The sequence below is a fragment of the Monodon monoceros genome, unplaced genomic scaffold (assembly GCF_005190385.1).
Source record: "Monodon monoceros isolate NGI ecotype Baffin Bay Population unplaced genomic scaffold, NGI_Narwhal_1 Super_Scaffold_7, whole genome shotgun sequence".
NCBI classification, from domain to species: Eukaryota; Metazoa; Chordata; class Mammalia; order Artiodactyla; family Monodontidae; genus Monodon; species Monodon monoceros.
In genome coordinates, this window is record NW_021703784.1 from 100,482,736 (window position 1) to 100,550,871 (window position 68,136).

Below are 68,136 nucleotides of genomic sequence, written 5' to 3' on the forward strand. Positions count from 1 at the left end.
GTTTGGAGTCTCTGCTACCTTTCCTCTTTCCTGCCATATTGCAAGACTATAGAAATTTCCTCTCCCTCCTGACCTGGAGCTCCCCAGACTATTCCCAGGGCAGGCGGTGATGGGGCAAGGGCTCAGCCTCCCAGACAGCCTACGTGGAGGAGTAGAGGTGGCCATGGGCTGGAGTTTAGTAGGGAGAAGAGCCATGGAAGCTGGAGAGCCCCAGGCCTAATGTTCTTGGCCACGGGAAGGCGGCTGTCACTAAAGGCCTGTCCCTGAGCAGAGCTGATGGGGGTGATTACCTCTGCCTCAGGTGGAGCCCACAGCTTAGAGGGGCAGGGATGTGGCACTCTGGGATCCTGACGCCTTTCTCTGCAATCTTCTCCGCGCTTAGTTTGTGGAAAACGTTACAAGAACCGACCAGGCCTCAGTTACCACTATGCCCACTCCCACTTGGCTGAGGAGGAGGGCGAGGACAAAGAAGACTCGCAGCCACCCACCCCGGTTTCCCAGAGGTCCGAGGAGCAGAAATGTAAGCTGCTGTCAGAGGCGGGGCAAACAGGCGTTGGCCTGGGTATGAAAAGCCCTCCCTGCAGGGTTGTTGAGAGACCCAGAGGCCCACATGGGTATCATGAAAGTTCTTCCCTTTCTCCCTGTAGCCAAGAAGGGTCCCGATGGATTGGCCCTGCCCAACAACTACTGTGACTTCTGCCTGGGGGACTCCAAGATCAACAAGAAGACAGGACAGCCCGAGGAGCTGGTGTCCTGTTCTGACTGTGGCCGCTCAGGTACCTCCAACCCAGGGCCAGGGCAGCCCTAGCCGGCACCCAGTCCCCGAGGGGCTCGTGGCTTGCCAGCATCCAGCGGCTGTCACAGTCACCCAGGTCACCTCGCTTCTCCCCGACCTCCGGCTGCCTGTTTCACTCGCTCCCCCCACAGGGCATCCGTCCTGCCTCCAGTTCACCCCCGTGATGATGGCAGCCGTGAAGACCTACCGCTGGCAGTGCATCGAGTGCAAGTGCTGCAACATCTGTGGCACCTCCGAGAACGATGTGCGTGTGTCGTCCCGTCCCGTCCCGCCCCCGCCCCCAGCGCACTTCTGCTCAGCTCTCACTGTACTTTCCACCCGTGGGAACTTTGATTTGTTGGGCAGGTGTTCACTGCATACCGACTTGGTGTCAGACACTGTTTTAGGCAATAAGCACGCTAAAGACAAACAGGGTCCCTGCTTTCATGGGGTTTACGTTCTTGCGGGAACAAGTAATAAGCAAGGAAGTGGGTGACGTTTTTATGCTATTCCATGAAGAAAGTGAAAGCAGTAATGTGATAGAGAGCAACTGGATAACTGATTCAGATAGAGAGGCCTTTTCTGAGGAGGTGGTGTCGGTGTTGAGGTTTGGATGATACAAAGGAAACAGTTCAAGAAGATTTGGAGAGAGAGAGAGTATTCCCAGGAAAGAGTAGCCAGCAAAAAGGCCTAAAGGTGGACGCACTGGGTGGATTGAGGCCCCTGTGGCCGGCTGGAGCCCTCCTGCAATGGGAGAGCAAGTAAAAGATGAGGCTGGAAGGCAGGTGCCATCAGCTTTGAGAGTTTAATCAGGAGTGATGTGGTTTGTCTTATATCTTAAAAAGGTAACTTTGGCTGCTCTGTGGAGAACAGATTGGGAGGGAACAACGTGGAGGCCATGAGATCCGTTAGGCGGCTGGTGGCGTCCAGGTGGGATGACAGTAGTGACTCTGTCTGGGTGGAAGTGGACAGCAGCGATTTTCTGTCTAGAGGGTCCCATGTCTGTTCTCACTGCCATCTATCCTGCCCCTCCTGGAATTAGCAGCCGTTGTCTGCAGGAGCCCTCCTTCCTACCTGTCCTCAGCAGCCCAACTGAGGCCCATTAGTCATTCACCTCCCCCCTTCCTCTTCCATCTTGCCTCCTCTAGGACCAGCTGCTCTTCTGTGATGACTGCGATCGTGGCTACCACATGTATTGTCTCACCCCATCTATGTCTGAGCCTCCTGAAGGTAGGTTTCCCTGATCTCTTACTCAGAACAAGTATTTTATTAGTAACTTGGAAAATCGCCTGTACGGTTAAGTGAGTTCTCGTATCAGTGATACATTCTTTCAGATTAGGGAGTAGGCACATTGCCTTCACTCAGTTCAGAGTGCTTTCCTAGCATTGCAACTTTGAGGCTTTAATGTTTGTACATTATCACCAGGTAACATTTACAAACACAGAAAATCGACAGCCTGAGAGAAAACAGATGCTGAGCAGAGAATAATTACCAGAAGGAGAGATTTGTTTTCCTCCAACAAGTCTAAGAAACTCAGTTCGTAGTTTGTCTGACGCGAGACTAGTTTTAGCACTCCATTCTCGACAGATGTGAGCGTTTGTTTCTGCCAGTGTGGGGGAGGGAGTTGAACCTGGAGCCTGAGTGGGTCACTCTGGCCCTCCAGCAGTGCTTAACGATGCTTCAGGTTTATGGAAGGTCTTCGACAAAATCAGTGGTGACACCAAAAAGTGGCTGCCTCGCCGCAAGTCCTCTTCCAGCCAGGTGTCTGTGCCGAAGCCGCTCCTTTATGGAAATTCAGAAGCTTACTCAGGAGGACACAAATGCCTAGTAGCTGTTACTGTGACAAAGGATGTGGGCCAGCATTACAGGCAAGAGAAGGTAGCTCACTGTGATGTGGGCTGACTTGTAGTGTAGGTCAGACTGCTGTCACCCCCTAGAGAAGGAGGCCACTAACAAAGTCTGAGGGTCCTGCCGCAGCTGCAGGGGAGCACTCAGCTTTTTCATCTGTCATCCCGCGTTTGTAAGTTTCTTCTGTCATGCCATGTTTGAGGAGAAGTAGTGTGCTTTTGGGTTTTTAACCATTAAATACCAGTTCACAGGCGCAATTCTACATTAACTGTAGAAAGGCTTTCCTAATGACGTGCTGTCAGACACTGAGGTAGTGGAGGGTTGCGGGCAGCTCACGTGGGGGTGCCCCGTAGAACCATCAGATGGTCTAGGCTCTAGGTCAGGGGTTTGCAAGCTATGACCCTCTGGCCAAACCTAGCTGCAGCTAGTATATATAGCTCACAAGCTAAAAATGACTTTTACATTTTTAAAGAGAGTTTTTTTTTTTAAAAAAGATATGGCTGAGACTGTATGTGGTTCACAAAGCCTCAAGTAGTTAACGCTCTCCGGCTACTTACAGAAAAGCTTATCAACTGCTGCGTATTTACCTTTGGGTCAGGAAGGATCTTACCTTTTTGAGAGTCACATATTTCTGAAGAGCTGATAAAAGCTGTGGATTCTTTCCCCCAGGATAATGTTCAAATACACATATGTACAATTATGCTTATAACTTCAAGGCATAAAGGGCTAATTTTCTTTCTCAAAAAAAAAAAGCATAGAAGAATCCAGCCATAGCAAGTATTAATAAACAAGGTATGAGCTAGTTATATTTCTCATAAGGGACATTATTTCCTGTTTTTCTATGAAACCAGACTTGGGTCACAACAAGCTGGGTCATCACAGTTGGCCCCCTTTCCTCTGATTGGGTCCTCAGCCCCTCTCAGGCACCTAGTGACGGTGGGGAGCCCTTCTCATCTTTCCGTGGTCTTCACAGAAAGCTGTCTTATGTGGAATCAATATTGGTTTCTCTAGAGCCTCTATTCATGATCTTGATTCTAACCTTTGGGGCCATGAGAATGAAGTCTGGTTCTTCTGTAATCACAAGTTTAAAGCCTTTTAAAGCTTTAAAAAAGTTATATCTACCCAGGTCCTCTTTAGTGATTCTGATTTAATAGGCCAAGAGGGCCTGGGCATCTATATTCTGAAATAGGCCTCTAGGCGATTATTTCTTACGTCTCCATTGAGAATTATTTTTCATGATATTTGAAGACCTAGAGTTCCTCCCTGCTCAGGATAACTGTGAAACTTTGCTACTGCAGAACATCTCCCATCCTGCCCGTAGCCAATCCTGCTACTGGAGGTGAGGTATGGGGAGTAGAAGAACAGCAGGTGAGGATTGTGCGGGGCCCCTCCTAACCCCTTATGCTTCTCTGCAGGAAGTTGGAGCTGCCACTTGTGTCTGGACCTGCTGAAGGAGAAAGCTTCCATCTACCAGAATCAGAACTCCTCTTGATGTGGCCACCCCCGATCCCCCATACATCTAGGGCTGTTTCTCTCCTGTGTTTCATACCCACCTTCCCTTCCTAATCTCTTTCACAAGTCCAGAGAACCTCGGGGAGGTCGTGCCAACCTGCCTTTGGCAGCAGCAAGCTGAGGTGGCAGCTCTGACCGCCTCTGGCCCCAGGCCCTCAGGGAGAACGGAGCATCACACTGCCCCAAGGCATACCTGTGGGCCCAGCTTCTCACTGTTCTCCATGAAGTGCATTCACTCTGTCTGCCTTGGGCCCCGGCCCTGGTATTCACAGGGTTCAAACCGTGTCCTCCGAGAAAGAGTGGGAGAGCAGCTCACTTCTCTCAGCTCTGCCTCCACTCTGGTCCCCAGGGTTTTCCCTTCCCCTGGAGGTGAGCCAGGCTGGGGCCTCTGCCAGAGCAGCTGGGAGTGAGAACTGAGCAAGCTTGCAAGAAGCTTCCGGTGCCCTCTGTGCTGCTTAGCCTCACAGCCTCCTTCCCCCAGAGTGGCTCTCTGCGGCTCTCTGTTCCTGCTACCCAGGATCCTTTGCCTGAGCCAGGATGCTCTTGGTCACCCTCCTGGCTCTGTCCCATTCCCACCACTGCACCACAGGGGGAGGAGCAGCTTCACCTGATTGTTCCTTGTGCTTGCCTGGCTCACTGTCACAGGCCCTGGTCTCTAGTGACTGAAGCATTCCCCACCCTTGTTATTTCCTGTCTTCTGCCTCCCCTCCTTATTCCCTTTGGTTTTGTGGGAAGAGGGGAAGCATTAGGGGGCCAGGCCAGCAGCTTGGGGGCCACAGGGAGATATTGGACAATGTGCCTGTTTTTTAACTCGATGAAAAAGCCTACCTCCGAAATCCCCTTTTAGTTCTTCCTGGACCTGGGCATTCAGCTCCTGCCCTTAACTGAATTGGGAGCCTCTGCCTCCTGCTCTGTGTATCCTGGCTCCTGGGTGGTGGGGAAGCCACATAGACATCCCTTTCTTCCCTGGCACACTCGCTAGCAGCTGGTAAGGTCTTCGCACCCTGATTCTTCAGTTTTCTGCCTGGTGACACATTAAGTAGTGGGGCGGGGACAGTCCATGCCAGGACACCCTGGAGTGTCCTTCCCCTTGGCTGTGGGAAGGCCCTAATTCACTGTCACTTTGGAGTTGAGGTGTCTTTTTTTTTTTTTTTTCTTTCTTTCTTTAGTTCCTGTATACTAAGCATTAGTACAAATAAACATTTTTACACAGAGCCCTCTGCTGGATTGTTTATCTCCAAAGTCCCTTTCCTGGTTAAGGCCACTTCATCCTAAATCTTTCTTCCTTAGGGCAGTGTTTTGCGGTACGCGGGCCTCACTGTGGTGGTGGTGACTCTCAACCACTGTGCCCCCAGGGAAGCCCAGGACAGTGGCTTTTAAATGTTTTGAAGCATAGCTTTTACACCAAATTAAAATTTTTGCTTAAGCTCAATAGATTAAGTTGATATAAAATTGGGTATTTAATTTCTTATGTAAATTAGATTGTAACAAATTTTTTATAAAGAACAATGAAGTTTTGATTAATACAAAATTTGGGTTAAAAAATAACTTTAAAATCCTGTTTATTTCTGTATTTTTGTTGGTTTGGAGGAAATTCTGCTGGATTTGTATATGCAAGTGGTGACAGGTTTGTAACAGCTGACCTGGCGATTTCAGATACTTAAAAATAGGTCCAGAAGCTTGATTATAATGACAGGAAAATTAATGACATCACAGTGAAACACATGAAACCTTTTTGCACGAGTAATGAACATGAGCAGAGAGATACCTCAGCCTTGCTTGCCTGACGTACTTTCATTGTATGCAGTGTGCATGAACTCAGCCCATAGCGCAGCGCTGCAGCCTTCCTCCAGGCATATATACGTGCACAAAAATGAGTTTCCTTTTCCTGCAGCCGTTTTAAAGATTTGAATCAGTTATGAACCCCCTGAAGTATCTTTAAGGTTTTCTGGGACAGTCTGAAAGCCACTGTTTCCTACTGAAAGGTGTGGCCTGGGCCCTTGTGTTCAGTTAAGTAAGCAGGGCGCTCTAGTTTGGGAACTGTGTTAGGGACAGCACAGCCCCCATCCTCATACCTTTACATGGAAGTAGGCCTGGAGCAGAGGGAGGAAAGCAAGGAAATGATCCTTGGTGGTTCAGTGGTCTAAGGTGAGAACAGATAAAAGAAAAATTTAAGAAATGAGGATGCTGGTGGCAACACTAACAGGCATAAGTGAGGAAATTTGGGAAGTTTGCAGGCGGTGGACTTAGGATGGCATACAGAAGGATGGAAGAGGGGTCAGGGTTGGGATGGGAAGGGAAGCCTGTGAGAAAGCAGACTCATCTGTGGCCCCAGCCTTCCAATCAGAGCTGTAAAGGGAGAGGAAAGGAGGCCAGATCTGAATGGGGAGCACTAGACCCCAGGTTAGAAAGTCTATATTTGATTGCAAAGAACTGAAGGCTACCAAGGAAGGGAATAATATTAAATCTTGGGGCTTCCCTGGTGGCGCAGTGGTTGAGAGTACGCCTGCCGATGCAGGGGACACGGGTTCGTGCCCCGGTCCGGGAAGATCCCACATGCCGCGGAGCGGCTGGGCCCGTGAGCCATGGCCGCTGAGCCTGCGCGTCCGGAGCCTGTGCTCCGCAACGGGAGGAAAAAAGAAAAGAAAAAAAAAAACTAAAATTAGTCTTTGGGACTTCCCTAGCAGTCCAGTGGTTAGGACTCCACGCTTCCAATGCCGGGGCACGGGTTCAATCCTTGGTTGGGGAACTAAGATCCCGCATGCTGCGTGGCATGGCCAAAAAAGAAAATTAGCCTTTTCTCACCCTAAACCAGAACTGGCCCCAAGCAACTAGTTTATTGTAGCTGGGCTGATAGACGTGAGGCCCATGCTGTCCATGGTAACATGTTTTGCGTAGCTTAAAACCTTCCATTTTTTAAAAAAACACTCAATGAGAGGTATTAGACCTGTTTGGCAGGTGAGGAAGCTGCCTAGGGTCACGGCTAGGAAGACCTCCGGCGTTCACGCAGCCCAGAGTCTCGTCAGGCCCCGAGGGCCGGGGCGCCTGAGGCTGACGGCGTCTCCAGGACTCCCGCCGCGTCCGGGATCCGCCTCGCCGTCCCTTAGCACTGGAAGCTCCGTCCCCCGGGGGACCCGGCGACCCGCCACTTTCGCGATGCCCAATGAGACTTAGCCAGGGGCGGGACGGACGCCACCGAAGGCCAATCTAACTGGGCCGGGGCGGGGCTGAGGCGGCGGGAGCTGAACTGCGGACCGCGGTCTTCCCTGTCGGGAGAGGGCCCGGCGCGGGCGGCGCGCTCGGGGCCCTGCTGTGCGCGCGCCCGCCACCCGCGCAGCCCCTCTGTCCGCTCCGCGCGTCCCTCCCCTGCTCTCCCGTAACCGCCGGGATAGGGGCTCGGGAGCCGGGCCGGGGCCGGGGCGGGAGCCGCGGGACGAGCGCCTGAGGTGGGTGCGGAGCGGGAGGCGGGGAGGCGGGGAGGCCTGGAGGCCCGGCGGGCGGATAACTGGGTCCGCCCTGCCGACGGACCCCGGGTCACCGTGGGGAGAGGCCGGCCGGGTTGCGGAGCCCGACTCCCGGCCTGCCTGGGTCCCGGACGCTCGTCTCCGCGCCGTGGTACCCCTCCCAGGCCACGACCCTCCCGGCTGAGGACACCCCGCCCCTCTCGCTGCCCGCGGCCTCCTAACCCCTCTGGCCCTTCGTCGCCTGTGCACCTGCCCTTTCGGCCTTGTGCTCCTACTCCCCCTCCAGGCAGGACCCTGGCCCAGCCTTACCTGCTCAGGACCCAGCACCAAATTAGACTTGCTCCTTCAGCCCCCAATCCGTCCCTCTTTGTCGTCTGTACACCTGTCACCTCAATTCTGTTCATTCACTCCACCACCCTGCCCCGAACATCTTCATCTACATCCAGCCTAGGCCATCATCCCCCCTCCCCCTCCCCCTCTCGGGGATTCCTCCCGCCAGCTCTGATTATCCCTACACCTGCCCCACTCAGCCCCAGGCCCCCTGTCCTCGCCCGTCCACTCTCCTTTGTTGCCTCTGCAGCTGTCCCCTCGGCTCTATTCATCCTTCTCCCCCAAACCCCAGCCCAGACTCCCTTCTCCCTCTGACCAGGGGACCAGTTCCTCTGGGCTCTGTTCTGTCATTTCTCCCCATCAGTGCCCGGCCCACTGCTCACTCAGCCTGGCCATTTCCCTTCCTTTCAGCCCAGCCCTCTCACCTCCTGCTCAGGGTACCCTCACCCTCTTCCAGCTGGTCCAGTCTTCCCTGGCCTCTCCCCCACACCAGCCTATCTCCCAGCCTCATATATCTCTTTTCTTACTGACCTCCTCTCCCAACACGAGTGGCCTCCACTTTTGCCCCCGCTCGCCGTTTCCTCCCAACACAGGTGCTGTGGAGACACCATGGAGCTGTGCAGCAAGAAGAAGCTTCACGCCCTGTCCCTGGCCGAGAAGATCCAGGTGCTGGAACTCCTGGATGAGTCCAAGATGTCCCAGTCGGAGGTGGCCCGGCGCTTCCAGGTCTCCCAGCCCCAGATCTCCCGCATCTGCAAGAATAAGGAGAAGCTGCTGGCGGACTGGTGCAGTGGCACGGCCAACCGGGAGCGCAAGCGCAAGCGGGAGTCCAAGTACAGCGGGATCGATGAGGCTCTGCTCTGCTGGTACCACATTGCCCAGGCCAAGGCCTGGGAGGTGACGGGGCCCATGCTGCTCCACAAAGCCAAGGAGCTGGCCGACATCATGGGCCAGGACTTTGTGCCCAGCATTGGCTGGCTGGTCCGCTGGAAACGCCGAAACAACGTGGGCTTCGGGGCCCGCCACGTAGTGGTGTCCCCGTTCACCCCTGAGCTGCCTCCCTCAGCTCCCACGCCCCAGGCCCAGCTGCCTCTTTCTCTTAAAGATTTCTCCCCAGAGGACATTTTTGGGTGTGCTGAAGTGCCCTTGCTATATCGGGCAGTGCCCGGCAGAGTGGGTGTGTGTGATCGGGTACAGGTGCTGCTGTGTGCCAACAGCAGGGGCACAGAGAAACGGCGGGTGTTGGTCAGTGGGCTCCAGGCTGCCCCAAGATGCTTCTTTGGGGTCAGCAGTGAGGCCCTGCCCGCCTCCTACCACCCTGACCTGGCCATCCCCTGGTCAGAATGGTTGGCACAATTTGATCGGGACATGGGGCGGCAGGGCCGACAGGTAGCCTTGCTGCTGGCTGCCCGAGTGGTGGAGGAGTTGGCAGGCCTGCCCGGGCTCGGCCACGTGAAGCTCTTGCCTCTGTCCGCTGCTAGCACCACGCCTTCCCTGCCCAGCTCCGTGGTCCAGGCCTTTAAGGCCCATTACCGGCGCCGTCTGTTGGGCAAGCTGGCTGCCGTCCAGAGCGAGAGGGCTGGCACATCGCTAGCTGAGGCCGGGGCAGGCATCACAGTGCTGGATGCTCTACACATGGCAGCGGCGGCCTGGGCCAAGGTGCCTCTCCAGCTCATCGTGAGCAGCTTTGTTCAGGAAGGGCTGGCTCCAGGCAAAACGGCCCTGGCCCCGCACAAAGCCTCGGAGATGCCACCCGTCCCCGGTGGGCTGAGCCTCGAGGAGTTTTCCCGCTTTGTGGACCTGGAGGGTGAGGAGCCTGTGTCTGGAGTGTGCAAAGAGGAGGTGGGCACCGAAGACCAGGGTGGGGGCAGAGAGGACGTCTTGGAGCCCCTGCCCACCAAAGCCGATGCCCTCCGGGCTCTGGGCACGTTGAGGAGGTGGATTGAGTGCAAGGGCACCGGCCCTGAGCTCTTTGCAAATTTCTACGCCTGTGAGGAGGAGGTGGAGCGACTCTGCTGCCTGTGAAGGGCCCTTCCAGCCGGAGCCCCTCCTCTCCTGTTTCCCATGGAAACGCCCTCGCTCAGAAGGCAGATTGGGGGCTGGTCTCTTTCCCGTGGAAATGGAGCTTTTGTGAAAAGCGTTGAAGGGAGACAAGTTGGGAGACTAAGTCTAAGCTCTGAGCGAAAGTTCTCCAAGCCCTGAGAAGAGGGTCTAATGATGGGGTGTCAGGGAGTGAAGCTAGGCTGCATGGTTTCTGAACCGCTGTGGAGTCAGGGACTTGGGAAGGTGGAATTCGGGCTTTACAGACAGGCCGATCCCTTGAATTCTGTGTTAAAAACAGTTCTGCTTCTGGAAATAAAGTTTTTAATCAGAAAAGAGGCCAGGGTGTTATTTTCACGGGAGAAGGGTGAAAACGTTCACCTCAGATTTTTAAATTGATTGCTGAGGGTCGCTGCCACGCGCCTATCGAGCTGTGTGCGGATGACCAGTAGTGAGCCTCTCCTGGCAGGAGGGACTCCCAGGACGTGAGGACTCCTCATGGGCAAACAGGCAGATCCCAAGTATTGCCCAGGACATTCTGCTGCTCTGATTTCTCTCTCAGATTGCCATGGTAGGGGTGGTGTCTGAGAAAGAAGGGGACAAGCTAGGGACATTCTAGGGGAACAGAAAGGAGCCAGAGGAATTCCTTGGTGGTCCAGTGGTTAGGACTCTGCACTCTCACTGCTGAGAGGGCGAGGGTTGGGTTTGCTCCCTGGTCACGGAACTAAGATCCTGCAAGCCGAGTGGCCAAAAAAAAGGAGGCAGGATTTGGAATAGCCATTCATTTTTTCTTTTCATTCATGTGATCATTTCACGACATCTCTTCACCAAGGCCTCCTGCGTGACAAGGTTGCGAAGATGGTGTCCCCGCCAGGCAAGACCTTGCAGACAGTGACAGTGGAGTGTGATTAAGGGTCGTCATAAAGGCGTGTGCACAGTGCTGTGGCCCTGGGGAGCCTCGGGAGGAGGTGAGCTTTGAGCTACAGCAGAAGGACAGACAGACAGAGGAGTGGGAAGGATAGTCCTGGCAAAAGGGCGGCAGGCGAGGAGGCAGCCGTCCCGAGAGAGCACGGGGAGGCCCAGAGAGCTGGAGGCACCTGTAGCCCCCCACGCCTGGTGGTGGGGCGCCCCCAAAGGGTTTCATTCATGGTGGGGACAGGTCATTTGTGAGGTTCTAGAACACTGAGATGTGGAGGGTGGGTCAAAGACGTGAGACCTAGAGGCAGAGAAACTCCCACTGGTCCCAGTGACAGATGGGGAGGCCTGGGCCAGATCCCGCACGGGAGCAGGATGGAAGAGGACGGCTCACCTGGAAAGGACCAGGACTTTGGACGCAGACGGACCCTGGCTGCTGAGAAGTGCAGCTCCAGGCCGAAATCCTACATGAGGCCTTTCACGCCGGCCGACCGCAGGAATCACAAGACAGGGCGGTGTGGTTTTCTGGGGAGCATCACAGTCAAGGACTCAGACCAGCCCAGGGACCTCCTTGTGTGGCCTCAGCTCAGGCGCTCTCTAGGGGCTTCGCCAACACCTCCTTACTGGGGGCGTGGGCTGAGACCCTTCCTCCTCTTTGATGTAGTACCTTTCACTCCCAGCGCTTCTCTCCCTGCCTTCCCCCACTCCCCACCCCACTCCCACTGTCCATAAAGAGGCAGGAGACCGTGTCATCTGACCCTCCCCAGTGCTGTTGCATTGGGGAAAATGGACCCCTGGGGAGCTGGCGCCTCTTTCTGCCTCTCAGACAGTAGCACTCAGTGAATAAAGACCAACTGTTCTTTCAGGTTGGCTCATCGTCCTCACTGACCACCTCAACACCTGGCAGCCCGACAGTGAGACAAAGGTGTGTCATTGCCCACTCACTTTTAAACAGTTCTGAAGCTGCCTGCTGGCTTTCCATTTCTGCCTAAGGTCCCAAATCATTCAGCCTTTCCCCACAGATTCTGCTCTCCTACCTGTATTCTTTTTCTTCCTTTCTTTTTTTTTTTCTTTTTTTTTTTGGCTGTGCTGAGTCTTCGTTGCGGGCTTCTTTAGTTGTGGCACACGGGCTGCAGAGCTCGCAAGCTCAGTAGTTGCAGTGTGTGGGCTTAGTTGCCCCGAGGGCTGTGGGATCTTAGTTCCCCGACCAGGGCTCAAACCTGCATCCCCTGCATTGGAAGGCAGATTCTTAACCACTGGACCACCAGGGAAGTCCCACCTGTATTCATTCAAATTGTCCTTTTTCTGAAGTCATTCCATTTCTGACATATCTCTTTTTAAATGTTGAAACCAAAAGTTACATGATCTCTAAAGGCCTGACCAAAGCAACCAAGGGGCAGATAAGCAATCTGTTCTCAGGTGTGTCGTATTCCTGTTGGAGGAGCAGGATAGAGCACAGGGTTTTCTTGCTGACTTCTTTCCAGATCTTGTTTTTGGTTTTGCTTTTTTTTTTTGCAGTACGCGGGCCTCTCACTGCTGTGGCCTCTCCCGTCGCAGAGCACAGGCTCCGGACGCGCAGGCTCAGCGGCCATGGCTCACGGGCCCAGCCACTCCGCGGCACGTGGGACCCTCCCGGACCAGGGCATGAACCCGCGCCCCCTGCATCGGCAGGCGGACTCCCAACCACTGCGCTACCAGGGAAGCCCTAGAGCTTGTTTTCTAAAGCCACCAGTCCCCCAAAAAGAGGGAATTCCCTGGCAGTCCAATGGTTAGGACTCGGCGCTCTCACAGCCTGGGTCCCAGGTTCGATCACTGATCAGGGAACTAAGATCCCGCAAGCCATGCAGCGCAGCCATAAAGAAAAAGCCACCAGTCATCTCTTCTTTTCTTGCATTGATATCGTGTATCGTACTTAACTTTTGGTGGGTGGCTCCATGGGCTCATTCAAGCCGTATTTACTGAACGCTCTGCTTGTGGAGCAGGTCCTGTTCTGGGACCTGAAGCTAGTGCTGAACAAGACAGAGAGGATCCTCCTCGCTAAACCCTTCCTTTCTGGTAGAGGGGATAAAGAAAAGACAAGTAAAGAAATAAACACGGTGATTTTGGACAGCAATGAGTGCCAAGATGAAAATAAAACAACCATGTCCTAGAGAGTGACTGGGAGAGGGGAGTCAGGGAAATGTTGGGGGGGAGTAGTGACTGACAAGAAGGGAACACCCGCTCCTCCAAAGGAAGAGTGTTCTCTGCAAAGGGAACAGCAGGTGCGAATATCTAAGGTTAGAAACCGCTTGACAGGTTTAAGAGACAGAAAATGAGAGAAGGCCAAGCAGAGGAGGAGGCAGGGAAGTGGGCAGGGGCCTCTGAGATGGTAGCACTTACATTTCATTGGAAGCGAGACAGGAAGATTCTTTTTTTGCGGGGGGGGCGGGGAGAGTGGGGAGATTTAGACAAAGGAGGAACATGATATGTTTTATGTTTGAAAAAAACTAATTCCAGTTGCTGCGTGAAGAATACATGGCAAGGTAGGGAGCAAAAGTAGAAACCGGAAAACCAAGTAAGTTAGGAAGCTACTGTGGTTGGTGGGACTTCCTCACGCACTGGGCATAAGGTGTGAGGAGCCAGAGATGGCGAAGAGGACTTCGGCTACTCCCAACAGACCTAATTTTTTTTTATCAGGGTCAGGCAGTCCTATCCAATGTTGCAGGTTTTGCCACATGCAAAATGGGGGACAAAGAAATTATGTGCATTATTTCAGTTGATTTAAATTTTCTATGTTCAGAAGGCATTCAAGGCTCCAGGGCAGCAAAGATGCATAAGACACAGTCCCTGTTCCTAAGAGGCAGAAATAATATGGGTCAGTCATGAGAAATAAACAAATCAATATTTATAAAATGTTTACTACTTGCCAGGTGCTATTTTAAGCACTATATATAGGTTAGATATTATTGTTATTATATTCAGCAGCAGCTTCAGTCTTGAGAAGATGAGGAACGGGATCCAGAGAGCCCCAAGGCAGAAAGATTGGCTCCCCGTCTTTTTTTATCTCTGCATTGCACTCTAATTTCTCTCAACCTACCTCCCAATTCTCTTCAGCTGTGACAGTTCTTTTTCTTTTTTCTTCTTTTAAATATACATAATCAGGGAATTCCCTGGTGGTCCAGTGGTTAGGACTTGGCGCTTTCACTGCTGTGGCTCGGGTTTAATCCCTGGTTAGGGAACTAAGATCCCGCAAGCTGTGCAGCACAGCCAAAAAAAAAAAAAAATATATATATATATATATATATATAGTCATTTTTATGCTGTCTTGTTTCTTCTCTTTTAATTCTTTTATATATTTAGATCTTTTGTGCATGGTTATTTTACATTCTGTATCTGATAAATCTAACATCTGAAATCTTTAGAGGGATAAATCTGTTGCTTTTGTTTCTCCTGAATCCATGGTGGCTCTTTTTTCATTGTGGGTCTGGTCGCTTTTTTTGTCGTGGGGATTTTTTTATTGGTTGCATTTAATCCCTGGAAAACCTGAAGATCCTGATTTGGGGGCGCTCCTTTAGAAAATCCTGTGGTTACTCCTTCCAGACACAAGGTGGCGCTACCATCATGATAAATTAGTTTCTGGCGGGGGAAGGTGTCCCAGAGCTGAAGGACAGTGTGGTAGCAGGTGCCGTGGTTCACAGGACCCCATCTTATTCTTAATTTTTTCCCACCACAAGGAGAGACAGTTTTCTTTGTAGGTTCCCTTTACTGGTGGGTGGAGGTTTTCTGGTCTAGTCTTTCACTAAAGGTATAGCCCCTTCCAGGATCTTGACTTAATTTATCAATCTTGGGTTCAGCTACCTTAATGTCTGGGCCAAAGTCTAGTCTTTTGTGTGTTTCTTTAATCTTCAAGGTTGCAGTGTTAGCATTTGCCCCAAGGGCTGCACAGTTCCAACACGCTGTTTACGCTCACTTCCTTGTTTCGAAGGGGTCTTTGGGAAGTTCCCTTACTTCTTGCAAAGTTAGCAATGGTTTTAAAATTATGTTTTAATGGTTTGGAACCTAGTTGCTTTAGACACATGTAGCCCTCGTGTCACTATACATTTAAATTAGGTCTCCTGCAATTTCTCCTACTGTGATCGGTGCTGTAAAAATAAGTATAACATTTGACGACACGAATCCAATGAGACGCTATTTAACATGTTTGCCCAAGTTATAAACCCTTTATGTGGGACTTCCCTGGTGGCTCAGTGGTTAAGAATCCGCCTGCCAACGCAGGGGACACTGGGTCGAGCCCTGGTCCGGGAAGATCCCACATGCTGCGGAGCAACTAAGACCATGTGCCACAACTACTGAGCCCGCGTGCCCCAACTACTGAAGCCTGCGTGCCTAGAGCCTGTGCTCCGCAACAAAGAGAAGCCACCACAATGAGAAGCCCACACACCGCAACAAAGAGTAACCCCCGCTCACTGCAACTAGAGAAAGTCCATGCACGGCAACAAAGACCCAACGCAGCCAATAAATAAATAAATGTATTTAAAAAAAAAAAAAAAAACCTTTACGTGTGACCCTCAGACACCACCCCCATTTTCAACCTCAGAGCAGGTTCATTTACTATTTCCTAGCTCTCAGGGACTCCTCTCTGAGTCTCAAATAATGATGACCTCTAATAACATCTGTTAATTCCTTAAGGAGTTTAACAGGCGTATTCTGAGCCCCTGCTGATGTACAAACATCTGGCTTTTTAAAATATCTTCGGCCATTTCCTGCCTGATCTTTGTTTGTCTTTCCATCCTCCTTTCCAAGAGGAGTGAGTTGTTTTCTCACTAATCATGCCACGCTTAACTCTCACCTCACTGCAGCACTGTTCTCCGGGCCCTACTAGCAGCCCCTGCCATAGGCCAGTGGAAGCAACTCAGGCCTGGGACTGCATGGCTCGAGGGGTGCCGGCCATTCTCTCTGGTTCTAATGAGGTGCATAAAGAAAAGGAGCTCCAGCCCCTGCACAGATGTCTCTGGACAGAACCAGAGAGAGGAGACAGAAACCCATGCCCAGCAGTGCAAAGGCAAGCTTACAGGCATCATTTCTGCCCCCAAAAGGATTTAATTAAAACAAAATCAAAAAAGGATTTTAAAATGTTATTCTCTTGCTAACTGGTAATGTGGTGAGAAATGACAAACTACAGAGGACCACTCTGACCTACTGATCCCTCCTTGCCCCGTTTCTAAGAGCCACCTTCTGTTTCACATGCATACTGCTTGCTCCCTTTGAACCAGCCACCAACTCCCCTGAGATGTTCCAGTGACTGCTCTCCAGCACTTCTGTGTCCGGCCTAAAATCTCTGGCACCATGGTGGTCCTGGACTGGCCACTGGGGCCCAAAATGGACCAGTTGGAAGGGATCTCAGAGGAAAATGGGGCACAGAAAGGGCAGTGACTGTCTCAGACAGACCCTGTTCTTTCACACCAGGAACGTAGGCTTCCTGGATCTGTGCAGGAGTTGAGGCCACCAGAACTGGAGTCTGAGTCACTTCCATCAGAATCATAACTTCCTCAGCTAGAATGGGCAGTGTATTTCTTCTACTAGAAGCATCCAAGGACTTCCCTGGTGGTCCAGCGGGTAAGACTCCATGCTCCCAATGCAGCGGGCCCGTGTTTGATCCCTGGTGGGAGAACTAGACCCTGCATGCCACAACTAAGAGTCCGCATACCGCAACTAAGAAGTTCGCCATGTCTCGGGGCTTCCCTGGTGGCGCAGTGGTTGGGAGTCCGCCTGCCGATGCAGGGGACACGGGTTCGTGCCCCGGTCCGGGAGGATCCCACATGCCGCGGAGCGGCTGGCCCGTGAGCCATGGCCGCTGAGCCTGCGCGTCTGGGGCCTATGCTCCGCAACGGGAGAGGCCACAGCAGTGAGAGGCTCGCGTACCGCAAAAAAAAAAAAAAGTTCGCATGTCTCAATGAAGCTCCCGTGTGCTGCAACTAAGACCCAGCGCAGCCAAAATAAATAAATAAAATAAATAATAAATGTTTTTTTAAAAGAAGCATCCATAACACCATTCCTTTTTTTTTCTTTAACATCTTTATTGAAGTATAATTGTGTTACAATGTTGTGTTAGTTTCTGCTGTATAACAAAGTGAATCAGCTATACGTATACATATATCCCCATATCCCCTCCCTCTTGCGTCTTCCTCCTACCCTCCCATCCCACCCCTCTAGGTGGTCACAAAGCACCGAGCTGATCTCCCTGTGCTATGCGGCTGCTTCCCACTAGGTCTCTCTTTTTTTTCTTTTCCGTTACGCGGGCCTCTCGCTGCTGTGGCCTCTCCCATTGCAGAGCACAGGCTCCGGACGCGCAGGCTCAGCGGCCATGGCTCACGGGCCCAGCCACTCCATGGCATGTGGGATCTTCCCAGACCGGGGCACGAGCCCGCGTCCCCTGCATCGGCAGGCGGACTCTCAACCACTGCGCCACCAGGGAAGCCCACTAGCTATCTATTTTACATTTGGTAGTGTATATAAGTCCATGCCACTCTCACTTCACCCCAGCTTACCCTTCCCCCTCCCCATGTCCTCAAGTCCATTCTCTACATTTTTATTCTCTGAATCTTTATTCCTGTCCTGCCCCTAGGTTCTTCATAACCAATTTTTTTTTTTTTTTTAGATTCCATATATATGTGTTAGCATACAGTAATTGTTTTTCTCTTTCTGACTTACTTCACTCTGTATGACAGACTCTAGGTCCATCCACCTCACTATAAATAACTCAATTTCGTTTCTTTTTATGGCTGGGTAATATTCCATTGTATATATGTGCCACATCTTCTTTATCCATTCATCTGTTGATGGACACTTAGGTTGCTTCCATGTCCTGGCTATTGTAAACAGAGCTGCAATGAACATTGTGCTACATGACTCTTTTTGAATTATGGTTTTCTCAGGGTATATGCCCAGTAGTGGGATTGCTGGGTCAGATGGTAGTTCTATTTTTAGTTTTTTAAGGAACCTCCATACTGTTCTCCACAGTGGCTGTATCAATCTACATTCCCACCAACAGTGCAAGAGGGTTCCCTTTTCTCCACACCCTCTCCAGCATCTATTGTTTGTAGATTTTTTTCTTTTTTCTTTTTTTTTTTTTTTGGCTATGTTGGGTCTTTTTTGTTGCTGCGCGTAGGCTTTCTCTAGTTGCAGTGAGCAGGGGCCACTCTTTGTTGCGGTGCCTGAGCTTCTCATTGCGGTGGCTTCTCTTGTTGCGGAGTGTGGGCTCTAGGCGTGTGGGCTTCAGTAGTTGTGGCACACGGGCTCAGTAGTTGTGGCTCGCGGGCTCTAGAGTGCAGGCTCAGTAGTTGTGGCACACGGGCTTAGTTGCTCCGCAGCATGTGGGATCTTCCCAGACCAGGGCCCGAACCCGTGTCCCCTGCATTGGCAGGCGGATTCTTAACCACTGCGCCACCAGGGGAGTCCTGTTTGTAGATTTTTTGATGATGGCCATTCTGAGTGGTGTGAGGTGATACCTCAGTGTAGTTTTAATTTTCATCTCTCTAATGATTAGTGATGTTGAGCATTCTTTCATGTGTTTTTTGGCAAACTGCATATCTTCTTTGGAGAAATGTCTATTTAGGTCTTCTGCCCATTTTTGGATTGGGTTGTTTGGGTTTTTTTGATATCGAGCTACATGAGCTACTTGTAAATTTTGGAGATTAATCCTTTGTCGGTTGCTTCATTTGCAAATATTTTCTCCCATTCTGAGGGCTGTGTTTTCGTCTTGTTTATGGTTTCCTTTGCTGTGCAAAAGCTTTTAAGTTTCATTAGGTCCCATTTGTTTATTTTTGTTTTTATTTCAATTTCTCTAGGAGGTGGGTCAAAAAGGATCTTGCTGTGATTTATGTCATAGAGTGCAGAACACCATTTCTTAAACTTTAAAGTGTGTAAAAGTTACAGGGAGAGCTTTGTACAATGCAGATCCCCAGGCCCCAACCTCAGAGATTCTGATTCTGTCAATCCAGGGTGGGGCCTGGGATTCTGCATTACTAACCCCCTCTAGGAAGTCCTCATGCTACTGCTCCATGGACCACTCTGGGATCACCCCTGACCTCAAAATGGGCAGACCCTTACCTACCGTGTTAGTTCGGGTGAAGGCTACAGAGACGTCAGAAGGCAACAGCCCAGGGTGGACAGTCAGCTGTGCTCCCAGAGTCCCTGGGTTCCAGGTACCTCCTGTATCCTCAGCAGTGGCCCCCGGGGGTCACCATTTCCAGCCAACAGTCAGGAGTCTCCTTTTAAGCAAGCAATGGGCAATTTGCAAGCGTCACTTTTGCTCACATTTCTCTAGCAAGAACCCAAGCACAAGTTCCCACTGAGGGGAACGTAGCCTCGCTCTGCAGCCACATGCCCTGCGGCCACGCTGTGACGATGGAAGCAGGGAAGAATGCCACCGTCTGTGACACACGATCCAGTAAACAAGAGCTCCGAGGGGTACGTGGGGGGCTGATGCTGTATGTCGAGCCCGCGTGAAATTGAACTTAGGTGACTCGTGGGGGACTGTCACAAGCCCCAGGTAGAGCAGGGTAGCAGAGCAACGAGGCTCTGGAGGTGGAGGCTCAGATGCATCCAAGTGAGCTGTGTGACATACCAGCCGTGCGACCTGGGGTGGGTTACATACTGTCCCTGAGCCAAGGCTGCCTCCTGTGTAAACTGTGATGATAACACCGTGATGCTTGGAGTCCCAGTAAATGGCAGGAATTCCAGGCGTTCATGTCACCATGAGGGGGGCCGAGTTTGATCTCAGACCACATCAGGACATGAGTGAGTACAAACTCTGCTCACTTTATTGCCAATTAAGTGAACAATTTCAGCCAGTTTTTAATTCCCATTTAGCAGTTAAGACGGGTAAAGAAAACAAGTGCCATTGATTGGCAAGGCAGACACTACTGCACTGGAGACCCCGAGAGGGGCCTGGACAGGCAATGGAGACAGGGGTGTGGTGATTGGATTCGGGGCCAGAGGTCGGGAGTGCACTTCATTTAACAAGCACTTACTGGGCTGCTTCGAGCATTGGGCTCCGTGCCGGGAAATGGATCAGAAGTATGACCCCTGACCTCAGAGAGCACCCAGTCTAATTGGGAAGCTGAGAAGTAAACCCACAACCATAATAAAGCACAACCATAATAAAGCATAATAAAGCACAGGCGAGGGCTATGATCAAGGCATGGGGGCGAGCAGAGAGGTCTGCAGACCTCAGTTCCGGGCAGGAGGGGGTGAGCAGAGGAAGGGCTCCAGGAGACAGTGCTCAGCCTGGGTTGGAGCCGCTCAGCCCCAGGGATGCGGGAGTCACCCTGCAGGCACTGCCCACTGCTGGCCCAGAGGGAACGGACCTTCTAGGTGGGAGGCGAGGGCACAGCTTGTTCAGGGACCTCAAGCAGGACTGGGCTGCCTGAGAACAGAGGGAGAAGCAAGCTGGGGGGAAGGGGAGGCCAGGAGGAGGGGGAGTTTGGGCTTTTCCCTGAGGGTGACGGAGCCGCTGAAGGATTCTGGACCAGAGGAGACCGGGCTACCCTCAAGTCATGCGGGGAGAGGTTTGAAAGGAAGTGAAAGGGGAGGCAGGTGAGAATGTGTCACCGGAATCCAGGGAGCTAGGCGGTCAGCACCAGGCTGACCGCAAGCAGAAGCTCTGCGAGTGTGCGGACTGGAATGTCACCAGCGCCACTGGCTGTGAGTTTACTTCACAGACTCAGGAAGCAAAGGAATCAAGGCACTTGCTAGGAGGCCTACGCCAGCCTTGGAATCTGGGTGGAGTCCAGGTCCCCAGGCCTCCAGCTCCCCGAGGCGTCTCCCCAGCCCCCTCTGCGTGCTGGAGGTGCCTTGATAAAGAGGGGCTCAGCCTTTCGCATCAGAATCACAAGCTGGTGCTTTCAACTTGGCCTCCAATCTGGGCAGGTGGGCGGTGGTCTCACTGGGGAGCTCATCACCCAGCCAGGCTCATCCCCGGGAGTGGAGGAGGTACTCGTAGCTGAGGAAGGTGACGGCGTTGACGGGAAAGGCACGGGCACTGTTGATGCTGAGCCCCTGGAAGAAGACCCCCAGCCCTTCCCGCCGGGCGCTGCTCACCATTTAGTCCAGCAGCCCCTGGTTCACCCTCTGCCTCAGCCCCGCCATCTGCATCCGGGACTTGATCACGTCTAATGGGGTGGCTGTGGGTCAGGAGGTGACGCCGGCAAAGCCCCCTGCCACCAGCACTGTGCCCGAGCCTGGGGTAGAGGAACTGGGGGTGAGAGGGGTCAGACTGAGGAACGAAGCATCCTCCCGCATCCGCAGGCTCCCTCCCCATCCTCCAGGGCTCAGTCCAGCTCCCCTTCCCCACTCCTCTCTGTCCTCCACCCTCTCATACCACTTTGCTTACTGGGGTTCTGGCCATCCGGTGTGAATTGGCGACACAGCCATTCGTAGGTGATGAAATAGATTCCCAGGGTGGGGTTGTCCCGCAGCGTCAGGGCCCAGGCTCCCCGGATCAGCCCCCGGGGCCCCTTGGCCTGGAAGATGGAGGCCGCGCAGTGCACGGGCCCCTGGTACTGGGGTGGGGGGCTCCCTGACTTCCCCTTGGGCTCTGTCTGGTTTTGTAGCCAGACTTTGATGAGGTCAAAAGGGGCCAAGCAGTAGGCCTGTAGGGAAAGAAGCATGAAGGGCCTGGGTGGAGCTTTGGACGGGAACAGTCCCTCCCTCTGATCTTAACGGGGGGGACTGGGGGGGGGGGGGGGGGGGCGGGGGCTGGGGCGGGGAGGCAGTGGGCAGACAGGGCAGCATCTTCCTTCAGAATCTCGCCCGCTCTAAGCCTCTCCCACGCATAGTGGGGGATGGGCCAGAGCCCCCTCCCTTAGCATCAGGCCCCTGACAGCAAGGGACACTGCCCCTCCCCTCGGCCGAACTTGCTGGCATGCACGCGATGCTTAAGAAAGGGAGTTCCCTGGCAGTCCAGTGGTAGGACTCGGCGCTTTCATTGCAGTGGCTCAGGTTCAAAAAAAAAAGAAAAAGATTCAGTCTTTCAGTCTGTGCCCAAGAAACAGCAGGGGACTGACCCCTCCCCAGGGGTAAGGAGGGCACCTCAACTTCATAGATTCCCCCCTCCCCACCTCCTGCAGGACACCTCTCAGAGGTCCCTGGGTGGAGAAGCACCTCTCGCAAACCCCCAAGCACTAGTGTCCCAGCAGAAGGTGGGTGACAGGGTGGGATCTGTGGGTCCTTGAAATTTATCACCTGGCTGGGGCAGACAGGACACAGATTCGGGGTAATGTTGGTACTGGGGACGTGGAGGGAGGTTGTGGGGAGGGGCCGAGGTGTGGGTCAGGGACGCAACTAGGTCAAGGTCAGCTGTGAAAGTTCAGGTGAGAATTGAGGTCCAAGCTGAGGTTAGCATATCATTTATGGACTTATGTGGTTTTTGTTTTTTTCCTTCCGTGGAAGGTACACAAGCTCAGTTCCTCAGCCCTGGAGATGGCTGACAGCGGTGGAGGCTGGCGGTTGGCTCCGGTGGTCTTCAGAGGGTGACAGTTTGCTTATTTCCTCCCCTGCAGGAAGGGCAGTAGGCTGGGGTCCCCCCCGTGAGATGGCTTCCTGATGGCACCCTCCCAGCAGAGCCTGCGGGCAGTGCTGAGCTGAGGGCTGCTCCAGAGCGGTGAGCTCCTGGGGGTGAGAAAATGGCTGGGCGGGCTACGGCCCCTCCCCTTCCCATCCTGTGCCCACAGGGGCAGTGGGGACATCAGACATTGCTGCTCTGTACAATGATGTCAGCCTTAGCTGAGTCAGAAGCAACTTTTGTACACAAAAGAGGTTGTCATTCCCTGCCCTGTGCTACAGAGTCTTCCTCGTCATCTCCATGTGAAAATACATTTTCCGTTCCAAGACCCTGTTAACCAGAGCCGTGCGCTTGGTGGCAAATGGGGCTCCAGCTGGTCCCTGGACCCCATCCCCATCAGTGACCCGACAAGCCCCAGTTCTGCCATCTGTTCTGCTTTCGAGGAGCCAGAGGGGAGGAGGACGGAGGAGCTGGGCCCGGCTGAGCCTGACTCAGGCCACTGAGCCTGGGGGCTCCTTCTTGTCGTTGTTTTTGTGGGGTGCAGGTCTCAGGGCTTGGGAAATATTCAGGCATGAGCCCCACACAAGGGGCAAAAGCAAAGCCAGGGCCTTTTGGGTCTCATGAATGATTAATCCATTTAGTGAGTCCTAACTCTGTCCTTGCTCTCTGCCTTGGGATGTGTACGGGAGCATCAGGGCAGGTGTCGAGCAGAGGGTGACCTAGGGCACTGGCTGGATTGTGGGATGGAGCCAGGCACATGCCCTCTGCCTCTGAGCTCAGGCCCTCACTTAGCTGGGGATCCCCCTGGTGCCTGGAGGCCCCTCTTCCCTCCACCCCAACCCTCGAAAGCCCAGTCCTTAAGCACTGAGAACAAAGACCAGAACCAAATGATTAGTCACTTAATGATTATAACACCCCGAGCCTCTCCCAGTGAGATTTGTGGACAGACCCCGGGTGAGGCTCACAGATGGAAGCAGACCCCTCCAGAGGTGGGCAAGCCCTGCCAGCCTCAGAGGGTGACATCAACTGCTTCTCCATCATGTCCTCTTGGCACTGTCTCCCCCCCACCCCAGCTCTCTCTACCTTTTTTGCCCCCTCTGTTCTCCATGACCCTCCCCTCTAGACCTGCAGCCTGGAAGGCCACAGCTCAGCCATCAGGGTCACAGGGAGCAGCCAGGAGCAAGCCATTCTCCCACAGCAACTCGTGTTCCCCTCGAGAAGGCCTGGGGTCTGCAGCCGTGGGTGGCCAGAGGGGGCTGGGAGGGAAAGGAGTGAACTGGCCATCACTGTGCCTGTGCCTGTGTATGTGACCACGAGCGCGTGTGCTTGCCCCAGTGTGTGCACGTGCCCCCATGCTGCCCCCTCACCTGCAGGAACCCCCCTCTGCAGCTGCCTATGAAGACGTGCGTATAGCTGGGCGGCTGGGCCCGCCGCTCCTGGTGGGAGGTGGCTGTCAGTACCAGCAGGGCGCTGCTGTAGACCCCGAACAGGACAGAGTTGACCACAGCTATGCTGGCGATGGGGAAGCTCATTCCCTTGACGAAGCCCAGGGGCTGCAGAGAGACACCGGATGCTAGCTGGGCGGGTGCTGTGCGAGCCTCACCCTTGCCCTTTCTGGGCCTGGCAGGGCCTCCTCTGGCTGGAAACTGCTCCTGGGCCTGGCCACAGGGAGGAGGAAGCAGCCTAAGGCTGGGGGTGGCCTCAGCTCCACTTTGGGGGCATTTAGCTACTGCTCAGCCCCCCAGTGGCCCCAGATTTGGGTCTTCTTTCTCTCTTCCATGGGCAGAGCTCTGTGGGCGGGGAGGGGAGAAGGAAGCTGGCACAGACTGCCCAAGGTCTCCCGCCCCAAAGCCCCCCAAAAAGCCAGCCACCCACCGACTCGTGGCGGTAAGTCTTGACCATACAATCAATGATGCCCCGATATGTGGTCTGGGTCTGCAGCCGCACCTGGACAGGGAGGACAGAGCAGGTGGACAGGCTGGGCATCCTGCCCAGCTCATCCCTCGGCCCCTCTGAGTGGGCTGCCCGCAGGGCAGGAGAAGCGGGAGAGAGCCTCCGTCAGCCAGGCCCTGCTCTCTCCCTGATGTCTGATTCAGGCGACGTCTCTCATTCCTCGGGTGCCTCCCCTAGACCCACCTTTACAGTGTCAAAGGGGTGTCCCAGGACCAAGCCCAGAGCTCCTGTGGTGACAAGAAGGTGCTATGAGTGAGGACCCTCGGGCCAGGCCGAGGAAGCAAGTTTGTGTCCAGAGGGGAGCGGGATTCAGGCAGGAGAAAGCGGGGCAGGGCTTGCCTGCCAGAGTCCAGAGAAACGCCAGCTGCCCCTTGCACCCTCCTCCACTCCAGGCACCGGGCTGGGAAGGTGTGGGGACAGGGGACAGCGGAGACAACCCTGGCCCTGCCTGGAGGGCACACAGGCAGAGGGGAGGAGCCAACCCCAGACGCCCAGTGTCCTCACCCAGACCTGACACCCGAGCATCTTGCTGACTTATCTAACTGGGGGGCTCCGGGGCTCCTGCCTCGCTGCCAGCTCTGTTCCCTCCTTCTGCTGTCCAGGGCAGGGCCTTGATGCAGGACCGGCCCTACCAGCGCTCTGCCCTGTAGCCGGCAGTGCAGAGCTGGGGGCCCTTAGAGGAGTCTTTTTTTTTTTTTTTAATTAATTAATTTTTTTTTTGGCTGTGTTGGGTCTTTGTTGCTGTGCGCGGGCTTTTCCAGTTGCGGCGAGCGGGGACTACTCTTCCTTGCGGTGCTCAGGCTTCTCACTGTGGTGGCTTCTCTGGTTGCAGAGCACGGGCTCTACGCGTGCGGGCCTCAGTAGTTGTGGTGCACAGGCTCAGTAGTTGTGGCTTGCGGGCTCTAGAGCTCAGTCTCAGTAGTTGTGGCACACGGGCTTAGTTGCTCCGCGGCATGTGGGATATTCCCAGACCAGGGCTCGAACCTGTGTCCCCTGCATTGACAGGCGGATTCTCAACCACTGAGCCACCAGGGAGGCCCCCTTAGAGGAGTCTTACTGGCACCAGGGGAGGAGGGCCCAGCCCCCAGTGTCTCCCCACCTCCTGGTCCTGCCCTACATAGCGGATGCTGGTCCCCGACCTTTCAGTGAGGTCACAGCCCCGGGAGGCAAGTTCGGATGTCTCTTTCTCCAGAGAGAAATGTCACCTGGACGCTGGACTGGGTCCACAGCACAGCTGGCCTCAGGGCACGTTGCCAGGTAGGGCAGAGGCCCAAAGGGGAATGCAGGACAGCAGGTGAGGTCAAAGGTGAACTTCCTTTCTGAGCCCCGGAGAGTGGCTCCGGCGGTGCAGGTGAGTCTGGGAGAGCACTCAGCACGGCACCTGGGCACTTGGCAGGTATCCAGGTTGTTGGGGGGCAGCCTGGGGACTGGGCAGAAGCACCCGCCTCTCCTCTCCTCTCCAGCAACTCCCAGGAGGCTCCAGGACGGCTGGCTCTGGGTGCTCCAGGCCACCAGGACTTTGGCTTCAGCTCCTCCAACGTCACCCACCTTCCCCAGGAAATGACCCGTAATTGGGGTTACTATGACAGAAGGAAGAAAAGTGTCTCACCAGAGATCCAGCTGGTCACAAACTCCTCCACGGGCATTGTCTGGCGGGGGTGGGCACTGGTGGCTCCAGCAGAGGGGACACTGGTGAAAGTGTAATTCCACCCTCCCCCTGACCCTGGACTGATAATCTGCTGCTAATGTTTAACCCTGGGTGAGGGCCCAGTGCCAAGACCAGGAGGGGAAGGGAGCCAACGCAGGCAGCCTGGTGGCCTGGAGCTGTGCGGAGCGTGAAATCTCACAGGGCAGGGAGGATGGCCCACAGTGGCCTGACCCCCCGTGCCGGCCAGCAATGGCCTCGCAGTGTGACTAGGCCTGGCAGCTGGGCTCAGGCCCTGGTGGGACCCCTCCAGGGCTGTCTCAGTCAGCCAGGGTTTAAGGAGCCAGCCCAGCCCGGCCCAAGAAAGGCCCGCAGCAGTGGGGCCTGGCCACGGGGAGGCAGGCCCAGCAGAGAGGAGTGACTCACCGGGGCCCAAAGCCGCCTTCTCCAGGGGTTGTTTACGACTGACTCCTCTGCATGTGTCAGAAACAGCCTCCCTCGCCTTCCCCTCCCCATGCCTCTTTCCGGGGGAAGGCTGGAGACTCGGTGTACAAAGGGTGGTGTGTCTGTCTGCCTGGGGGTGACCAGGCTATGACTTCCCACTTCTCTTTGGACAACAACCCAAACTGACAGGACAGGGACCTGAATCCCTCCCTTCCTCTCTGCTTCCTTAGACCAACTTCCTCTGTCGCCAGTTCATTAAATAAGTGCTATAGCATGAATGATTTTTTAAAAAATAAATTTATTTTTGGCTGCGTTGGATCTTCGTTGCTGTGCACGGGCTTTCTCTGGTTGTGGCGAGCGGAGGCTACTCTTCGTCCCGGTGCACGGGCTTCTCATTGCGGTGTCTTCTCTTGTTGCAGAGCATGGACTCTAGGCGCGTGGGGTCAGTAGTTGTGGCTTGGGGGCTCTAGAGCACAGGCTCAGTTGTTGTGGCACACGGGCTCAGTTGCTCTGCGGCATATGGGATCTTCCTGGACCAGTGTGCTCGAACCCGTGTTCCCTGCATTGGCAGGTGGATTCTTAACCACTGGGCCACCAGGGAAGCCCCAGCATGAATGATTATTCCGCTCACCCTCTTGCTCTGTTATGAGCTGAGTATGGTTAAATACAGTTACTCTTTGCTTTGAAAATGCTATTTTGTATCATTTAAACATTCGTTGCCACTTTGCTGTACACCAGAAACTAACACAACATTGTAAATCAACTATACTTCAATTAAGAAAAAATTCATTGCCTCTTTTTATAAATCAGATGATCGCTCACCTGTTGTGTCTTCCGTTAAGTGTCTGGTACTTTTATTTTTCCTAACTTGTCATCTTTCTCTGTCCCAGAAGGGGGGCTGTGTACATGGAGTGGAAGCAGCACAGGCTTTGGCACCTTCTAAACCGGGTTCCAGTCTCAGCAGCCCCGGGCAGCCTGGTGATCTGTGACCAGGCACACACTTGGAGGCTTGGGAGGTCATTAAAGGGGGTTTCCAGGTGTTGGTGTTGTCGAGGAAAATAATCGATACACAATGCATAACAGGAATTGAAAAGAGTTTTATTTGAGCCAAACTGAGGACTAGAGCCCGGAAGACAGCCTCTCAGATAACTCTGAGGGACTGCTCCGGAGAAGCATGGTTTTCAGCACAGTTTTATGCCTTGTCAGAACAAAGAACATCAAACAAGTCAGGGAGACATTCCTTCATGGTTTCAAAAAAACAGATCAGCACGTACACAGAGAGTCAGTATGGCCTTGGTGCCTGGGAAGTGAGACTTATCATCGAAGGAGCACCAGCATTGGCGTCCCAGGAAGAGAGGCACTTAATCTTCTATTTATTTATTTGGCTGTGCTAGGTCTTAGTTGCAGCCTGCAGGATTTTTAGTTGCGGCATGTGAACTCTTAACTGCGGCATTCGAGATTTAGTTCCCTGACCAGGGATGGAACCCGGGCCCCCTGCATGGGGAGTGTGGAGTCTTAGCCACTGGACCACCAGGGAAGTCCCTAATCTTTATTTTTAATGTGGACATTCTTTGCTTCTGGTCAATGCGCCCTTTTCTCTAATGATTAAAGCAGATGCACAGTGTATGTTTGATAGGCCACAAACAGGCTGTTCCAGTTAGCATCAAGTTCAAGTTAACTCAGGTATAAGCCATAACTCAGGTATGAGCCATATAAGCCATAACTCAGGTATGAGCATTTCTTTTGTTAGTGTCCACGTTCAGGACCACATCATCCAGGCCACGTTTCTGACTTTCTCTGGCAACCTCACATCGATTCCTATGACGTAAGGCCTGGGAGACAGCAGTGGTGGGGATGTGGTGGCAGGGTGGGATGCACACGTGCTACCGGAACACAGGGCAGGACAAGGGGGCAGACCCGTGGATGCAGGCAAGGTGCTGACTGCAGGTTTGGCTGCAAACGCAGAGAGAATGGCGGCGTACAGATGTACCACGTTCTTCACATCAACAGCCATAAAATATTCCGTCAGATTTCTATTCTCAGGAATGCTGGGAAGTTGGGGCCTGGCGTGGGGTTGAGGAGGAGAGGGTCTTCTCTCAAGGGCACGGAGATCCAGGGCTCAGGCACCATTGCCCAGAGAAAGCTGTGAAGTCCCCAAACGTGTCACCAACCCCTGGAGTTGCCTTGACCCCTCCCTTTCTCTCAACCTCACCACCATTCCGTGAGGAAACTGCGTTCATATTACCTTCCAAACGGATCCTGAATCCAACCCCTCCTCACCTCCTCCACTGCTACTGCCCTGGCCCACAGCCATCATCACCTCCACTTGGATTCCTGTCCACAGCTGGCCTCCCTGCCCCCACCCTGTCCCTCCCACCCACCCACTCCCCCTTCCAGTCTGTCCTCCACAGCAGTCAGAGGACACAGTTGAAACTGAAGTAGACCATGTCTCTGCCCTGCTCCACACCCTGCAATGGCCCCACCCTGCTCAGACTCAAAACCAAAGCCTTCCAGGGACTTCCCTGGCGGTCCAGTGGTTAAGACTCCACGCTTCCACTGCAGGGGGCACGGGTTCCATCCCCGCTCGAGGAACTAAGATCCCGCAACCCACACGTCGCCATCAAAAAAAACCTAAAAGAAACAAAAAGCCAAAGCCTTCTTAGGCTCCAGGTGCCCTCGAGGTGCCACCCTGGCTTCCTTCTCTTCTTCCAACAGGCTCCCGCCCCCAGGCCTTCACCCTGGCTGCTCCCTCCTCCAGTCGGCCTCCTCTTGCCTGGCTCAGACATCGCCTGCGCAGTGAGCCCGCCCTAACTGGCTCGCTGAATACTGCCATCTGCCCCACCTGCCCAGCATTCCAGGTGCCCCTTCCCTGGTCCAACCTTTTCTTTCACTCATCACCTTCTGACACACTATGCAATTACCTTGTTGTCTGTCTGAGCAGGGATCTCTGGCTGTTTTGTCCACTAATGTTATCTTAAAGGCCTAGAACTATGTGTGGCACAGCGTAGGCAATGAAGGAGAAATGAATGAGTGGACAAGTGAGGGAACAGCATTAGTGAGCTGCCCTGCAGCCAGCCCTGGGTCTCCAATTCTCTGTCCCCATCTCCAATGGGCCCCAAAGAATGTAAGGTCCTCCAAATACCTCCAACCTGCCCCTCCAGATCTCTTACACCTCTTAGTTTCCCATCAAATGCCCAAGGACCAGCCCTGCTGCTGCTTCTCCTCTCCCGCTGCTGCCAAAGCAGAACACATCCACCCCCACCACATTCTCATGGGTAGACAGGTTCTAGGAAGCAGGGTTCCATCTCTGACCCCCTCCCCCTAGAGCTGCCCAGGGCCCCTAGGGCTGCCCCCATAGACCTTCCCGAGTACTGGTCTCTCGCGGAGGGCTGGGCTGTTATCCTAGCTCTGCAGCTCATTCTCTCCTGAGTGATGCTGGGCAATCCCTCTGTGGGCCTTTACCGTTTGCAAAAGTAAAGGACCAGCCCAGCAGATTGCTGAGTCTAAGGCTTCTTGGCTCTAAAGGCCTTCAGGCTGCCCTGTCACTTCAGAATGGGTCCCACTCTCTTCTCTAATCCCACCACACCTCTCCAGTTCAAGGGAGACCCATTGCCACTCCCCAGAGGCTGGCAGAAGGGCAGCCCCACCCCTGACTAGCTCTTCTCCAATCCTCCAACAAGATCCACCAGCTTGACCCTCTGTCTGCCAGAGCAAAGCTCTGATCTTGACATTCTGTAGCTCACGACCTCCAAAATGGCCTCACTGTCTGCTAAACACACCACAGCCCTACCCCTGGTGCTCATGCCTGCCCCCCAGCCCCCCCCACGTGCACCCCACCTTCCCACCTGCTGTGCTCTGATGGCCCAGGGCTTCCCTGGTGTCCTAACCATGCTCCCACACCTCCCGCTACCTGGAATGCCTTCATGAATCTCTTCCAGCGCCGCTCCTCGCTGGATCTGGGTTCCAGTCTCCTCACCACCACCACACGTACTGTCAGACGTCAGCTTTGTTACTGAACCTTTCTGATCCTGTTTTCTCATAAAATGGAAATATGATACTCACCTCTTAGTGTGTTATAAAGATTAAAGCACTTAGAAAAGGGTCCAGCACGTTGTATATGCTCCGCAAATGGCAGCTACTATTGTCCTCATCTCCACTCCGAAGGTCCATGAGGATGACATGAGGAAACACACGGGAGAGGGCCCAGCATACAGTAGGTGCTCGGGAATTGAGGACGCTGCTCTTCCTGCTTGTGACATTTTATAGCTCTTAGGGCAATTCTGTCATCTTATGTAGCTTTAAACATGCATCTCTCGGGACTTCCCTGGTGGTCCAGTGGTTAAGACTCCGCACTCCCAATGCAGGGGGCCCTTGTGCCATCCCTGGTCAAGGAACTAGATCCCGCATGCCTCACAGCGCAGCCAAATAAATAAATATTTAATTAAATAAATAAACATGCATCTCTCCTGGGCTTCTTTCCCTCTCCTCTCTCCCTCCACTCCCCAATGAAACCCCTGAGGGCAGGGGCCACGTCTCACCCAGGTCTCCATCCCCTGCCCCAGCCCAGGCCACACACCCAGTAAGCACTCAACACACTGAACTGTGTTCACACTTCAGTCCAGCTGGTTTAGGGAGGCCACCAAGCCACTGTGGCCTGTCCCAGAGCTGAGAACCTGGAGGGAGATGCCGATTCCCACTGCTCACATCTGAGCTTCCTTGAGTCCTCAGGTCATGCTGGGAAGGAAGACATGATGTAATGGGCCAACTGTGGGGGCAGTGTGGGTCCCGCAGGTCAGGCAAAGAGCTGTTTCAAATACTGAGGAAACTTGGACTGGGTTAGGAGCTGGAGCTGCCTTCCAATGCGCTGGAATCAGGGCAGGGCGAGCCCTCTACCTCCCACCCCACCCCCTCCTGATCCCCCCGCCCCCCCGCCCATTGTTGTCACTTAGAACAACCCCTGGCTACTCTGGCTTAGGAAGGTGCCGTTTGGACCTGTTTTTCTCTCTGAGGCACCTCTACACCTCGGGCACACACATGCTGGCCTTGCCAGGACATACATGTTAGTGACATGACCCTGGGGATAAGTGGTTTCACACCTGCTTCTTCGGGGCCCCAATGCCTCTCCCAGCCTGCGAACGACTCAAGGTGTCCCAGGCTGTGTGTCCAAGATAGTGAAGGCTCACGTGACTGCTCCCTGGAATAACAGGTGTGCCCAGCCTGGATTTCTGACATGTAATTTGAAGATCTCTGGAGGTCATCGAGTACAACCTCTTCATTTTACAGAGGAGGGAACTGAGGCCCGGAGGCGAAGGGCCTTGTCCAGGATGAGCCGGGACAGGGACCCTGTCCCCTGACCACCGCGGAGAGCCTACCACCCCTCACGGCCTCGAGGCGCTGCAGTACAGGCGGCGGCTTGCGTCACCTTTACCCAACGCCCAGCACAGTGTGGTTCCATGATACGCAGCCACGAAGCATCTCCCTTTACAGGTGAGGGGACCGGCCCAAAGTCACACGCGTTTGAGCGCCAGAGCTCGCGCCCCCATTCCCGATTTCCTTGAACCTTCGCCACACCCTGTTACCGGCCAAGAGCCGGGACACTTGTTTGTGTGGGCCACTGGCCCCCAAGTCACTCGAGTAGGTGGCGAGGAAGTTTCGCAACGCAGGTACAAGAAGCTGGAGGCGTGAGGCCGGAATAGGCGCGAGCGGGCGAGGGGCGTGAGCGCGTGGGCGGCAGGCAGGGCGCGTGCGCGGCGGCCCCGAGCTCCGATTGGCTCCTGCGGGTCGGAGAGGCGGGGCCGTGTGCGGCGCTTCCTCCGCCTCTGCTTCCGCGTAGCAGACCCGGGAGCTGGAGCCGAAGTGGGATTCAGAGTGCCGGCCAGCGGTGAGGCCGGGGCAGCAGCTGGCGGCCGGGGTCAGGGCAGGAACCTGGACTGAGGCGGCGGGCGCTGCGTCCCTGCAAGGTGAGAGAGCGGCGACGCCCTGCACGGGCCCCCGCCCCGAACAGGGGTGCGCCGTGCCGTGCCTGGGCACCCCGGCGAACCGAACTTGACCCGTCTTCTGACCACCACGGCCCCGATCCCTTCCACCTGCCCCGACCTCCAGTTGGCTGAGGACTCCCACCCCTCACCGCGCTAGTCAGCACACCAGTGCCTCCAGCCCTGGTTGTTCACCTTCGTAGATCAGTTCGGGACCCCTTCCTTACTCAGTGAGAGCTTGAAGGGCTCCGGACTCTCCACTAGCTGCTTTTTCTCTTTCCCTCTGCAGATGGACGGAACAGAAGGCAATGCTGGGCAACCCGGCCCCGCTGATCGGTCCCATCGAAGCAGCGTGTCCTCCGTGGGAGCCCGAGGTGGGTCCCTGTCCCCAGTCTTCTCCCCACTGTACCCTCCTAGGGCCTCAGCCCTGAGGAAGTGGCCCTGGCTTGTCATCTCTTTCAGTGAAGAGAATCTTATTTATTAATTAACAAATAAGGTCTGTTGAGGTGTGGAAAAGTGACAAGTCAGTCAGGTATTAGCTATACTTTGTACCTGAGGCATTTGACACACTGACTTTCTGAAATCGGTCAACTAGCCAGAGGCCAGGCAGGATTGGAACCCCGAGTATATTGGCCTCGAAGCTGAGTGCTTCTTCATGGTACCTGTGGTTCCAGTGATGGAGAATTGAATCTGGCTGCTCTTTCAAGGGTCTCCTTTTGGCTCCAGACTCCAAATAGGCATCCCACAGGCTGTCACAAGGGAACACTCAACTTTTTGGATTGTACTTCTGTTTAACACTGAAAGGCCATCGTGTTGAGTCCTGAGTCTTAAAGAGTCCCAAGGAAGCTGAGCGCTGGAACTGGCTTTACCCTGGGGTGGCCTTGAGAATCCTCTGTCCCCATGTTAGCTTGGGCCAGAGGGAGATAGTGATTTGCTTAAGGATGATAGCTCTCTCCCTCTCTGCTTGATTTACTAGCTACTGTAACCTCAGGATGGGTTCAATCTATCTCTGCCCCAGTCCCACCTGTAGAATGTTCTCCTTCGGGGGAGAAGCACACCAGAGTCCTTGGGGCTGCCAGGGGAGTGTGTGTGGGTGCAGCAGCCAGCCCTAATTTTGAACTTTTGGGGGCTAGGGTGGGTCTAGGCTGGTCCCTGGGCTGGAATTGCTGGGTTTCTGGGTGGTTTGAGGGTCTTCAGTAAGTCCTAACAGACAGCACTCTTCACGGGGTCCTTAGGGGATGACGGGGCTCTGCCTCTGGAATGTAGCCTTGGTCACCCCAAGGGTTGGAGGGTGGGGGCTGCAGCCCCAGAGCGGGGAGTAGAGGGTGCCTGGTTGGCATGCCTGGGCAGTGGGCCCAGCTGACCTGCCTGGCCTCCATCGCAGCAGCTGACGTGCTGGTGTACCTGGCGGATGACACAATGGTGCCCCTGGCCGTGGAGAACCTGCCCTCGCTCACTGCCCACGAGCTGCATCAGGCCGTCCGTGAGGTCCTGCAGCTCCCGGATGTTGCCCTGGATGCCTTTGCGCTCTGGCTTGTCTCCCCTCTGCTGGGTAAGACTTGGCAGTGAGAAGCCCAGGGGGAAGGGCTGGAAGGGCGCTGACCAGTGGGGAAGGAAGGGGCAGCTTCTGGAACCTCTGGCCGCTATACATCAGGGGAAGGTGGGACGTGTTTGTGTCCTGGAGCTGGCCGTGGCTTTCAGGACCCAGAGCCCTGAGAGGTGGCCTGGCTCCTCTGCCCCCGCCTCTCTTTTCTTTGTGCTGGAGGCAGAGGAGGGGCCAAGCCTACCCCTCAGCCTCAGTGCTGCTGGAGCCTGCACATCAGGAGGAGTGGGGGCGGCGGACAGGGAGGGAGGGGGCGCGTGTTCACCAAGCACGTGGTCTGTGCCACAGCCTGAGCTGGCGTTTTGAAAGCAGAGTTTCACCTTATCCTCATGGCCCAGCCTGGTCACGCAGATGAAGAACTGAGGTTTGGAGCCATGGGACCAGTGAGTGGTGGGACCAAGATCAGAATGGAAGCCTGGGTGGCCCCCAGCCAGCCTCCTTGAGCTGCATCCTGCTCCGTGGAGGCAGGGAGGAAGGTGGGACCCGGCCCAGGAAGCAGCCACCCCTGAGGATGGGACTTTTCCTGAGGGTGGGGAGGATGAGTGGGAACCCAGCTTCTCTGCAGGGGGCCTCCAGCCTTGCCTGGTTTCTGGCCCGTGATCACCCTGTCCTGCCCTTTCAGGCTGAGATCCCAAGGCGGGCGGGTGGAGTGGGAGTGAGGGCAGTGGGAGCCCTCCAGCCCGCAGGCCTGGGGGACATGAGGTGGGGGGGAATGGGGAGCTCCCTGGGGCCTCAGAATAGGGCTTCTAGCCTGCTGGCTTGGTCAGGAGAGGGGCCAGGAGAGGATGCCCCAGCTGGTGCCGGGACCAGGCATGTTTTCTGCACTCATTCCCCTCCCTTGTAGAGGAACAGGGGCAAGAAGGGTGTGCCTGGTCCCTGGGCCCCTAGGAGTTTGTGCCTGTGCCCTGGAGGGAGGGTATGCCCACTTGGTCGGAGAGGGAGTGCCTGTCTCCCCACCCCCACCCTCTAGTGGGAGCTTCCTGCCCAGCTACTGCTCTCGCCCACCCTCTTCCTGCTGATCTGTCTCTTTCCGCTGCTCCCCACCCAGCTCAGCTGCCCCTCCTTCACCCTTCTGGCTGTTGGTCAGGACCGCGGGCCCCTTGGCTCGTGTCTCTGGAAAGCTGGGGGTGGTTTCATGGGGCCCCTGCCCTACCTCAGGCTCCCTGTCCCTGCAGTGGGGCAGCTTACTTCCTCCCCCACTCCCTCGTCATCGCATTCCTGCTCCCCCTTCACCGGAACATGAATGGGCTGCCTGTGTGGCCTGTGGGTCACCCTGGGGCACCGCCCCATCCCAGAGGCCCCAGCACAGAGTCAGCACCCACTTTGTTCCCAGGCTGGGTTCAGGAAGGCTGAAAGGCCACTTCAGCTTTGACTCGGGCCCTCAGAGCTGTTGGTCCCGCACCACGCCCGGAGTGGGTGACATATGCCCCAGGGACGGGGTGCTGTCTGCTGGAGCCGCCCTTCAAGGTGGATGTTTGGGAGGGTTTGACCTTCTCCATGCCATTGTCACTCTGCATGGAACAGGGCTCCAGGGACTGTCAGTCTCGTTGGGGTGACAGCCCCCAGGCAGGAAGGCCCCATCTGGAAGCGTGGGATGGCAGGGTCAGCGCAGTCCTCTTCTGATAACGGGAGTCCTCTGAGCTGCTGGGGCTCGGGGTGAGGCCGGCTGGGGACTGTGGACAGTGTCCCGGGGTCCCAGCTACCCACTTACCTCATTCGTCTCACAAGTATGTGCAGAGCAACCCGCCCACAATCCCGTACTGGGCAGAGCTAGATGCTAGGGGTCCAGCGGGGAACAGGAGTGAAAGTGTCCCTGCCCTCAGGGGACTTACAGTCTGAAGTGTGCCGGGAAGGCTTGCCAGGAACAAGTTGCCAGGAGTGCTTCCTGGTGGAGCCACTGATTCTGGCGGCAGCTGGGTGGCATGGCGTTGAGGCAGGGAGCTTGCAGGATGGAAGATCAGCTGGAGCCCAGAGCCCCCGGGGGAGTTGCTGGGGTGGAGGCTGGCCGGGCAGAGGCCCAGGCAGGGCCAGGAGCAGGGGAGAACAGCCCCTTGGCCCTTTGGGCCTCAGTTACCAGCATTGGGCTCTGCTTCCTAACGGCGGTGCTGGAGCCATCTGTACCTCCGGCCCCAGCACCTTCTGTCTGCCACAGCCTCTCAGCTCCAGCCCATCCTGGGCACAGTAGGGAACAGTCAGAGGCTGACTCTGCCTGGAACCTGACCCCCTCTCATTGCTGTGTGGCTTTGTTTTTTTTGTTTGTTTGGGTTTCTTTTTGTTTCTTTGGCTGAGCCACACTGCATGCGGGATCTTAATTCCCAGACCAGGGATCGAACCCACGCCCCCTGCAGTGGAAGTGCGGAGTCTTAACCACTGGACTGCCAGGGAAGTCCCTGTTGTGTGACTTTGGACAAGCACCTTAACTTCTCTGAGCCTCATTTTTCTTCTCTGAGCCTCATTTTCATTGGATGAAATGAGGGTAGGGTTATTGCAGGGCAGTTGCCTTTAACCACTTGAAATGGTTCTGGACACCTTGTGCCTACTTCAGTTAATATTGGTCATGACTGCGTCATCGTCGCATTGTTGTTGTTGTTAGTGGGTGGCAGTCGCACTGGTCAGGGCTTCATGGCCGCTTCCCCTCTCGTCCTGCAGAGGTGCAGCTGAAGCCCAAGCACCAACCCTACAAGCTGGGCCGCCAGTGGCAGGAACTGCTGCTGCGATTCACCGACGCTCCGGACGATGACGTGGCCATGGGTCAGTGCTGCTGCCTGTGCGTCCCTGTCTCGGGCCCACCGGGGTCTGGAGCACAGACCCCAGGCCCAGCCAGGCCTCCCCTGGCAGGTGGAGCTGCCCTGGCTGAGAGGCAGGGCCGGCATCTCCCCCAGAGGAGGGAGGGATCCCTTAGAGGAGCCCAGGAGGGGTGGGCTGGGGGCACAGTGAGCAGCTTGCGATAAGCCACGCCCCCTATCGCTGGACAGCCCGGGGGTTTTCTGAGTGGTGGTGGAGGAGGCTTGGGGAATGGAGACTGGGCCAGTCGGGGAGAGGGCAGAGCTGGCTGCGTGGGGCAGCCGGCCGGTGACCCCCTCCTCTCTCCCCAGATGAGCCTTCCCTGCAGTTCCGGAGGAACGTGTTCTTCCCCAAACGGCGGGAGCTCCAGGTGAGGCAGGGATTCCCAGGCGGTACCACCCAGGTCTGGCGCCCTGTGTCCAGCCTCCCCTTGTCCTGACCCCTGGACACTGGTGCCCCTCCCAGCTGAGCCACCCCTCCCTGCCACACCGGCCTGCAGATCCACGACAAGGAGGTCCTGCGGCTGCTCTATGAGGAGGCCAAGGGCAACGTGCTGGCCGCTCGGTACCCATGCGACGTGGAGGACTGCGAGGCCCTGGGCGCCCTGGTGTGCCGCGTGCAGCTCGGGCCCTACCAGCCTGGCCAGCCCACTGCCTGTGCCCTGAGGTGAGGGCCAGCGTGACCTGAGGCAGGGGCCCAAGGTGGGGAGGGTGACCTCGGAATCCTGGTTACAAGTGGTCTTGCCAGGTCCTGGAGTCAGGAGGCCCTGACGCTGTGTGACCTTGGGTGAGTCACCCCACCTCTCTGAACCTCCTTTTCCTCGTCTGCTCTGGGCTGAGGGGCCTGGGCAGTGGGAGACAGGGGAAGTGACGTCCGTGAGAAGACCTCCAGAGGTGTGTGAGGGTGGAGCCCGGCCTCCGTGTGAGGTCAGGGGGAGTTGGGCTTGTTCTTTTTGGGGGTCGCAGCCAGGGTGTGGCCAAATACTGAGTCCCAGTTGTCAGTGACAGTCTCACTTAGTCTCGAGCTCCAGGGACGAGGCCCCATTTCCCGGACGTTCCAGTATGCCGGCTCTGTGCTTCCTACCCGTCTCTCTAGAAGCCGTGCTCTTTGCTGTGTGAATTGGCAGGGCCTGGGGTCGTGACGATTGAGCTACCCTGGAAGCAGACCAGGCTGTCTCTGAGCTCCGTGGACAGTGATCTTAAGGTTTAGAGATATTTCCAAAGAAGATGAACTTTTTTTTTTTTTTTAAACTGGTAACAGTTATGTAGTCTTTTTTTTAATTTTTAAAAAAAACTTACTTATTTTATTTATTTTTGGCTACATTGGGTCTTCCTTGCTGCGCGCAGGCTTCCTCTACTCGTGGCAAGCGGGGGCTACTCTTCCTTGCGGTGCGCGGGCTTCTCATTGCGGTGGCTTCTCTTGCTGCGGAGCGCTGGCTATAAGGCGCGTGGGCTTCAGTAGTTGTGGCGCATGGGCTCAGTAGTTGTGGCTCGTGGGCTCTAGAGCGCAGGCTAAGTAGTTGTGGCACATGGGCTCCGCTGCTCTGCGGCATGTGGGATCTTCCCGGACCAGGGCTCGAACCCGTGTCCCCTGCATTGGCAGGCGGATTCTTAACCACTGCGCCACCAGTGAAGCCCTGAAGATGAACTTTGAACACAGCCTGTCCTAGACCCAGGGCTCTAACCCACACCAGCCCTTCAGGGTACAGTTGTGTTGCGGGGAGAGGATGCACAGAGACAGGGCCCTGTGTCGGGGCCCAGCAGGGGCTACCCTGGGCTCAGTGGAGCCTGAGTGATCCCAGCTGAGCTGGCTGGAGGCTGGCAGCCGTAGAAATCCTGGCTCTCGTGATGGGCATGTCTGGTCCTATTGCAAGTGACAGCGAATCCAGCTCAGACTATTTGGACTTGAGGGACTTTGTCAAGAAATGGACGGGTCTGGGGTGATTGAGGTGCAGGGGCTCCAGTTGGGTGCCCCCAACCAGCAGATCCTGTCCTCACTCTCCTCGCCCAGCCCTGTGTCCTCTGGGCCAGCTCTGTCAGACAGGCTCTTGTCTCGTGGTGGCCAGGTGGCCACAATAGTTGCTCATTGGCAAGGAGAGACCTCGTCCCTCATGTGACCAGAGTTCTAAGACTCATCTGGTGACTGGGCCCACGTCCACCCAAAGGAGACAGAGTGGCCAGAGTGCTGATTGGCTGAGGCCCAGATCCTCCCTTAGGACCTGCCATGAGCCTGCACAGACGCTGTGGACTGGCAGTGGGAAGGCGGGATTTCCAGTGACGAGTGGGCGCTGTGGCTGGAAGCAGGGCTGTTGGGGGACAGGTGATGAAGGTGCCTACGGCAGCCCTGAGAAGTGGGGGCAGCCCCCTGGATACCCCTCCTCATGCCGCCCTGCACTTGGGCCTCTCTGGGCATCAGGGTCCTTCCTTACGTCAGCCCTGCTGCAGGGCCAGCCATCCCTTCCCATGGCCCGGGGTGTTGGTCCTCCAGAAGCCCCTGCGGGGACCCCTCCCCTCTTCGGTGACAGTGACAACCTCGGCCATATTTATTTGGCACCCACCACATGCCAGGCACATGCCGGCACCCGTCCATGTGAGTAGGGATCCGTGTCCTTATTTAAACGTGGAGACGTAGACTTGGAGAGGGCGCTCACTGCTCATAGGCTGGGCCCTGGCTGCAGTCCACCTGGAAGGGCCAGTGCCTGGCCAGAGTCAGGGGGCTGCCTGAGGGGGAAGAACGGTGCCGTCACGCCAGGATGCTGTGTGTGATTGAAAATCACTTTCCTTCGTGAACCTGTGCTGATGAGTTGTAGGTTGGTGGTTTTTTTACCTCCCTATTTGGCAGAACAGAACATTGATAGCTTTAGGTCACTTGGACCACTTCTTGGTTGCAAAATCACCAGTTTAGAAACTGAAACCTTCCTCTGGCCACAGTCTGCTTCTGGGGCGGGCCTGGTTTCAGCTCTCATCCCGGTCTCCTGACTTCTCCTTCAGGCCTCTCATGCTGCAGGGTTCTCGGCAGTGGGCTCTCCGGGGGTCCGTGTGCAGGGTGCCCCCTGCCCTCCCCACGCCCTGGGAACCTCGGTGCCTCCCCAGCCCGCAGGCATGGAGCCGCCCTCATGCTGGGCCCTGTTTTCCTTCCTCCACAGGGAGAAGCTGGACTCCTTCCTCCCTGCCCACCTCTGTAAGCGGGGCCACGGGCTCTTCGCTGCCCTCCGGGGCCGTGGGACCAAGGCCGGAACTGGCGAGCAGGGCCTGCTGAACGCCTACCGCAGGGTGAAGGAGGTAGCCGGCAGCGAGAGCGAGCACGAGGCCTCCCTCAGCCCCCACTACCGCGCCTACCTCCTCAAGTGCCACGAGCTGCCCTTCTACGGGTGAGCGGCTCCCTGGCCGCGGCCACAGCCCCAGGCCCACTGTCCCTCCCTCACGGCCTGTGAGCCCATCTCCGTTCCCGCTGAGCTCTGTCCTCATGCAAGGTGTGTCCGGATGCCAGCACCTGGGGCCCCGCGGGTCCCAGGCTGGACACTCGTCTTCCCCCTTCCCCATCACGGGCTAGGACACCGGACAGGTCCTCTCCTTCCTCCTGCTGCAACCACGTGGTCCATGGACCTGCCCACCTCCCCCTCAGCCAGCTCTCATTCATGCAGGCACATCTAGCCAATAGCTCTTGTGTGCCTACTGTGGTGCCCGCACCCTCTAGGTGCTGGAGACACCTCGGTAAACAAAAGAGACCGCCGTCCCTGCCCGTGAAGAGGCCGTTCTAGTGGCGAGAGAGACAGCAAGCAGTAGAAGCCGAGAACAGACTACAGGGGGGCAAGGGAGCAGCTGGACGGCCCGTGAGGACAGTGGCCGTACTCCACAGGGTACTGTGGCTCAGGCCGCATGGTGGTACCGCAGGAGGGGAGACGTGGCCAGATTCCAGAGACGTTGAGGGTGGAGTTGAAGGAATTTGCAAGATGTGCAGTACAGGAGGTGAAGGAGAGCAGGCAGAGAGGGCTCCAGGTTTCTGCCTGAGCAGCTGCAGGGTGGCCTTGTGATCAGCTGAGACAGGATGGTGTGTGGTGGGGGGCAGGTCAGGGAAGGTCGGGGGCGTGTCCTTGGATGTGTTGATTTTGAGATGCTCTCCAGCGACCCAGGTGGCGATCCTAGCGGGCATTTGGGTTTGAGTCTAGCCTTGGGTAATGGGTGAATCATGAGCATGCAGGTGCTGTTTGAAACCAGGAGCCCCAGCAAGTGAGTGTGGACCGGACAGAGAAGGAGCCCGGCCAGCAAGGCGGGAGGGGGTGTTGAGGAGGAGGGAGTGACCGGGCCTCAGGCGCTGCTGCTTCAAGGTCAAGTTCAACAGGTCCCAAGTGGCTGATAGTTGACCTTGGCTCCAGCATCTTGGGGGTAGCAGTGGGTGGAGGACAATGAGAAAAAGAATCAGTGAGTGTAACCAGCTCCTCAGGAGCTGCGCTGTGAGATGGAGCCCAGAGGCGGAGCAGCAGTGTGGGTGTGGGGCGGCAAAAGGTCTTTAGCTTTTATGGTGAGCGAGATGCCTGTGGCCGCTGTTTGGGTTGCTTCAGTTTCCTCAGTGGATTAGGAGTCCCTGCCCTGAAGCGAGCCTGTGGGAGTCTTCCTGGAGTGGGAGCACCGGGCTGTGCTCTTGGAACTGCAGGTAGAGCGTGCTTGTCTCCAGTCCTGTCCTCGGGGCTGCAGGATTTTATTTTACATAGATAAATTTATTTTGTTTTTTTATTATTTTTGGCTGGGTTGGGTCTCCGTTGCTGCGCACGGGCCTTCTCTAGTTGCAGCGAGCGTGGGCTGTCCTTCGTTGAGGTGCGCGGGCTTCTCATTGCAGTGGTTTCTCTTGTTGCGGAGCACGGGCTCTAGGCACGTGGGCTTCAATAGTTGCAGCACGCAGGCTCAGTAGTTGTGGCTCGCAGGCCCTAGAGCGCAGGCTCAGTAGTTGCGGCGTGTAGGCTTAGTTGCTCGGCGGCACATGGGATCTTCCTGGACCAGGGCTCGAACCCGTGTCCCCTGCATTGGCAGGCGGGTTCTTAACCACTGTGCCACCAGAGAAGCCCGGGGCTGCAGGATTTAACGAGGGCTCTGGCTTAGCCAGGGGTGAGGGGGCGTGTGGGCGAAGGCCCAGGGCAGCCAGAGGAGAGGAAGAGGCCGTGGCGGGGCAGGATGGAGGAGGGACAGCTCAGCGGGTGGGTGTCCTAAGGTTGATGCAGCCTTTCCCTTTCTTGGTGTCGAGTCCTGAAGCTGCTTCTCTGCCTGGGCAGCCCCTGGAGGACGGTGGGCAGCGGGGCTCTCCCAACCTCCAGCAACCACAGCCTGCAGACCCTGAGCCCTTGGGCTCCTGGCTGTTCCCTGAACGTAACTTGCTCTGTCCCACACCCGGGTTCATGCTCTACCCTCTGCCTGCAGTGCCCACCCTTCGCTGTGCCACCCAGTTCCTCCTCCTGCCTGATCAGCTCAGATGCCACCACCTCCACGAAGCCTCCCTCTCGCCGCCCCCTCTGTTTCTGCCTCCCCTGGGGTGGGTTTCCATTTAACCTTCTGTCACCCAAACAGCTTAAGCTTCTCAGGTGCCTGGGACAGGGGCTGGCCAGAGCATTCCCTAGTGGGTGAACCCAGACCCTGGGCCATCTGTTCTCGCTGCTGGAGGGGACAGCCTAACACCACTTTCCCTCCCCAGGTCTGCCTTCTTCCACGGCGAGATTGACAAGCCAGCCCAGGGCTTTTTGCACCGGGGAGGGCAAAAGCCAGTGTCTGTGGCCATCAGTCTGGAGGGCGTGCATGTCATTGACAGCAGGGAGAAGGTACCTGCTGCTCCTTCAGGGTGGGACCTGGAGTGGGAGCCTCACTGGAGAGGAAGGGAGTGGGGTCATTACCCAGGCCTTCCTGGTTCCCTTGGGCTTCTGGTTGGCCTGGGAGCAGGTGGGCGGCCTGTCTGGCCTCTTTCCCTCAGATGTCCCTGGGGCTTCCACTGTCATCCCAGGGGCTTCCCTGGGTCTGCTGTGGGTCAGCTTTCCTGCCCAGCCTGCTAGGCAGGGAGGTGGCGGGGACAGGGGGAGGCTGCAGCTGGAGACAGGTGGAGAGTCTGGTACGGCCTGGCTGCTCTGCCTGGCCAGTGGCTGGAGACTAGCTGGTGGTTTTCCAAAGAAGCCCTGGGAGCTTCTCCTGCGGGACTGGGAGCCCTCCTTCCCGCATTTGGTGCTGGTTGTCTCGGCTGCCTGTGTAGGAGGTGGCGTCGGCAGCCTGCCCTGTGGGCCTCTCTGCATCTGGGCAGGGGTCCCTGCTAAGCCAGCAGAGAAGTTTGGGGGAGACTTCTGGTTGTCCCCAGGGAGGGATCCCAGCCCTTCCTGGGCATCTGTGCCCCAACATGTCGGGCCCAGATCCGGCCTCCTGCTAAGATGCTAACCAGCTGATCGCAGGGGAAAGGCCTCCCCTCCCCACCTTCCTTCCCCCGAGTCACTACCCCAGCTGTCAGGAGCTTGACCCACTGATGAGAAGTGCGTGGTTTAGGGGGTCTCATCCTCCCTGGACCACAGCCTCCTTTGAGGGTCTGATGGAAGCGGGGCTTCTTCTCCTGAGAGAAACTGACACCTGAATTTAGGCTCAGCCTTGGAGGTAAATGGCCTGGCCAGGTGTATCCTCCTGGTGATGCCCGCGTGGGATGGGGCAGGGGAGCAGGCCTCTGCCCAAAGGAGTCCAAGCTCTGTGTCTCCCGCTGGCCAGCACGTCCTGCTGGGCCTGCGCTTCCAGGAGCTGTCGTGGGACCACACCTCTCCCGAGGAGGAGGAGTCTGTCCTGTGGCTGGAGTTCGACGGGGACAATGAGGGCACACCGGTCAACAAGCTCCTCAAGATCTACTCCAAGCAGGTAGTGGTGGGTGTTGCCTGCACCGGGGGTGGGGATGGGGGTCGGGGAGGGTGTGCTCAGGGGGTCCCAGACTATTGGAGGCTCCAGGCTGGGTGGCAAGGAGGTGAGAGGGCTGCCGAGGGCCTGGGGACCAGGGGGCCGGCTCCTGCTGACCGGGAGCCACCCTTGTGGGTTCGGAAGGCCTGGCCAGGTGGTGGGGCAGTGGTTGGTGGAGGGCTGCCCGGTACTGTGACCAGCCCGCACTGGCTCCCTCGGTCCTTGAGCCCCCCGTGAGCGGGGCTCTCAGGTGACGAGCAGGCATGGAATGGCTAAGACCCCTCTTTGCCTTTGTTTCACTTTCATCCATTGGGCACCTGGTCTTCCCAGCCAAACCTTCATCCCCACCCCTTCCCCTCCCACCCTGGTTTCTCCAGGAGAGCCCTTCCAGGACTCAGGGCCTCGTTGCTCTCCGCCCCAAGCACAGAGGTGGGCTCCAGGGACTCCTGTGAAAGCACGTGCCCCTTCCTGGGGGCCCGCCACAGCCAGGCTTCTCCCGTTGCTCCCTCTACGCCTTCCTTCCCACTGCAGCACCCACTGCTCCAACCCCAGCAGCCTCTGCCCTGCTACACCCGATACCCGGTGCCTGCTCTTGCTCCTGCAGGCTCCCCTCTTGGGCCCTACGGGCCCCTCCCACCTCCTGCCCTTCTCCCCCTGTCTCCCCTGCTGGGCCTCCTTTCCAGGGCCTCGCAAGGGAGTTCTCTCCCTGTCCTAGCTCTTCCCTCTCTCGTCTTTGAACACTTGGCCATCCCAACCTTTATGCTGATGACATCACATTTTCTACATCACTCTTAGTTCCCCGATCAGGGATCGAACCCATGCTCCCTGCAGTGGAAGCGCGGAGTCCTAACCACTGGAACGCCAAGGAATTCCGTAGAGTTCTTTTTTTAAGTAAACATTTTATTGAATTATAATATACATGTAGAAAAGTGTTTTTTTTAATATATAAATCTATTTATTTATTTTTGGCTGCGTTGGGTCCTGGTTGCTGTGCACGGGCTTTCTTTAGATGTGGCAAGAGGGGGCTACTCTTCGTTGCCGTGCGCGGGCTTCTCATTGCGGTGGCTTCTCTTGTTGAGCACGGGCTCTAGGCGCGTGGGCTCAGTAGTTGTGGCTCACGGGCTTTAGAGCACAGGCTTAGTAGTTGTGGCACACTGGCTTAGTTGCTCCTCGGCATGTGGGATCTTCCCGGACCAGGGCTCGAACCTGTGTCCCCTGCACTGGCAGGTGGATTCTTAACCACTGCGCCACAAGGGAAACCCCCCAGCTCTTAATCTCAACAAATTTCCCCAAAGAAACCCATGTAACACCTTTCAGATTAAGAAAGACCCCTTGAGCCCCCTCCCAGCCTTGCCCCCACCAAGGGACCTCCGCATCCTGACTTGTGTCACCCCAGAGTCATTCTGCCTGGTTTTGAGCCTTAGGGCAGTGGGTTCCCACAGTGTGTTCTGTTCTGCCCGGTGTCTCGCGCTCAGCCCTGTGTCTGTGAGCTCCATCCTCGTCCCCACCGCAGGTGGCAGTGCTTTGGTTTTTCACGCGGCTCTCGGGTGTTCCCACGTGTGAATTTGTTGCTGTTGACTTTTCCATACCATAGCGGACGGGCACTTGGGTCTCCAGTTCGGGACTGTTGCAGACAGTGCTTCGTGGTCAGTGTTGCACATGTCCTCTGTGTGCGCGTCCAGGTACGCGCCCAGGAGCCGACAGGCCGGGTCACAGGCAGGTGCTGTGCTCGGCGTTCACCCGCGGTGGCTGGATGCTGGCTGTGGCAGTAGTTAGTATTGTCATCTTGAACGTTCAGCCAGTCTGGTGGGTGAGGAGGGGTATCTCCTTGTGTTTTCTTCCTTTATTATTTAGTCACTTTATTGAGGTATAATTTACAATAAAAGTGAGTTTTAACACGTTCACACACCCTTGTAACCACTGCCCCCACAGGCGAGCTATGGAGGTGCTTAGATACATCCATGTATCTTCCTAGAGGGGAAATGTCTATTCACGTCTTTTGCGCATTTTTTAATTGGCATTATTTCCATCACCCCCAAATCTCCATGTGGTTTTTTTTTTCCCATGTGGTTTTAATTGACAACACACACACACACACACACACACACACACACACACACACACTAATGAGGTTGAGCATCTTTTATGTGTGTATCCACCATCTGGATATCCTGTTCATTGAGGTCTTTTGTCAATTTTTCTTTGGGGTTGTGCTTTTTTTTTTTTTTTTTTAAATTGTACATTTTGCTTCTGATTTAAGACTCACCTCTTCACCTGCTACTTGACAGCTCCCCTTAGCTATCCCTAGAGTTTAGCTTTCTCCAGAATGTCATAAACACATGCATCATAGTTACCCGGGAGAAATGGAGGTATATGTCCACATAAGACTTATACTAAGATATTCATAGCAGCTTGGTTTGTCATAACCAAAGAATTGGAAACAACATAAATGTCTGTCAGCTGGTAGATAAACAAATAGTGGTCCAGCCCTACAGTATCTGTACTGTATGCAGCCCTTTGAGCCTGGCCTCTTTCACTAAGCTTCATGCTCCTGAGATTCATCCACATTTCGTGGTGGAGCGGTTCGTTCCTGTTGGTTGTTGAATAGTATTCCGTTGTATGGATACACTGCAGGTCAGCTCTTCACCCACTTGTTTGGGTTGTTTCCAGTTTGGGACTTTTGTGAATAAAGCTGCTCTGAACATTTGAGTACAGGCTACTGTGTGGGCGTATGCCTTCATTTCTCTTGCATAAATACCTAGGAATGGGATTACTGGATTGTATGATAAACATATAATCAGCTTTACTAGAAACTACCAAATGGTTTTCCAAAGTGACTGTACCATTTTGTTACCCCACCAGCAATGTCTGAGAGTTCCAGTAGCTCCGCATCCTTGCCCAGCGCTTGGTGTGGTCAGTTTTTGTTTGTTTGCCATTCTAATAACTGTATGGTAGTGATAAGTCATTGTGGTTTTAATTTGCATTTTCATAATGACTGATGATGGTGATCATCCATCCGTGTGTTCATTTGCTATCCATAGGTCTTCTTTGATGGAATGTCTGATCAAATCATTTGTCCATTTTTTTTTTTTTTTTACTTTTTTTTTTCTAACATCTTTGTTGGAGTATAATTGCTTCACAATGGTGTGCCAGTTTCTGCTCTACAACAAAGTGGGTCAGCTATACATACACATATATCCCCATATCTCCTCCCTCTTGCGTCTCGCTCCCACCCTCCCTATCCTACCCCTCTAGGTGGTCACAAAGCACTGAGCTGATCTCCCTGTGCTATGTGGCTGCTTCCTACTAGCTATCTGTTTTACGTTTGGTAGTGTATGTATGTTCATGCCACTCTCTCACTTCGTCCCAGCTTACCCTTCCCCCTCCCCGTGTCCTCAAGTCCATTCTCTATGTCTGCATCTTTATTCCTGTCCTGCCCCTAGGTTCTTCATAACCAATTTTTTTGTTGTTGTTGTTTTTAGATTCCATATATATGTGTTAGCATACGGTATTTGTCTTTCTCTTTCTGACTTACTTCACTCTGTATGACAGACTCTAGGTCCATCCACCTCACTACAAATAACTCAATTTCGTTTCTTTTTATGGCTGAGTAATATTCCATTGTATATATGTGCCACATCTTCTTTATCCATTCAGCTGTCGTTAGACACTTAGGGTGTTTCCATGTCCTGGCTATTGTAAATAGAGCTGCAATGAACATTGTGCTACATGACTCTTTTTGCATTATGGTTTTCTCAGGGTATATGCCCAGTCGTGGGATTGCTGGGTCGTATGGTAGTTCTATTTGTAGTTTTTTAAGGAACTTCCAAACTGTTCTCCATAGTGGCTGTATCAATTTACATTCCCACCAACAGTGCAAGAGGATTCCCTTTGTCCATTTTTTTTTCCTTTGTCCATTTTTTAAATTGGGTTATTTGTTTTCTTACCAAGCTGTAAGAGTGCATTATATATTCTGCCTACCAGTCCCTTATCTGATATATATTTTGCAGATGTCTTCTTTCAGTCTATAACTTGATGTTTTTTCCTAAAAAATGTCTTTTAAAAAGATGTTCTTAAATCTTCCAGTCCATTTATTTTGTATCTCCATTTATTTGTCTTTGATTTCTTTCACTAACATTTTGTGGTTTTCAGCATACAAGTCTTGTGCATCTTTTATTAGATTTATCTCCCCCTCCCCCTTTTTTGGTGCTACCAGAGATGGTACTATTTTTAATTTCAATTTCCAGTTATTCATTGTGGTGTATAGAAATGCAGCTGATTCTGTTACCATATATCCTTTTATCCTGTAACCCTCTTGAACTCACTCACTATTTCTAGTATCTTTTTTGCAGATTCTTTGTGATTTTCTGTGTGGACAGTTACATTGTCTATGAACAGGGACAGTTGTATTCTAACTTTCCAGTCTGTATGCCTCTCAGTTGTCTTGGCTGATAGCACTGCCTCGGACCCCCGTTACAGTGGTGAGTAGGTGTGAGCAGACATCCTTGACTTGAGGGGAAAGCACTCAGTCTTTTTTTTTTTTATAAATTTATTTATTTATTTTTGGCTGTGTTGGGTCTTTGTTGCTGCTTGCGGGCTTTCTCTAGTTGCGGCGAGTGGGGGTTACTCTTAGTTGTGGTGTGCGGGCTTCTCATTGCGGTGGCTTCTCTTGTTGCGGGGCATGGGCTCCAAGCGTGCGGGCTTCAGTAGTTGTGGCACGCGGGTTCAGCAGCTGTGATGCGCGAGCTCTAGAGCATAGGCTCAGCAGTTGTGGCGCACGGGCCTGCGGCATGTGGCATCTTCCCGGACCAGGGCTCGAACCCGTGTCCCCTGCATCAGCAGGCGGATTCTTAACCACTGCGCCGCCAGGGAAGCCCAAGCATTCAGTCTTGCTCTGAGTAGGTGTGGTGTGAGCTGTGTGTTTTTCATAGACGCCTGTCGTCAGATTAAGGAAGTTCCCGTCCATTTCTAGTTTGCTGAGTTGTATCCCGAGTGGATATTTCATTCTGTCGGATGTGGCTGAGGTATAACGGCAACGTCCCCGAACCTCAGGAGCAACAAGCGGTGTTAGAGAAACTCAGAGGGCTCAGGACCTGTCCCCACCGGCTGTCCGCTGCCCAGCGCCCCTCTCAGCTCAGCGCAGTTCCCTCAGGGAGGCGAGGAGGCCAGTGTGGAGCCCGGACCTGCCTGTGCACGGTTCCCTGCCCTGTTCCCCCTGCGCAGGGCAGCTTGTGTGGCTCTGGGGAGGCCTCGGGCCGCCCCATCGGGCAGCTGGGCACCAGCTGCCCCCTTGGCCTCTGACCCTGCTCCGCAGCGGGGTGACACTTCATAAACGCCTGCTGCCTGAGCGACACCACCTGCTGGCAGCTTTCTGTCTGTGGGTCTGCGATCCCCTGCCATCCCCGCCATATGATGCCCAGACCGTGCCCGCTGACATCTGGTCACATCACCTTTTATGTCAACATGCGTAACGTTTCCAGTCTGTTGAGAAGACGTCCCTTTAGAAGAACGTGCCCAGAGGGAGCCGCTTTCCCCGCCCAGTGACCTCACCACCGCCTTCTCCTTGGCTGCGGGTTCTTCTCTCAGCAAACGCACATGCCCAGAGAGCCCTGCCCCCTTCCTCCCTCCCGACCTGCGCCTTCTAACTAGAGTGTTCCTTCTTTCCCAGCCCATCTCTGACCCCTGAAGTCCCCCCACATGGGAGGCCTCCCCTGCCCCTGGCCCACAGAGCACACCCCCCTTCCTTCTCCTTGCGTAAAGGGTGTTGGTTTCCTCATTGCCTCCCCCACCAGAGGGCTGGGGGCTGTGGGTTCGGTTCATCTGGCTCTGCAGCAGGTAGGGGGAGGTGGGCCTGGGCCAGGGCTCCCCCCCAGGCCTCACGCTGGCGCCCCTCCTCCCCAGGCCGAGCTGATGAGCAGCCTCATCGAGTACTGCATCGAGCTGAGCCAGGCCACGGAGCCCGCCACCCCGCAGGAGAGCGCGGCCGGCCCGGCCTCGGCCGCTGGCTCCTCACCACCCCCCACTCAACACCCCCAGCTGCGGAGGCAGGGCAGCGTGGTGTGCAGCCGGATCCAGCATCTCTCCACCATCGACTACGTGGAGGAGGGTGAGTGACCCCCTCGCGGTATACACGTGTACCTACGCGCGTGCACACGCACGCCATGGGGAGCTCTGGAGGGTAGGGAGGTGGGGAGCAATTCCAGGCCCGGTGAGTTAGCCTCCAGCGGCAGGACCTGGCTTGGGGCGTGGGGGGCAGGCTGGGCACAGGTGTCCCATCGTCTGAGCTCTGCGACAGGGAATCTGAGGCCTCTGGGGCTCCGGCAGTAAGAGCCCTACTCCGTCCCTTCTCACTGCTGCGTCCGCAGACGTGTCCAGATGTGAAAAAGTAGAAACTACCAGTGTCTGTTATTAAAGGTGTAGGTAGAGGAACGATGGGCCCACACCCTGTGGGATCAGTGCAGCTGGTAAAGATGCCATACGTACCCTAGTGCACTGTGGTGTCTTGGATCGAGTCCCAGAACAGACAGCAGACATCGTGGAAGAACAGGTGAAATCCACAGGTTTGCCGCTTAGTTAATAAAGCTGTACCAGTGTTCTTATCTATGACACAGACCGTGGTAACAGACGGACCGTGCTAACACAGGAGAGGCTTATGAGGATATGCAAGAACTCTATGTATCATCTTTGCAACTTTTCTGTAAGTCTAGAATTATTCCAAAATAAAAAGGGGGTTTTTTTTGGTTTTCAAATGGCAAGATGTTCACAAAATAGCACTGAGTAGAAAATATCAGGTACTAGGAGAAAATCAGGCACGAGTACTAGGTACTAGGTGCTCATTAGCATGCGAGGCAGCGTCCACGTGCACAAGGAGGGAGCGACCCCTTTGCGGCCATCAGCTGCTGTAACTTGCCTTTTTCCTTCGTGCTTCGCTCTGGCATTTAAATTTTTACAAGCATGTCATTTTTGTCATCGGAAAAAGCAAAATAATTTATAATTTTTCTCTGACACACTTGTTACCACAGTTGCTGTCTTCCTCTCCTAGTGAGCTCAGCCCCTTCCCCCGCCATCCCCTGTTGCTGGACATCATAGTTACAGTTGACCCTTGAACAACACCGGTTTGTGCTGCGCGGATCCACTTACACGCGGGTCTTTTTCAGTAGTAAATACTGTAGCTCTGCACAATCCGTGGTTGGTTGAATCGGTGGATAAGGAGGAACCACGGGTATATGAAGGGCCAACTATAAGTTATACCCAGATTTTCGACTGCGCAGAGGGTTGGCATTGTCTTAGGGCTGACTGTATTTCTAGTTCTCAGCTACTACAAACAACATACCTGTAGCCAAATCCTTACCTGGAATCTGAACTGTTTCCTCAGGATAAATTCCTAGAAATGGGGTTGCTGGGTCAAAGTGTGTGCCCACTGTGCCCGTCCCAGGAGGAAAGGAGGCACCTGCCTTCCCCACCCTCACCCACGATGGGTGTTATCGTCCTGAGGGGCGGAGAACTCACTGGAGTTGGGGTTTGGATGCTGGTGAAGTGGCATCGTTTCTACACGCTTGATCACATACAGTTTCTTCCTGCGTTGCTGTTCATTTCTGTTGCCTGTTTTTCTTTTGTGGCTTGAGTTTTTAAATTAACGTCTTATGTTAATATGGTGTATTTGTCAGAATTAATGAACCGATATGATGCAGTATTATTAACTAAAGTCCTTAGTTTTAACCTAACGTCCTTTTTCAGTGCCAGGGTCCCATCCAGGACACCACCCTACATTTGGTTGTCATGTCTCCTTAGGCTCCTCTTGGCTGTGACAAGTTACTCAGACTTTCCTTGTTTTTTGATGACCTTGACAGTCTCGAGGCGTACTTGTCGGGGATATCGTAGGATGCCCCTTTATTGGAATTTCTCTTATGATTTTCTCATTATTAGATGGGGTTATGGGTTTGGGGGAGGAAGATCACAGAGGTAACATGCCATTTTTACTACATCATATCAAAGGTACCTTATCAACATGATTTATGACTGTTGATATTAACCTTGATCACCTGGCTTGAAATTTTTAACTTTTAAGAAGTCTTTTTAGGGACTTCCCTGGCGGCCCAGTGGTTAGGACTCCAGGCTTCCACTGCCGGGGCCCTGGTCGGGGAACTAAGATCCCGCAAGCCTCGCAGTGAGGCCAAAGAAAAAGAGGTCTTTTTATCTCATTGAGGGTTACCTTCAGCCAGTAGTATATGTTATAGGTATTTTGTGGTTTGGGCCTGTTCTTTTTTTCTTCTTCTTCTTCTTCTTTTTTTTTTTGTAATTGAATTATAGTTGACATACAATATATTATATATTGTGATATATATAGTGATTTTGACAAACATAGTGATTCAGTATTTTTATATGTTACAGAATGATCATAAGTCTAGTTACCATCTGTCACCATACAGAGTTATTACAATATTATTGACTATATTCCATATGCTATATATTACATCCCTGTGACTTACAGCTGGAAGTTTGTACACCTCTCTGGTCTCTTCTTGAACAGGTTTAGACAGCACAGCAGGCCCAGCATCAAATGCAAACCCTGGTGGCCTCTGATTTGGAGGCTGGCCACCCACCCCACGTGTCCTGTCGCTGGTGGGAGAGCTGGGGTGGGGCTGAGGCTCACAAAGCCGGCAGGAGTGAAGAGGAGAGCTCATCCTGAACAGGCTCCAGAAGGGGCTCCCCTGGGGCTGGGCCCCCTCCCCTCAGCGTGTCCCTCTTGCTCCCTGACAGGTGAGCAGATCAAGCGGGTGAAACCGAAGCGCAGCACGTCCTTCTTCAGCCGGCAACTCTCCCTGGGCCAGGGGAGCTACGCCGTGGTGCAGCCCACCGAGAGCCTGGAGCAGGGCTGAGGGCCGCAGTGCCTGGTGGGAGGGCGCGGGGGCAGCCCCCGGGCGTGGCCCAGCATCATGCTACCTAAGGGGGAGCGCTGGGAGGAGGGCAGCCTCAGTGTGTAGACAAGTCACTTCTGTACCCGGGATGCTGCCCGGGCTGCGCTATGCAGAGCCAGCTGGGGGCAGCTGCAGGATCCCTCCTGCAGCCTGCCTGCCCTCCCTCCAGACGCCGGGCCCCGCTGCAGTCTCAGGACCAATCTGACCAGGCCCCGGCCGCCCCCTCCCACCCAGGGACTCGCCTTTGTGCCCCTCTCAAAACGGACAGTATCCCCTGCCCTGAAGTCCCCGCTGGAGGCAGGTGTCCCCACTGGAGGAGGAATAGGGCTCAGGACACTTGGGCATACTATGTGTCTTTGGTCTTTCCCCTGGACTTTGGTGACCACATCCCTGCATTCCTTCTGCTGCATTCCAGCCCACACCACCAGGCTGGGACGTGGCCCTGCGGGGAGAGGGCAGGGGGCCTCCCTGGACTGAAACACAGCAGGAACAGAGAAGGTGAGGCCCCCACCAAGCCCTCCCCGGCTGGATGAAACTGGATGGCCCCTGCGCCCCTCACTCAGGCCTCTTTTGCGGGCAGGAGACACTCTGACCAGAAGGAAAGTGTGCTTGCTCATCTTTGGTGATGCCACTGTGCTGGGAGCTGGCTGTCCTGTGGACCAGCAAGTCCACTGGACCCACGGTCCACACCCGGAGGAGCTCCCAAACCCCCTTGGGCTTCAGGTTTTAGCTTTGATCTTTCTTTGTCTGCTTTGGTTCCATGAAGCCTGTGAACTTGGGCAACTCACAAGGATGCTGCCACCGGCCTCAGAGCCACTGGCGCTCCTTCCAGGATGGCGCTGTGGTTTCACCCAGCCTGAGCCAGGGGGCCGGCCCATGCACGGGAAACCCCAGGACGGGAGTGGTCTCCTCCTTCCTGAGGACCTTGTAGGTAGGCTGGATGTGGCCTGGGCATGGCTCTTCCCACACCCGCCTGCCTTCCCCCAGATGAGCTGGCCTCGGGGAGGGCCTCCCAGCCCTCGGGCTCCTCCGTGGTAGGTCCCTGGCTTTCATGAACGCTTCCTGGGACTTGAGGCAGTCCCAACTCAGCACAGGCTTTGCTTTGTCTTCCCTTCCCAGGGCAGAATGTGGGAGAGGAAATGTGAACCTCTTGTCTCCAGATTTCCAGTCACCTCCTTCTCTCTTTGGTGACTCTTGAACACTCCAGATGTTTCGAGGTGGCTTGCCTTTCAGCAGTAGGGACTGTTATCTGTCAATACATAGGCGTCTCCAGTCCTTTGGAACGTCCTAGCCGTAGGACACCTCATCTCTCCTCCTGGAGCCCCTCCCCGGCTCCCAGCTCTCTGGTTATCTCATCCCGCTCACTGTTCTGATGCCAGGTGCATTCTTACCTGATGGGTTGAGGGGCCTGGCGGGGGCGTGTACACACAAACTACTTGTTTTGACTCTTCAGTCTCTTTCCTATTTTCTTAGCATCCACTGTGCCTTAACTTTTTCTGCCTGCCCTTTCGGGCAAAGCAGTATCTTACTAAGTGTCCTTCGAATATTCTTATCCTTTCGTATCATGTGACTTATTAATAATAAAATCAATTTCCAGCAAATTTTGGGGTGGTTTATGGTGTGAAATAATGAGAGTGTGTTAATTACAGCCTGGGAGTTAATTATAGGCTGTGTATTTGTTTTTCATCAAATATGCATGAAGGGATGCAGCCCACTGGGCTTGCCAAGCTAGACACAGGTGGAGAACCCAGAGTAAAGCTTTTTAGTCTCAGCGGTTGGTGAGGGACTCCCAGGGTGGGAAGGTCCAAGGGGGCTTTTGGGGTTCATGGTGGGAACCAAGGTGACAGCTCTGCAGGGAGCAGGGGAACAAGGAGCTGGCGGTGGGCAGGCAGACGCTTTGTCCCTGTCCAGTGAGCCTAATTGGCCCGGCCTGCTGGACGCTGTGCCGTCAGCTCGCACCTCACGCTCTGGGCTTGGGACCCAGGGCCCAGTCTGGATGCCAGTGCCTCAGGAGAGAGGCCAGAGAACCCAGGAGGTCTGGGGGTTTCTCCTGCCAGCCCTGAGGTCTCCTCGTGCCCCAGGCTTGGCCAGGAGGCAGTCTGTTTCCCACAGGTGCTGTTGGCGGGTGGGCACGGGACAGCACGAGACCCACACACCAGAGCACTGGGAGCTCCGCAGGAGGCAGCAGTGGCAACTGTAGGCTTTGGCCCTGGAGGGTGGGCACTGTTTGGGGGCTTGGGGTTCACACTGAACATTTCAGGAGCTGGAAGGAGGAAGCCATGTGTCCCGGTAATAGTGCGGTTCCAGGACTAGGGCCCCTCCCCTTGGGCGTCTGTGACAGTGAATGGGGTCCTCTGTGTGGCATGGGCAGCAGGACACCATGGTCGTGGGCACTTACATGAGGCATCTTGAGCCTCTTCTTGATGGGAATGATAATAGTACCCACCTCATAGGGTTATTAGGGTGCTTCAGGGTCTGGTGTTGACAGGCACCCGATAGGCATTAGCTATTTTCATCATCTCTAAAAGTCCTGTATCTGGAAAGCTGGGTGGGAGAACGGGATCCACCTGAGAGGCCGGGCCCTGCTGCTGGCGCACACACACACACACACACACACACACACACACACACACACACACACCCGCTGTGGTGGGGAAGGGAGCGCTGACAGCCTGGGGCCTGGCAGGCCTGGAGCCCTTCCTCTCACCCAGGCCCCTCTGCCCTCGCCACCTGTGCTAGTTTCCTAGGGCTGGTGTAGCAAATGGCCACGACCTTTTATTTTATTTTTTTGGCCGCTTGCGGGATCTTAGTTCCCTGACCAGGGATTGAACCTGGGTCCACAGCAGTGAAAGCTCTGAGTCCTAACCACTGGACCGCCAGGGAATTCCCAACCATGGTCTTTTAAAACAACACACAGTGGGGACTTCCCTGGCAGTCTAGTGGTTGAGACTTCCCCTTCCAATGCAGGGGGTGTGGATTTGATCCCTGGTTGGGGAGCTGGGATCCCACATGCCTCGCAGCTGGGAAGCCAAAACATAAAACAGAGGCAATGTTGTAGTAAATTCAATAAAGACTTTTAAAATGGTCCACATCAAAAATAAATAAATCTTTAAAAAATAAGTCAAACAACACACAGGGAATTCCCTGGTGGTCCAGTGATTAGGACTCCATGCTTTCACTGCCGAGGGCTGGGGTTCTGTCCCTGGTCAGGGAAGTAAGATCCCACAAGCCGTGCACTGTGGCCACAAAAGGAAATAAATAAATAAAAATAAAACAACCCACATTCAGGATCTCACAGTTGTGGACGTCATAGTCTGAAATGAGTCTCCCTAGGCTGAGATCAAGGTGTCGGCCGGGCTGCATTCCTTCTGGAGGCTGCGGGGAGAATCCATTTCCTTTGCTCATGGCCCCTTCCTCCATCTTCAAAGCCAGTCATGTAACCTAACATTCATAGGCTCCGGGGTTAGGACGCAGACATCTTAGGGGGCCTTTTTCTGTCCACCACGCCACCTTCTCTGCCCCAGGGACCCAGGGCCCAGTCTGGATGCCAGTGCCTCAGGGTACAGGCCAGAGAACCCAGGAGGTCTGGGGGTTTCTCCTGCCAGCTAGGCCCCCCTGCTTTGTGCTCCAGGCAGCGATGCTTGCCTCTTCTCTGCCCGGCTCTGACAAGGCCTCCCTGTGCTGTGGCCTGGTTGTCAGGGGAGCAGGAGTGGCTGCCGGTCTGTGCGAAGGTTCAGCAGACTCAGGGACCCCTCCCAGGGCCATGGAGGAGCTTCTGCTCCAGGCTGGCCTCTCTGTGGCTAGCTCCGCCCAGGCCTCCTCTCCAGGACCACCGCCCAGTCTCCCCCTAGTTCTACAGGTGTTGCATGGGCATAAATTCAGGACGTGTCTCTCCCGCCCCACAGGTGCACACCATTTCAGTCACCAGCGGGCTCTCCTCCACAGAAGGGCCTTTGTGCTCTCCCGTGCCCACCAGGCCGGCAGAAGGAGAGAAGGGGGGCACTGCCCACCCAGACCACCTCACTGTGCTTGTCGTTCCCCTGCCCTGCCCCCTTCTCCTAGGCTCAGTTCAGCCTTCACTGCTCGTGGCGTGCCGGCCACGGCCACTGCTCCAGGTGCAGCTGGAGAGAGACCGGCCAACCCCTGGAAGCCCTGCCTTGTGTCCTGGAGGGGGATATGCACACGCGAAGTTGGAGAGGCCTCTTGGTTCTCTGAGGGCCAGGAGCCCATGATCTCAATTCCATGCACCCGTGAGATGGCCAAAGGGGACAGGGGAGGGAGCCCCGCTGGGAACCAGATCCTGGTGGGCAAACTGGCTCTGCGTGGCTGGTAGGGCGGGTCCTGCAAGGTCCCCTGGGAGTCAGCTTCCTGGTCTGTGACGCGCTCTGCCCCCCTCCCTTCCATGCAGGTGGGGTGTTTTCCCACTGCCTCCCCATGGGCACCCCAAGGTCGGGCCCTGGTTTAGCCATCCCCACGGGGCAGCACTGGCCCAAATCCAGGCTCCGTCGATGCTCAGCAATGTGGACAGAACAGTGAGGGCAGCAGCATCAACTCGGCCTCCCTCCCCCACCCTCTGCACCCAGACACGGGCCTGCCTGGGGCTGTCACCTGGACTGAACGAAGTTCAAGCTTCAGGGCCTTTCTTTGGCAGGAGTCTCTTCCGAGTCCCTGGGAGGGCCTAGCAGTGTGTTCTATGGTTTTGTAAAATTTATGAAAAAATAGGAATTAATTTTTTTTTTTTTTTTGGCCACGCCGCGTGGCTTGTGGGATCTTAGTTCCCTGACCAGGGATTGAACCCGGGCACCTGGCAGTGAAAGTGCTGAGCCCTAACCACTGGACTGCCAGGGAATTCCCTAAATAATAATTTTTTTTAAAGGGGGCCCCTAAAATTATTTAAGCTTCAGGCCATACAAGTCCTGGATTGGTCCCTACCCACCAGACACACTGGCTCCACTTGGTTCTAGAACACGCCCTGCAATCTCCCTGCTCTGGGCCTTTGCTCTCCAACTGCCTCCCCATCTTGGCTTCTCAGCACACACAGCCCATTCCCTTCACCCTGGCTTGTGAGACTGGATGGCTGTCCTCCCCTGGGAACAGACTGGTCACTCAGTCACCCTATTTATTGTTGTCTCCTCCATCCCTGCTGTGCAGCCTTCAGCGAGTTACATCACATTTCTGGGCCTCCATTCCCTCATCTCTACACCGGGGTGGCACTACCTACTTCTTCAGGCTAGTGGCAGAGGTATGATGCCTATCTAATGGTTTCTTCTCCCACCCCCCCAAGGGCAGAGTGCGGTGCTCTCACACATCTGCAAGTGAGAGGCAGGCACCTGGTTTCCAGAGGCAGGGGAAGTGGTCCGCAGGGTCAGCAGCCCCTCCCACCGTGTGGGGCCACAGGTCAGCTCTCTGACCTCAGTTTCTTCATCTGTGAAGTGGAGACAATCACCCGCTTTCCAAGGTTGTGGGCGACAGTGGGTGACAGATGTGAAAGCATCTGTGGCCTGCATGGCCACCTCTGTGTGTGACCATGTCAAGTTCATTCAGCCACTGATCTCTCAAGACCACCTCGCGCCAGGGCTCATTTTCATGCACCCTTCGTTCCCTCCTGCATGAGTTTCCTGGAGCTGCCATGACAAAGCACCTCACACAGGGGGCTGAAAACAAGACATTTATTGTCTCAGGTTCTGGAGGCTACAAGTGCAAAACAAAGGTGTTGGTTGGTTGGCAGGGCCACACTCCCTCTGAAAGCTGTAGGGGAATCCTTCCTTGTTCCTTCCAAGCTTCTGGCGCTTTGCTGGCACTCTTTGGCCTCCCTTGGCTTTGCAGCTGCATAAATCCGATCTCTGCCTTCATCATCACATGGCTCCTCCCCGTGTGTCCGTCTTCATGCGGGGTATGTCTGTCTTTTGGGGGTTGGGGGTTATCGTATTAGTTTGCTGGGCTGCTGTAATAAAGCACCACAGACCCCGTGAACAGAAATCTATTTTCTGTCCCTGGGGCTAGAAGTCCGAGGTCAAGGTGTCGGCAGGGTTGATTCCTTCTGAGGCCTCTCTCCTTGGCTTGCAGATGGCCATCTTCTCCCTGTGTCATCACATGGTCTTCCCTCTGTGTGTGTCTGTGTCGTAATCTCCTCTTCTTATAAGGATGCCAGTCATGTTGGATCAGGGGCCCACCTTACTCCACTTTGTCTTAACTAATTACATCTGCAAGGACCCTATTTCCAACTCAGGTCATAGTCTGAGGTCCTGAGGGTTAGGACTTCAACTTTTTTTTTTTTGGTGGGGAGGATACAATTCAATCCGAAATACCACCCTAATGGTTTATTGTCGTGGTCTTCTTTGGGGCTTTTGAGAAGCAGTAGTGGCCTACTCCAGCCAGCCTGGCACATACAGCCTGGCTCAGCCAGCACCTGGCTCCAGTGGCCCCCCAGACCAGAAGAGGCCCAGCCAAGGCCACCCATGGAGGTCGGGGCAGTGGGACAGGGTCTTCCCGGCCCCCAGACACCCCCTAACTTTTCAGGTAGCAGAGATCGCTAGGACAATCAACACAGGTAATCCCGTTGTCCCTTCTGAGGCTGGGGCATTTCTGGGTCATCCTCCACCACTTACAGCCTCTGGGACACTCCTGTAGGCCTTCCCATTTCTGGCCTCTCTGGGCTAGCTGGGTATAGGCAGCCCTGGCCACACTGCAGCTCACCAGGAGGCCAGCTCAGATCCACCCACAGGAGGAGGGCTTCCTGCTTTGAGCTGCAGTGGCCCAGTAGCGTGCTGACATATGGAGAGATCCACAGGAGGCCAGAGGCCCCACTGGATTCGGAAAGGCTACAGCTGGGCAACCAAGGAAGCTTACATGCTCAATCTGAAAAGATAAAGGCTCAAGAGACAAGATCATATAAAGCTGGGAAGGAGTGGGCTGGAGTGACCGTGCTAGGAAAGTCTGACACGTGTTAGTGAGTGACAAGGATTCTACATGCCCCTGCACAGGGAGTTGCAGAATTAATGACCAAGTTGCCCAAGAGGATGTCAGCTCAGAGTTCAGTCAGCTTTTCAGGGGACACTGGGGATGGGAACACAAAGGACCAGGAAATCAAGCCACTTTGCACATACATGATAGCCCTGATAGATAAGCTGGCCACACCCAACACAGGACAAAGGGGAACAGACAACAGATGGGGTGGCAGTCAGTGATCTGGGAAGGCTTCCTGGAGGAGGGGGCCTGAAAGGTTCAGTAGGATAGAGACAAGTGGAGCAAAGTGAGAGGGTAAGGGGGCAGGGCAGTGGAGCCAAGCAAAGCCTGGCTGTGACCTTGATGCTGATGGACACTGAAAGCTCTGAGCCAAGGAAGGACAGATTCTCACTGCTCCTCCTTCTTCCAGGCCAGAAGGATGCCTTAGAGCCACCTGGCCCTTTCTCCCTGACCAAATCAGCCCATTTCAGAGAAGGCAGGCAGGCTACCCAACATCACCCAGAACTGGGGTGTTGGGGCCGGGCCTGGGTCAGAAGTTCAGTTTTAGGCAGTCAGTCTGGTGCCCCGTGGTCCCCTGCTTTTCTGGCCCCCACCAGTTGACAATTCCTGGCGGAGGGTGGGGGGGTGGTGTTTGGAGGGGAGTTGGCCGCGGTCACTGTCTGTAGGGTGCTGGTCCGGCTGTGGCCGGCAGGGGGCAGTTGAGCCCGCCCTTTCCTCCTCCAGCTCAGCTGCAGAGGTGGAGCCGGCACTTCCTGTCCGGATCTACACAGCCTGGAACCCAGGGCAGAATCTGGGGTCCTTGGGTCTGGCGATGCATGCCCACCCCCTCTCAGAGTGGGACCCCTGGCTCCTGACCGCTGCCACCTTCCTCTGGTCCATGATCGGGGGTCCTGGACCTCCAAGAGCACCAGAAAGAGGGTTTTCCCCCTGTGGTCCCCAGTTGGTGAAGGGACCCACATTTTCCAAAGATCAGGATGCATGTCCCAAAAACAGATTCTGCTTTGGAATTTTTTTTTTGTTTTTTTGTGAAATGAAAATCGAGTCAAAATATTTAAAACAAGGGCTATATGGGGGAATCCGGGAAGTGGGGTGGGCACACTCTGGGGCTAGTCATCTCCCTGCAGCACCACCGCCTGCCCACAGGAGCTGACTGTCCCAAGCCCCTGCCCACCAGGCGCCCCCCTTCCCAGCAGTCCCGCCCCTCTCTCAGCGCCTCCTCCCCTCCCCCACCCATACTGAGTTCTTCAGCTGTTTTATTTTATTTTAAATTATTTATTTATTTATTTTTGGCTGCGGCTACGTTGGGTCTTCATTGCTGCATGCGCATGGGCTTTCTCTAGTTGTGCAAGCAGGGGCTACTCTTCATTGCGGTGCGCGGGCTTCTCATTGCGGTGGCCTCTCTTGCTTGCAGAACACGGGCTCTAGGCGCGCAGGCTTTAGTAGTTGTGGCACGTGGGCTCAGTAGTTGTGCCTCGCGGGCTCTAGAGCACAGGCTCAGTAGTCATGGCGCACGGGCTTAGTTGCTCCATGACATGTGGGATCTTCCCGCACCAGGACTCAAACCCGTGTCCCCTGCATTGGCAGGCGGATTCTCAACCACTGCGCCACCAGGGAAGTCCTCTTCAGCTATTTTAAACTACTTGTCAAAGGTATAATTTGCAAGTGGGAGAATAATAATAGTCCCAGCTCTTCCCAGGACTTCTGTGTCCCCTGCCCATTTGACCTTTGCATTTGGGGGGTGGGCCATGACTGCTGACTCTCTGGGTCAGTAAGAGCACAGGCCTCCCTCAGATCATTAAGGTCAGCAGCCTCCAGGGGCAGATGGACCACTCGGAGGGGTTCGCTCTGCCCACAGAAGCCACGGCACCACACACACGTCTCTCGCGGATGCCACTCAGGCAGGCCAAGGGGAGTCAGAACAGAAAAGTCTCCTTCAGAGGTTCGAGGACAGTCTGAACAACCAGCGCTCCAGTGGGGTCACGTGGGGGAGAAACAGGCTCGGGCATGAAGACGTTTCCATCCACAGGGACGGAGCTGAAGCGGGCCCCCGCAGTGGGGGAGGCAGGCGGGCCCAGGAGACAGAGTGTTTCCTGGGGGGCTGTGCAGCCCTAGGCGTGGGAGGTGGTGCGTGTCAGCACCACCTGGCTCCCGAGCCAGAGGAGCTGTTGCCAGGAATCCTGATGGGTAGGGCTTGGGGCGAGGCTGGCAAGATGGACACAGGCCAAAGGGTGGGGCCTACAAAAGCTGGGACTTGCTTAGTCTGCAACAGGGAGGCTGGCCGAGGAGGTCTGGGGGCCACTGGTGGGGCAACGCTTGTGGGACCAGCTCCCTCATTCCACAGGCCTTCCTGGGGCTGGGGGCGGGGGACTGGGCAATGAGGACACAAGCGCTCGGCATCGGGTGGGGGAGGGGGACAAGTGGGTCCGGTGCGCACTTAGGGGCAGGGGCTTCAGGACAAGGGAGGTGGCCATGAGACAGTGAAGGTGCTGGCAAGAGAAGGGCAGTGTGAGCTCCAGGCAGGAGGCCAGCTGGGGCAAGGCTCAGGGACAAGGGGTGTGGAGTAGGAGGGCTGAGGCACCAAGGGCCTGATGCCCTTGTACGGGGCAGGGAGTCCCAAAGATCAGATGCAGGAGACTGACACCATCAAAGTGATTTCCTGGAGGCGAGGCCCGAGGCCGAGGCCTGGCCCTAAGCACAGGGGGCTCGCGGTTGGAGATGCAGCAGTGGCTAGGTAAGGGCTTCAGGAACCCAGAGCCCACAGGCCCTGCGACCTCCAGAGGAGGCATGGGTCACATGTGTGAGAAGCCCTCTCCTAACTTAGGATACCCTCGCTGCTTCTCCCCTCTCCTTTTGACACACATGGGCCCCAAAAATGAGAGCATGAAATGCAGGTGGGCTGGCCCACTTCCTCCTCCGCTTTATAAACCAGGGCCTGGGGAGTATCCACCCCCACGCCCTCTCCCTCGAATGCCTCCTGTCAGCGTTGGCCGAGAGACGCTCCCCTGGCTCTTTAGCTGCGCCAGACCCTTTGTGTGAGCTGCTGGGCCCAGGCCACAGGGAGCAGCGCCTCCCCTTTCTCCTCCTCTCCAGACCTGGGAGTCCAGGGCTGGACAGGCCCCCAGATCTGGGCCTGTCATTGGAGTTTGTGGGCCTGCTGCTGACCTGAAAACTCATTTCCTTCCTTCGATCAGTCCAGAAACATCACAAGTATTTACTGAGAGCCTCACAGTGGACAGTGACCTTTACTGTAATATTGATGATTGTTTGGTCAACACATTGATGGAGGTCTGCTCCATGCCAGGGCCATTTCACGGACCTGCTGGACACAGAGAACCGGGGGAGGACAAAACAGACAGAAACCCCTCGCTTGAGGGGCTCAATGAGAAGGTGACCTCTGAGCAGAGGCCGGAAGGAGCTGAGGGAGGGCTGGGCCAGGAGGCCAATGGGTGAAGCACTTTCAGGTAGAACAGTATTCATCAGAATCATGAAGTGAGAACAACAAGGAAAGCACGCTGGGGGAGGTTAAGGACCTGCCAGGGTCATGCTGCAAGGTGGGGTGGGGGGACCGGGCCAGAGCCCAGGCTGAGGCCCTGCTTCCTGCCAAGGCTGGAGAGGCCAGTGGGCGCTGGGTGGGGAGTTCCTGTTTGTTGTTCCTGCTGGGCCGCTGTGAGGTGAGTCAGGGCAGGAAGGGCTCTCAGCCAGCACGCGGTGACTATGCAGTTCCTCACCCAGGCTCACCCAGGCCCTGAAACCAGGGGCCTCAGGGCTCAGAAGGAAAAGGCCCCAGACAAGAGTCTCCTGTGAGTGGAGAGCCCAAGGTGATCCAGGAGGCCACAGTTCTGGAACTGGACCTGTGGGGATGGCGGCAGGGCTCTGGCACATTCTCTAGTGGCAGCAGCAATACTGTCGTCCTTCTACCCATCTTGAACCTCAAGTATCACCTCTTTCTCACGCTTCCTTTTTTTTTTTTTTTGGTTGTGCTGTGCATCTTATGGGATCTTGGTTTCCTGACCATGGACTGAACCCGTGCCCCGTTCTGTGGAAGTACAGAGTCCTAACCACTGGACCGCCAGGGAAGTCCCTTACCCCTCTTCTTCTGTCTCCTGGGTCCTTTCTCGGGCTGATGTGTGTTCTGAAACAACAGAGCTGAGCTAGCTTCAGAACAAGAATGCGAGGTGACCACGGCTGTGAGCCCGGGTCCTGGCCCTCAAATCCGGATGTTGCCCGAGGGGTCCTCCCTCTCCTCCTTACCCCTGCAACCCTGAGCCCCTAAGTGGGCTGCCCAGGAACGAGCAGGCCTCTGCCACCCACCTGGGTGGGGCAGACCTATCACCACCCAGCCCCACCCAGGGAACCGAGGTCCTCTGTTTACTGCTGTTTACTGGAACAGCTTGTTTTGATCTAGAAAAATCTGCTGACGCACTGGCTGCCCTGCCCTCCGGCTCTGTCAGGGTGGAAGTATTTTTAGCCCCATTTGCAGAGAAAGAGGCAGAACCCAAGCCCCACATTTATCCACCTTACTGTGAGTACTGCCTTGGCCCCTTCAGGCAGGACAGAGAGGTCCCTGTGCGGTTTTCTACCCTCATCCCTCCTCAAACACATTCCATCTCCAAAGAACTCCGAGGCCAGTAGAAACTGAAACCAGGACCCACTGAAACTGTGCCATTTTGTCCTTGAAAATGGAGTTGGGCCCCTCCAGACACAAGGGCACAAAGCAAGCCCTTAGTTCCTTTTGTGTTGGGACTCCTAAGATTTGTAGTATCCTAATGCTTTGTGTGTTGCTAATTCCACTTATTCCTGCTCTAAATCTAAGATAGTTTGTTTCTGGAATTTGGGAATAATATGTGTGAATGAGGAAGGTTATTAGACCAGGTAGAGAACAGCAAGCTAAGACATCAAGTTGGGCCTGGGAAGCTGACACACAGCAATTATCACCGCCTCTCAGGCGCCGCCGTGTAGATAAATAAAGGGCTGAGCCCACAGTCTGGCACAGTGACACAGCATAGAAGGCACTTGCTTGATATTACACACACCTCCCGGCCTTTCTAGAACACTCTGACAGGCAATTCCCTCTTTCCACACTGTTCTTTCAGGCCAAGTCTTCTCAACCCACCCCTAGCAATGTTGCCAGTACAAGACGGATGAGGCAGATCTTGGGGAAAAGTGAGCTGCCAGAATCTTTCCCTGGCAGGAGAGGGCAGCTGAGCAGCCCTGTGAATAACCCTGGGCTTGCCACGTACTCGACATTCTGTGACAAGGGTCACAGGAGAGTCACCAGTTTCCCAAGGACTCAGGGAGGGTGCCCAGCTGGGCCCAGCCCCGCCTGCAGATGCCATCTCATAGAGGCAGGGGAAAAAACCTGCCCCAGTTTCCCCCTTGCTGCCAAGGGAGCCTGTTGTCACAGGCGGGTTTGTTTGGGGTGTGGGTGGTTATCCCGGGAGGAGACAGGCCCTTCTCAGTTGTTCCGCACCACTGTCTTTCCGGCTGTGCGCAGGGGCTTCAGGGCTGAGAGGAGGCCCCCGGTGGGGGGGGGGGCGGGGGCGGGGTCTGGGGCTGTGGCTCCTCCTCCCGCTGGTCCCACACTGGCAAGGGAGACGCCAGCGACCCATTTCAAAATGGGTCGCCTTGGTGGAGGGGACAAGAGTTCACCGGTTTGCTTTTGCCTCCGCTTTGGGAGACGCAGGTTGGGGGACTGCTCCACGTGGGCAGCCAGCGAAAAGTGCCCCCAGCAGCCACCAGACAGGCTCCCTGAGGACCATCACGGGCTGTAAACTGACCTGGATAAACTAGTTTTTCCCCCCAAATCTCCTTTTTCCCCACCTCCCAAACCAAAAGGAAAGCGGGTTGAATACCTATACTCTTTTGGTCTTGTTGCCACGCGATTACACGTATTGTCTTCTGCACAAACAAGATCTTGCTTTTCACTACCTTGCATCTGCCTTTTCCCATTTAATACATAATTAATAATCATCAAGTATTCTTACCCAGCAGGGACAACTTTTCTGAGGAAATACTTCAAGCCTCCAAGCCCCTGGTAACAGAGAATAACAAAGCCACGACACACGCCCCTCAAGCTACCTAGCAGCAACGCGGTGGCTTAACTTTTTTTTTTAATTTATTTTTGGATGCGTTGGGTCTTGGTTGCTGCACACGGGCTTTCTCTAGTTGCGGCGAGCACGGGCTTCTCTTCACTGCGGTGCGCAGGCTCTAGGCGCGCGGGCTTCAGTAGTTGTGGCACGTGGGCTCAGCAGTTATGGCTCATGGGCTCTAGAGAGCGGGCTCAGTAGTTGTGGCACACGGGCTTAGTTGCTTCGCGGCATGTGGGATCTTCCCAGACCACGGATCAAACCCGTGTCCCCTGCATTGGCAGGCGGATTCTAAACCACTGCGCCACCAGGGAAGCCTGGGGCTTAACTTTTTAATGAACTTTTAAAATTAAAAATCACAGCAGGGTTTCTTAACCAGAAACACTAAGCACAGCTACGGGTCCGGCTCCCCGTAGGCGTGTCCCTGGATCCAGCCTCGCGGAGCTCGGGCCGCCCCACCCCCACCCCCACCCCCCCACACCGCAACCGGCGCGCCTCAGCACTGACATCACAGGCGCTCACGAGGCCCAGCCAACGCCCGAGGAGTCACGCGCTTCCGCCCCACCCCCACAACGCCGCGGGGAGTGATGCGCCCTCTGCAGAGATCCCTCCGCCGCCGCCTGGAATTTTCCAGACGCTCTGCCGGCCCTTCTTTCGGGCTTCTTCTGGGCGGGGTGACCTGAGGCGACCCCAAAAGTTCCCTTAGACTCGAAAGAGCAGCCCCAGCCCGCCTCCGCCATCTAGCCCCCCCCCCAACCTCCAGGACCGGTGATGCCTCCCCAACCCTGGCACCATCACCGGCCGAAAAGAGGGCTTACCCTCCCGCCCCGTTGGAATCCGCCTCCCTAAGTGACCTTGAGATCTGTCGTTGATCTCAGGAAGCACTTGCTAAGGAGAGTGGGGGATAATTGGGGAATCTGAGAAGGTGGACACCCCGGAAGAGCGGGAGCCGCCCCGAATCGTCTCCTTCGCCAGGGTCGGGGAGGGACTTTTTTCCGGTGGCAGTGGAGGAGTCGTCCTGTTGAGCAATGCCCTGGGTAAGGCGGCCCAGGCCTATAAAAGCAAAAGTTGTGGCCTGTCCAGCAGGAGTTAGCGACAGGGAGGGCGGGGCCCTTGGGCTTAGTTTTGGGGGAGGAGGTGGCCAGTTTAGGGTCTCAGGGGACAGGTGGGGGAGATGGCAGAGTTAGATGGGACGGGGGGTGGGGGGTGCCAGGAGAAGGAAGGTTGAAGGGGAGACTAGATGTTGGGGGAACTGTGCTGGGAAGAGCTGCGTTGGAAGTGCCCACAGTAACCCGTGGGGGAGGAGGACACCCCAGCCTGGCTGTCGCAGCTGCTTGCTGGAGAAGGGGAGCCTGACCTCTAGGAGGGCGCCGCTCCTGTGTAGGCTGAGCGGTCCCCAGTGCCCTTCTTTGTACGGAAGGAGGAAGGCAGAGAGACAGGAGAAGGCTGATGGTCTCGCGGCCCTTGCTGGAGGCACACTTGGGCAGTCGATGCCCTGAAAATTTGCAGGAAGGAAGGCAGTGGGGTACAGGGACGTAGATAGGCAGGGAGGGCAGAACTTGAACTTGTCAATACCAGCAGCCCCCTTTTTTTCCAGACAGAGGGTTGTGAACCCGCCTGGGGATGAGGCCTGGTGTTGTGGAAACTGAACTTAGCTTCGCGGGGCTGACAGTTCTGGCCCAGGGCGGTATGTAATTCTGGCTCGGTCCGGGACAGGGTCCAGCCAGGCCCAGCTGGGTGGAACCCAGGTCTGGGTGTGAGGGTGGTCTAGGGAGTGATGGAGGTCACGTGCCACCCTGAGCGGTTACTGGTATGGCGCCTCGTGTAACCGCTGTACAGGCGGGAGCTGTAGGCAGACAAAATTGACGCCCACTTTATTTTCCAGGTGGCAGTGCACCCCTTTGGACTTTTCCTCTAGGTTCCATGCTTACCTCTTCTGTGACCTCACTCTACCCTTCCTCCTCCCTCTTAACTCTCTCGAGGTTACCCCTTCACTTAAAATGTTGCTCCTGGTAATCTGGTAAGCCGGGAAAGTTGCAGGAGTCCCTGCCGGAGTCGGTATTGTCGGTAATCCCGAAGGAGGAGAGGCGTCCCCAGCGGAGACTCTGGGTGGGCGGGTTGGTTTTGCTTGCTGGTGGAGAGGGTGGGGATTGAAGGTGCACCCTTGGGTGGGCCCACAGCGATGGTACCAGCTGAAAGGTACAAAAATGCTTCATAGACCGTGGTTTGTTACTATAGTGTTCATCATGGCAAGCTGATGGCACCAGGAGAAATGGAGCCCCTGGCCAGTGTGAGTCGTAGCAGTGCAGGAGGGGAGACCCTGGAGGAGGAGAGAGCCCGCCTAAATTGATGTCTACAGATTGAATTTCCAGAGGCTTAGGAGGAGGAGTTCTCCAATGTCCTGTTTCCAGGCCTTGCTCAGGAAGCCCTG

General features: G+C 55.3%; 4 protein-coding genes and 1 long non-coding RNA gene across 13 annotated transcripts in view; 4 read left to right on the top strand and 1 right to left on the bottom strand.

The window, feature by feature from the left end:
- DPF2 (double PHD fingers 2) overlaps window positions 1-5,585 on the top strand; it is a 13,653-nt gene extending 8,068 nt beyond the window's left edge. For 2 of the 5 annotated variants that reach the window (XM_029208573.1, XM_029208570.1), the window contains 5 exons: window positions 383-520; window positions 648-776; window positions 928-1,040; window positions 1,924-2,005; window positions 4,039-5,585. In XM_029208573.1, the coding sequence (XP_029064406.1) occupies window positions 383-520; window positions 648-776; window positions 928-1,040; window positions 1,924-2,005; window positions 4,039-4,115 (539 nt within the window). In that variant the 3' untranslated portion in view covers window positions 4,116-5,585. The remainder of the gene's footprint in view (window positions 1-382; window positions 521-647; window positions 777-927; window positions 1,041-1,923; window positions 2,006-4,038) is intronic. The other 3 variants (XM_029208569.1, XM_029208571.1, XM_029208572.1) reach the window with 2 other exon arrangements.
- A 2,125-nt stretch (window positions 5,586-7,710) lies between these two features.
- TIGD3 (tigger transposable element derived 3) lies at window positions 7,711-10,253 on the top strand. Its single transcript, XM_029208594.1, has one exon. The coding sequence runs from the start codon at window positions 8,539-8,541 to the stop codon at window positions 9,952-9,954; it is 1,416 nt and encodes a 471-aa protein (XP_029064427.1). The 5' UTR covers window positions 7,711-8,538; the 3' UTR covers window positions 9,955-10,253.
- A 10,582-nt stretch (window positions 10,254-20,835) lies between these two features.
- On the bottom strand, window positions 20,836-26,025 carry SLC25A45 (solute carrier family 25 member 45). Its single transcript, XM_029208823.1, is given in 6 exon segments — window positions 20,836-21,104; window positions 21,257-21,515; window positions 23,794-23,979; window positions 24,302-24,373; window positions 24,563-24,606; window positions 25,989-26,025. Coding segments are annotated over 6 exon segments (867 nt in total).
- A 6,265-nt stretch (window positions 26,026-32,290) lies between these two features.
- On the top strand, window positions 32,291-54,539 carry FRMD8 (FERM domain containing 8). Of its 5 annotated transcripts, none has more exons than XR_003791520.1 (12): window positions 32,291-32,428; window positions 32,733-32,817; window positions 33,828-33,995; window positions 36,696-36,797; window positions 37,142-37,200; window positions 37,330-37,496; window positions 39,976-40,200; window positions 42,513-42,636; window positions 43,556-43,699; window positions 49,637-49,841; window positions 52,496-53,151; window positions 53,234-54,539. XR_003791520.1 is itself a non-coding variant. In XM_029208828.1 (12 exons), the coding sequence occupies exons 2-12, from the start codon at window positions 32,733-32,735 to the stop codon at window positions 52,514-52,516; spliced, it is 1,386 nt and encodes a 461-aa protein (XP_029064661.1). In that variant the 5' UTR covers window positions 32,291-32,428; the 3' UTR covers window positions 52,517-54,539. The 5 variants fall into 5 exon arrangements, 4 of the variants coding, with proteins under 4 accessions (XP_029064661.1, XP_029064659.1, XP_029064657.1 ...); XM_029208828.1 differs by adding an exon at window positions 50,347-50,432 and having other exon boundaries at window positions 52,496-54,539; XM_029208826.1 differs by having other exon boundaries at window positions 52,496-54,539.
- Window positions 54,540-66,885: 12,346 nt separating this feature from the next.
- LOC114887682 lies at window positions 66,886-68,041 on the top strand. Its single transcript, XR_003791562.1, has 2 exons — window positions 66,886-67,392; window positions 67,591-68,041. It is a non-coding gene; the product is annotated as an uncharacterized LOC114887682 (long non-coding RNA).
- The last annotated feature ends 95 nt before the right edge of the window (window positions 68,042-68,136 follow it).

Excerpts from the sequence above, each read along its gene's own strand:
- FRMD8 (XM_029208824.1), top strand. The coding sequence starts at position 32,733 with ATGGACGGAACAGAAGGCAATGCTGGGCAACCCGGCCCCGCTGATCGG. Across the intron at positions 32,818-33,827 it reads GTCCTCCGTGGGAGCCCGAG|CAGCTGACGTGCTGGTGTAC; the intron begins GTGGGTCCCTGT and ends CCTCCATCGCAG. Across the intron at positions 33,996-36,695 it reads GCTTGTCTCCCCTCTGCTGG|AGGTGCAGCTGAAGCCCAAG; the intron begins GTAAGACTTGGC and ends CTCGTCCTGCAG.
- TIGD3 (XM_029208594.1), top strand. The coding sequence starts at position 8,539 with ATGGAGCTGTGCAGCAAGAAGAAGCTTCACGCCCTGTCCCTGGCCGAG.